Here is a 72089-nt window from a genome sequence, read left to right on the forward strand (position 1 = left end):
ACCGTATGGGCCCGTGGTGGCCTATACACCATGCACACCGTATGGGCCCGTGGTGGCCTATACACCATGCACACCGTATGGGCCCGTGGTGGCCTATACACCATGCACACCCTGTGTATGGGCCTGTGGTGGCCTATACACCATGCACACCGTATGGGCCCGTGGTGGCCTATACACCATGCACACCGTATGGGCCCGTGGTGGCCTATACACCATGCACACCTGATGAGTCCAGATGCAGAAGGCCATGTCAGATATTAAGTCATCTTTATACTGTCTTTAGTTACCTGTTGTTATCAGTACTTCTCTCTGTATTGTTCACTACTCTTACCTGTATCTTTGTGTCATCCATTCTGCGGTGTGGCTATGAGGAGTGGATTTCCCTTGGGATTAGGATAAAGGTCTATACTATTCTCTGTGTCCTGTGTACCGCTATTATCTCCCATCACAGTGATTTAGTATGAGGGAGGGAACAGGAAGTTATCCAAAAGTAAATGATTCCCAAAGGTAAAGATTCAATTTCTCTTCTTTCTTTCTCTGTCTAACTCAAAGTGCAAGTGCGCAGCTACACACACGCACGCACGCACGCACGCACGCACGCACGCACGCGCGCACGCACGCACACACACACGCACACAGGTTTTAAGACCCGTTTAGAGAGCTTGTGTGAAAGTCAAACACATTTTCCCACAATTTGAAGAAAGATCCATCATTCCACATGTTTACCTTAGGCAACAGGCCTTTAGTCTCCACTGCATATGTGTGTCCACTGTATGTGTGTGTGTGTGTGTGTGTGTGTGTGTGTGTGTGTGTGTGTGTGTGTGTGTGTGTGTGTGTGTGTGTGTGTGTGTGTGTGTGTGTGTATGTGTGTGCGTGTGTATGCGTGTGCGTGTGTATGCGTGTGCGTGTGTTTGTGCGTGTGTGTGTGTGTGTGTGCATAAGAGAGAGAGTGTGGTTGGGGAAAGGCAGGGTGAAAAAGGCAGCGGTGACATGGAAAAAAGAAGTGAGTACTGAGGATTATAATGTCAACAGTACAGACTGAAAAAAACACTATTTATTTCAGTGTACAGGAAAATAAATAAACTCCTTCAATCACTTGACTTTTATTTACACATGCATGAAAACAGACTTTCTTATACACCATGATGAAGGCACAAGAAAGACAATGACCGACTTTTCAAGATGGCGGCAAGCTAGACGGACGTGTGTCTCTCAACTCCGCAGCTTGTTACAAATTATTTAACAAAAAAAACAGACTAATGGAAAAGTGAGCAGTTTTATTTAAGCAACCTGATGATGAATAACAAAAGAATGCCCAAACGAGGTGGCAAAAACCAAGCCAAGTTGAGCTTTGGTTCTGCTGGGTCCAAGGAAAGCGGGGAAGCTAATGCTAGCAACATGGCTGGGGCTGAGAGCTCGGGAGCTGAGGGGGAAGACACGGGCCGTCGCTCAGAGAGTGCAAGTTGCTCTATTCTCGAGGCTATCAAGGAGATGAAATCCGAATTCTCACAAAAGTTAGATTCAGTCATGTCGGCGATTGAAGGTATGAAGAAAGAGGTCGGAGATTGCAAAGAACGAGTCAAGGGTGCGGAGACTCGCATCTCTGGCACTGAGGACATTGTTGCTAGCTTACAGGCTAAGGTCCAGGACCTGGAAAAGAAGTACAAGCAAATGGAGCTAAAGGTTCTGAGCGGAGAAACAAGGTCCAGAAGATCCAATGTGAGATTGGTAAATTTGCCAGAGAAGACAGAGGGTTCTGATGCTTGTGACTTTCTCGAGCAGTGGCTGGTAAAAACATTGGACTTAACGTCGAAGCTAACCATTGAAGTGGCCCACAGGATTGGGCCGAGAAGAGAAGACAACGCTCCTCCGAGGACTCTCATCATGAAATTCCTGGACAATAGAGACAAGGTGAAGGTGATGAGGGCTGCTCGAACCAAGGGCCAAATCAAGCACGGGGATACATCTATAAAACTTTATCCCGATTTAACCGATGAGGTGCGCAAGCAGCAAAAAGTTTTTGACTCTGTCCGACAAAAACTTCGAGAGATCCCTGGGCTACGTCAAGGAATAATGTTTCCAGCTAGGTTATTGGTGACATATAAAAACAAAACTCAGTCCTTTGACAAACCAGCGGACGTGGATGACTTTATTCGACGAATAAAAGACGTGTCTGGAGCAGTCAGCAGTGGAGCCGCGGAGAAGTGAGGATGTGAGGTAGGCTGGCTAGCTAGCTAGCCCGAGGCAGCTAAACCAACACGGGGCACAGAACTTTTTATATATCCCTTTAATGTATTTTTTTCTATACAGTAAACCGTGATATAATTTTGATATGTTCAGATCATAGTTGTGCTCGGCACGCGATATTATTTTATACTGAGTTGTACTCTGAATGACGTTAAATGTTTTGGTTTTAGTGTCTCGATTTGTTTTGAATGATATGCTAGCTTGTTGTTATCTTGGAGCTACTGTTAGCTGAAGGCTAATATGTTGGGGGCCGTGGGGGTTCTTTTTTTCTCCCCGTCTTTGTTTATGGTTCAGGCTGATGTTGTTTTTTGGTTGGGGAAGCTTTATATTATTATTATCCTATAACTAGATCGTGTGGTTTGTACTTATTATAGTAATTGGGGATAAATGATGACACTATAGTACCGTGTCTCGGCACGGGACTCAATTTCCCATGATGCATCTGGGTCCCGGTTTTGTATTTCAGTTCCGGATCATTGTACAGACCTAAGGGTCATCTTAATTTTGAGGGAGCACCACTGCTGGTACCCTCCGGTACTACACCCGGATTTATAGTATAGCATTTTGTGTAGTGTCCCCTGCCACAGGGCTTTCATGGCACAACTTTGAAGGGATAGATTGCAGAATAGTGTACTCTTTTGGTACACATTTATATTTCGTTTTACATTAAATACACAATCTAAATTTAAAAGAAGGCAATGGGTGGGGGGGGGGGGGGGATTTAATAAAACCAGGAAAACTATGTTTTTGGATAGTTCACTACTAAGGGTTGTGTGTGCACATGTATGTATATGCATGCATGTGCATGTGTATATACAGTATTATTATACAAAAAATAATTTATTAAAAAATAAAGTATAATTATATTATATATTTAAAAAAAAAAAAAGAGAGAGATGGGGGAAGGGAAAAGATTAAACATCGGTTGTAAAAAAAAATATTTTATTTTTTTTATTTATTTTTTATTTTCTGCTCAAGGTCTAATACTATGGTTTAAATTCTGTTTTCACTTATATTGGGGGAGGGAGAGTTTATCACGAGGCGAATGGTGATGCTGGGTCATTCCTCACATTGTGTGGAGTGGTCTTTAACCTTTTTGAAGTGGGAAGCAGGGGGGGGGGGGCAAGCCTACTCGATGGGCTCAGGGGTTTTGGGGTTTTTGTTTTTCAGGCTCACTGTCGCAGCCTTTGTTTTCATGTTATGTGTTTATTTGTTTGTTGAAGGCACTGCTCTAAATTCAGGTTCAGAAAAGTCATTTGAGATATGTGATTATGGCTAGAGAATTGGAGGTTAAATTCACTTCATGGAATTGTAGGGGTTTACAAAAAATCAAAAAGGTTAAGCAGGTGATGGGAAGGTTAAAAGATATCCACTCGAGTATTGTCTTTCTCCAGGAAACGCATTTGATACTGAATGAGGATATTAGGATTAGGAAAAGATGGCGAGGGGAGGTGTTTTCAGCACCTTTCACTTCCCAGGCTAGGGGGGTCATGACTCTTATACACAAATCTATCCCATTTAATGTTACTAAGGTAATTGCCGATAAAATGGGGCGATATTTGATAATTCAAGGTAATCTTTTTGCAGAGTGTCTTATTTTGGTAAATATCTACGCACCGAACAATGATGACCCAAAGTTTTTCAGTAACTTATTTATATTATTGACATCTCTTGGGGGTCATTATCTGATAGCGGGGGACTGGAATGTGACCCCTAATCCTACTGAAGATAGATCTACTCATTCAGACAAAACTCACTCTAAAAGTAGGGAAGTTATTCACCAGTTTTCCAAAGACTTAAATCTTAGAGACATATGGAGAGATAGAAACCCTGGTGTATCTGCATACTCATGCTATTCTAGTACATACAAAACGTACAGTAGAATTGATTTATTTCTGGTTTCTGCAAGTCTTGTAAATAGAGTTAAGGACTGTGTGTATGATAGTATCCTAATTTCAGATCATGCTCCTAATAGTTTGATTTATGTAGACCCAGGTCGGATGCGGGACCCCCCTAAGTGGAGGTTTGAGCAGAGATGGCTCCAGGACCCTGAGCTGATAACTTTTTTGGAAGAACAAATAGACACCTATTTTGCTACAAATACGGATGAAACATCGGCAACTATAAGGTGGGAAGCATTTAAGGCTTTTATTAGGGGACAGATTATAAATTTTACGAGCTCCAAAACAAAGAAAAACAAACAAAAAGTTATATTACTGGAATCAAAAATTAAAGCTATGGAAGGTTCTTACTTTAAGAAGCCTTGTCCTAAATTACATCAGGAAATATTATTATTACGTGCACAATATAATGAAATATCCGCTTCCAAAGCAGCAGCTAATTTGTTAAAGCTCAAACAAACTATCTTTGACCAGGGTGAGAAGTCTGGCAGGGTTCTAGCCTGGCGCATTAAACAAATGCAAACTGAAAGAGCAATCAACATGTTAAAAAATGATGTTGGGGAGACGATAGAAGACCCTATCCAAATTTGCGAGGCATTTAGAGATTATTATGGTAAATTATATAGCTCCGAGACAAATCAAGAAGATGTAGTTGAGAGCTCCTTTTTGGATGGAATTAATATTCCTAAAATTCGAGAGGAAGACAGTAAAAAGCTGGGGGCAGATGTGAGTATTGGTGAGATTTTGGAGGCAATGAGTAATATGAAGTCTGGAAAAGCTGCAGGGCCTGATGGTCTGCCGATGGACATTTATAAAAGATTTGCGGGCAGATTGGCGAGACCCCTCTTGGACATGTATACTGAATCTTTTGAAGAGGGAGTATTGCCTCCCACTTTGAGAGGAGCCCTCATTATACTTTTGCCAAAACCTGGTAAATCAAATGATAGATGCGAAAATATGCGTCCAATCAGCCTCTTAAATTCTGATCTTAAGATACTTTGCAAAATACTTGCAATGAGACTAGAACTTATTCTACCTGAAATTATAGATGAGGACCAGAATGGGTTCATGGTGGCCCGCCAGGGTTTTCACAATGTAAGGAGAGTATTGGATTTATTGCATGTCCAGGAGGGGGCGCCAGATACAGCCTTTTTATCTCTCGATGGGGAAAAAGCTTTCGACCGCGTAGAGTGGCCGTTTCTATTCGAGCTTCTTGGTCGATTTGGCTTGGGGGAGAACTTTTGTAAATGGGTAAGACTGTTGTATAACGATCCATATGCAGAAATACTAACCAACAATAATATATCTAGACCGATTAGGATCCATAGAGGCTGTAGACAGGGATGCCCTTTATCACCACTCTTATTTTTGATCGCAATTGAACCATTTGCAATTGCTGTAAGGGAACATACACTAATTACAGGTATTAATATAGAAAATCTAGAGCACCGCATATCTTTATATGCTGATGATGTAATATTATTCCTGAAAAATTTGGAGATATCTGTCCCAGCTATTCTGGATCTAATAACTTCGTATGGTCGCATATCTGGCTACAAAGTAAACAACTCTAAGTCATCCATTATGCTTCTGAACTCGGAAGAAAGATCAAACCCTCCCGGTCATGTTCGTCACTTCAGACCAGTAAATGCCTTTACTTATTTGGGAATCCAAATCGTGCCAAGGTTGGAAGAGGTTGTGAATGCCAATTATGACCCAATTTTAGCCACAATCGAAAATTCAATTAATAGATGGTCAAGTCTTTCAATATCTTTGATCGGCAGAATTAATATACTCAAAATGAATGTACTTCCCAAGCTATTGTATTTATTTCAGAACGTACCCTTGTCACCTCCACCAAACTTCTTTTCTAGAACCAGGAAATTGTTTACCAACTTTATTTGGAACAATAGACGCCCTAGACTTAGATTGTCCTTACTTTATCTACCCTATGATAGGGGAGGATTACAGTGTCCTAACTTGCTGTGGTATTTTTGGGCAGCTCAATTGAGAACACTAATGTTCTACTTTACAACGGATGCGGCGCCGGCATGGAAAGATGTGGAATCAAGCTCCTTGAAGTTACCACTCCCCCTTTATATTTACTCAGATACTTATAAAAACCTAAAAAGAATTACAAGCAATCCTATAGTTAAAACAATGATTGAAGTCTGGCATGAGGTTAATATATTTTTGGGAGAACATCCACGTCTCTCTCGCTTCAGCCCAATATGGGGTAATAATCAATTTGTGCCAGGTAGAGCTGATGGGGGGTTTAAATTGTGGGCTGATAGGGGAATAGGTCAATTAAGGGATGTATTTGAGAGGGGTCGGGGGAGTATGCTCTCGTTTGAGGAACTGGTCATTAAATATGATATCCCTCGCAAACACTTCTTTAAATATCTGCAACTGAGGGACTTTATTAGAACTAATCTGGGGCAATCCATGCTGGCCCCATCCATGTCTGTGCTGGAGAAAGCTTTGGTTAATGACCCATTCGGAAGGGGGTTAATATCAGATTTCTACGCCCTATTGGTTGACTTTTCTCCGGAATCCTCGGAAGATAGGCTTAATGCCTGGAGAACAGATATTCAGGAGGATTTAACAGTGGAACAATGGAGTACGGCTTGTGCACAAGCTCAATCCCAGACTGGGAATACTCGTCTAAAACTTCTACAATACAATTGGCTTATGAGAGTGTACATTACACCAGTGAAACTTAATAAGTATAATTGTAATATTCCAGATGTATGCACCAGATGCGGTGAAGATAGAGGCACATTGTTCCACTGTCTATGGTCCTGTCCAAAATTGATTGAGTTTTGGGGGAAGGTCGGGCAGGAAATACAGAAGATTTTGTCAATAAATATTGTACCAGAACCAAAGTTCTTCCTGCTCGGTCTATATCCGGAGGGACACAAGATAAAGCGTAATGAACAAATGTTTATAGATATATGTCTTTTACAAGCTAAGAGAGTGATAGCATTGACCTGGAAGAGGCCGGACAAACCAAGTATTACACAGTGGTTCAGAGAATTGTCTTTATGTCTACCTTTGGAAAAGATTGCATACATTCTTAAGGACAAACAAGAAATGTTTCAGGAGGTGTGGGGCCGTTTTATGAGATACATAAAGAACAATAATTTGTCACATCTAATGGATGGAGCTGAAGAGGAGTAGTGCTGTTGTTGTTGTTGTTTTTTGTTTTGTTTTGTTGTTTTTGGTTATTGTTGTTTTGCTTTCTTTATATCAGTAATTGTCTTGTACTGTTCATTGTTGTTTTTTGTATATGTGTATTGTCATTTGTGTGTAAAAAGGAAAATAAATATATTGTTGAAAAAAAAAGAAAGACAATGACCCTATAAGTATACATTATTGTTGCAAATGATACATACAGTAATCATAATGAGAAGTACAGTGACTCGTAACAAATCAATGTACAGCAATGAAGTCAAGTCATACGTGTTTTTCATTTTCATTGTTATTTCTATTTCCCGAAAATGGTGAAACAGAAGCACGCAGGAACTGAATGGCCCATGGAGAGAAGAATCCTGGGAAGAGCAATAGGAAGCGGACCCCATGCTCCCTGAACAGAACAGGAATAGAGCTGATGTCTTATCATACTTGGACACGTGTGTGCGTGCGTGCTTGCGTGCGTGCGTGCGTGTGTGCGTGCGTGCGTGCGTGCGTGCGCGTGTGTGCGCGTGTGTGTGCGTGTAAAAGAGAGAGAGAGCATGTGAGTCACTGGCGGAGATAAAATCAAAGTGTATGTCTGCTATCTCTTCACAGCTCAGTGGCCCTTGGTGCTTAACATTACCCAGAAACCCCCATTGATAAAGAGATCATACGACTAAGTATGAAGCTCTGATAAAAGCAGGTATACAAAGACTGTACGGCTCAACACTGGGCTCTGATTGGCCTCGATGTCTGTCTGTAGGGGGCCTCAGCTGATGATTGGCCGTGACGGGTTTTGTAGACGGGGCTCTAATCCTCTCCACACTCTCCACGGGTGCTCTCTGGGCTTTTCCCACATAAATCAGTCTGGCCTGGGTGGTAAACTCATCACATCCACAGTGTCCGCAGTCCACACACACACACACACACACACACACACACACACACACACACACACACACACACACACACACACACACACACACACACACACACACACACACACACACACACACACACACACACACACACACACACACACACACACACACACACACTGTCCGTTTGCACCTCATCACAGGCTGGCTCTCAAAGGCCACCGTGAATGAATGGAGAGCACTGGCTGACCACACTGCACTGTGTCATGGTGCATTGTACCTCTATGCTATTGTTGCAGGATGCTCACAGGTCAAATGTGACGATGGACCCGCCGGCAACCTCAGGAGAGCAGCGGGCACCGATACTAGTCTCAACCTCAGGAGAGCAGCGGGCACCGATAGTAGTCTCAACCTCAGGAGAGCAGCGGGCACCGATACTAGTCTCAACCTCAGGAGAGCAGCGGGCACCGATACTAGTCTCAACCTCAGGAGAGCAGCGGGCACCGATACTAGTCTCAACCTCAGGAGAGCAGCGGGCACCGATACTAGTCTCAACCTCAGGAGAGCAGCGGGCACCGATACTAGTCTCCGGCGAATCTTCAACAGACTCGGCTCATTAGACATATCTTCAGCAGAAGCTCTGTTATGTTGACCTGCGTGACCTCTGCGGTGTCTTAACACATCCCTGTAGTGTGTGAGTATGCAGGGGTGGGCGGGTTTAAAAAAGAACAGAGAGATAGTGCGTGTGTGCGAGTGTAGTTTTGCTTCTTCACCATGGGTGGTCCTCGCTAAGTGGATTTAACTACCAGCTTTCACTCTTGACTCTGCAAACATACAGGATCTTCCACATGTAGCGTGGATGGATACAAGCAAACCTGTTTCAGTAGCAATGTTATTTCACAATAGCCTACATGTCAGCGCAGGTTGTACTGAAAAGGAGCAGAATAGTTAGTGCAGCCGAGCATACAACAGCAGGGAGTCGGCAAAATGAATGTGCATTCTAATGCACTCATGCATAACATGACAGCTGTAATTTAGTCATATCTAGCCTACATGAAATAACTATGACGCTCTACCGTTTGAAATGGAAGTTCAAAGGGGAATCTGGCCTGGGGGAGTGTTGCTCTCTTTCCAACAGTGAGGCAGTTTTGTAAATCCTGACTGCTGTCACCTTTTTGTTTGTCTTATTTGAGTTTCCCCCTGAGCCCTGCGCGAGAAGTCTGTCAGGAGGCCTTCCTCTCTCACACCGTCTCCTAAACATAAACAAAACATGGCCTGTGAGAGACAGACGACACACAGAGAGAGACGGACTCAGAGGCAGAGAAAAATAGAGTGACTAGAGAGAATCCATAACATTGAATGAACAGACATATCCCACAGCCAAACCGAACAAACCAGTGACTGTTGCAGACAAGCACACATACAAGACATTGGTGTTCTCTTTCAGGTCTGAAACAATCAGAAGAGGTAATGTTTCCATGGGGAAGTCTTGGCTTTGCATTTCTACTAATGAGAAGAAATCGGAGAGAGAAAAAGGGTGATCTGGAATTTTCTGTTCGTCTCTCAACTCAAATTTCTGGAATTAACCCCTGATTTGTTACACACCAGTGTTGCACACTGAAAATAGCTGATCTACAAGTACAGGTGTTGTACTGTGATGCGTTGTGAGTTTGAGATCAGCTAGTTGCGAGACTTGCGACCCCTTCAAAACCGCTCTCAAAGGGCACCTACGGATCGGCTGCAATTCGAAACTGGCGCCCGTAAAATCGGAATCCCCACCTCCCCCACCCCTTTTCCCCCTCACTGTATATGTTTCTTTTCCCTTTTTACCTCCTTTATGATGAATTCCTGTTCTGTTCTTTGGCTATATAGAAGTGTCTATTTGTACGTCTCTAAATGTTGATGAATTGAAGGTGTTCCCTCTTGTAAACAAGTAATGCTTTATTGGGTTGTCCACTCACAGTTAGTCTTTGTATTGAGTTGTGCTTGAAATGTACTGTAATTCTGCAAACTGTTAATAAATATTTCAATCAATCAATCAATCAATCAATTGTGTGCAACTACATGAAAATCACCCTTCTTTACATCTCAGGCAGAGCATTCTTTTTCTTTTTTTTTGCTTAAATGTAAAGAAAACAGGTCACCATGGTGATCTTTCACAATCACTCTTTCAAATGTTACTGCAGCTAACTCTGGTTACTCAGAGGGATTCAAGATCTCAGAAACCGCAGGGTGTAGCATTGTTGCAATACTTCCTCACAAGGAAAAAAGAAGTGTAGAACTGCAAGAAGTCAAAAATGCTGGATAGGCCTACATTCAGTCAGGCCAAAATTCCTCTCTTCTATACTCCAGTTTTCTTTTTGTAATTTACAGGAATTGTTTTGCAATCACACTTTGGCCAGTGGTTAAAAATAAGTTTAAAATCTATTCAACATAGGCTACCACCACAGTACAATCCTTATAATAAAGACAATCATCATGTCACAATGATAATGATTCATTAATGATACCCCTGCTGGGAAATGATTGCCACAAAAGCAAAAGGTATTATAACAAAGCAGCAGCAATATGAGGACAAGACATACACATATCTCAGAGTCTTGTAACGATAGGAACATTGCTAAGATTTTAACATAATGCTAAGCCATTAGCTGTGATGCCTTCTTTAATATTCTTCAAGACTGGATGAGGTGTCATTTGTATCTTCTATTAGCCAACTAAAGCGTGCTAGTTAGTACATTAATGCCATATGACATATTATGACCTCAGCAATAACACTGCTGTGAGACCTTTGCCAGACATGAGCAACAGCTACTGTAGAATGTTACGAAGCCATGAAGAGATAAAACTCTAGTCTAGTCGCAGAACAATGTGAGATATCCTTCTCTGGGCCTACCGCCAACTGGAAGACTCAGAACACCTCGAATACCTGCCAGAAATCAGAGTAGAGGAATCTACCAGCCACAACCCCTTGAGTTACAAGGCATAAATTACTTTAAGACCAGATGAAAACACAGATTTGTATGCCTACTTGTTGAACACGAAAACATATACCATATGTTTTTTCACATGCTGACGGACAATAAACACTGATATAGGGTTGGATAATGGATGAAGTTCTGAATCACATTCACAAATCCAGCTGAGAATTAAAGGATGATCTTCCATCTGTTGCTGTTCTATCCAAGTGCTGCAGAGACGGAACTATAGAAAATCATATTATGCCATACACAAGTTTGGAAAACAGCCAATGAAATTGTTACAGATTTTTTATTTTCAGCGTGCCAAATTAGGCAGGTGTCTGGTGGGCCTAACAAGCTCTTTTCACCGACCCCTATAGATGACGTCACAAGCTCTAACGAACTTCACTCCCAACCAGCTTGCTACATTAATGGCCTTACCCATGCTTGTAATTTATTCAAGGCCAGGACCACATTTTGTGGGGCGAAGGAGTTTTGGGGGAGGGGGGGGGGGTGGGGGGGGTGCTTGAATATTAGAAAGCTGCCCCCTCGATCTCTATTCCCTGCAGAGAGAAACTGTGTCATAATGCCGGTCTCCTTTTATTATTCAAATCAAGGCTATTGTCTCTTGTAAGCGACTGGCTCTGCTCTGTGCTGCAGAACAACCAGAGCTCTATATGCAGGCTGCAGAAAACCAGTCCACTGCCATAGGCTAAACTAAAAGCAAAGGCAGTGTGTGAGTGAGCAATGAGCAGTGCCAGGGAATAGCAGAATGTTGCTCTCATTTTCATTATGTAAACAACGTTCAGTCTCTTATCGGTGATGCATCAAATGTAAACACACAAACAAACACATCATTTGTTTGCACAGACACACTCCAGTCTAGAAGATATAAGGGTGACTGACTAACATAACACGGACACTTGTTCCACCTCTGTGTAAACATGAATTACTTTTTTCTTTTTAAAAGTAGCTGTTTTTTGTGGATAGTAAGAAAATCACCTATTCTAAACCAATATGGCAGTTTTATATTCTGATGTGTTTTGGATACATTTAGGGATGGGATGATTAAAGGACCACTTCACCACTTTTCAACCTATCTTCATATAATAGGTCCTCACTAATATGTTTCTCATAGGAGGGCTGTGGGCAGTTCAGAAACCCGTCCACCAGTGACATCATCGTTAGGCAGTTTTTTTTAACAAGATTTTTTTTTACAAAAATGTTTAGATTTTCATTATCGTGGCTTCCATTTTTGCATTGCAACTTTTCAGGACTAGAAAGCCTGCAGTTTCTATTAGCTTGGATTCCCCATCGATGATGTCACTGGTGGACGGGTTTCTGAACTGCCCACAGCCCTCCTATGAGACAGACTGAGTTGAATTTATTTTTATCATGATTATTAGTGAGGACCTATTATATGAAGATAGGTTTAAAAGTGGTGAAGTGGTACTTCTAACTATGCCTCCTAAGTCCTAACTCTGGATCCTCAAACTGTCGGTCAAACCACCTAACTCCAACTATGGATGGAGATAGTTGAATGGTCAAAAACCTCCACTTGAGCTGTATTTGGGTAAAAAGATTAACTTTGATGAGGCATTGTGTTGTTCTAAAAACATGTTGTCTTTTTCATTTCCTGAAAAGTTAATATTTTGGACATGGACAGCAGAGATATGCTATATTTAATCTTATGTACCAGGCTGGCTATACAAAGACTGTGTGGTCTATAAGATTGCATATAGCCTACTGTCTGTATGTCCTTAAATATCATACATTCATGTCTGACAATACATCCTCATATATTTTATGTATAGACAATAATACAAAAAAAATATGCTTCATTAGATAATAAGCACAACAGACTGAGGACAACTTATTTGTACCTGCTATATTATTTGTCCAAATACCTCAGTATCAGTTTTGTGCCTGTATACTATACGTTTATACCTTCCTTTTCACTGTTTCCTAAAAACACTGTTTTTTCCTACAACCTGTAGGAAAAAACAGTGTTGTAGGAAAAAACAGTGTTGTAGGAAACAGTGTTGTAGGAAGCAGTGCTTTTATTCTTGTTCTTTATTTAACAATGTAACTAGTCATGGGCACCTTGAACTAAATCATATGATATCACCCAGTCCCTTATACTTGGTGTAAACATGTGATGATGAGTTTGAATGATTATTAACAGTGAGTCAGGTTGTATTGTAGTATCATCAAGTTTCCCCACCCTGTGTATTACTATTATTTAAAATGGCTCCTAATTCACACAACTATATGTGTGAATTGGAAATGAACGAATACAAACTCAACATCCAAAAGTGAAGAATTGTAACTGTAACAGGTAATGTTACTTTGGTGTATCATGTCACTTGACTTAAAGGTAGGGTGAGGGTAAACAAAAAGTTTTTTGTTAAAAGGTTGAATCACTATATTCTGATCAATAACATAGGTCCCTGTCTCTCTCCAGCTCTTTAATATAATCAGAAAATACATTTTAGGTGACAGAATTTCAGCCAATCAGGAGAAAGTAGCCATTTATCAGCTTCATTTCTGATAGTGTTCCAGTTCCAATTTTGTTTCTATCCTGATTGGATACAATTGGTATCCCGACCTGAAAATGCATTTTCTGTTTAATAAAAAGCTGGGAAGACATGGAGACTCCTGTTACGGAACAAACAATCTATAGCAATGAGTACTATCACAATATAGAGCTTTTTAACACTTCACTTATCCCAAAATCACTTTTCACCTTTAATTAGTTCAAATGTCAAATTATCAATTATTTGTAATTATTCTGTAAATTATAGTTTGCCAGACCTACTATACCAGTGGTGTCAAAATTGTGGACTTTTCTTCCCCCTCCTCATAAAGTAGCTTACACTCTCTCTGTATAAAGGACTATTTCGTCTAATGCGGAATAGGCCCGATGTCCCATCGAAGGGGTGGTTAGAATGGGAAAAAGGAGGCGGAGTAATACCACCTCGGACCAGAGAGTGAGTGTGAGTGAAAGAAAGTTTTTCAAAAGTTTGAGGAGGTTTACCAAGACGCACAGCAGCCGTGCCCGTGCTGCGGACTGGATATATTACTACGGGGATTTGGACCTAAACTTTCGGGGGGTGTTTTTGCTTGGTTTTTTCGCTACAAAAAAATAAATAACTTAATGAAGATTCCGTGTCCATCTCGGAACTTTCATATCTCTTTGTGAACCTCCAAAGGATGTATTACTGCTAATATTACCACTAAAGCGCCTGGAAACTTTTCCACCGAAATGGAAGGGAATATTATTCCATGGATAATCTTTTTATTTCTACTGTTTATTCATGATGGCGAAGGTAAGCCTTGTTAACCTTTTTAAAGCTTCCATTGACAGTTGTTTGTGTACAAGTAGTTTTTCCCCCACATTAACCAGACATGTCTGGACAGCAGAGAGCCCCATTGTCCGGTGATAACGCTGTCCTTTAATGATCACCACCGGTGCGCACTGCTCCTCCAGCGTGGCTCGCCACTGCATTTCACCCGCTATACGGTTCAAATTGCGTCCATGTATTAAAACAGGCATAATAATAACGTGGTGATTCTAACGGGCAAAGTTCAAATGGATTGAGGTACCCGGTTTCAAGAGATAACATAACACCAACACACACAAGGCAATTTCGCCCCCCGCCGTCACGTTGCATTGTGGGGGCAGTTTCGCTTCTTCAACTACGGTGGACATCACAGCCAACAAGTGTGATGATGATGGCCATGGGACAAGAAGAAGAAGAACGTTGCATGCATCGCATCACATGTCAACCAACCTCACCATAAACACATTTCAAAGGGGGGTTTGCTAAATAAGAGTGTGTGCTGGTGAGGCTGTGTAGGAATTAGGAAAATAGGTTTTGCCTTACAGGTTTCATCTGACCATCTGCCGGCAGTATTTCTGTGATTTCTTTTTGTTGCTGCCCGCCTGTGCCTCTGGCTTCTCTCAGAGGCTGATCACACACCGTGGGAGCGAAGTGAACAAACACCAGCGCACTTCAGTTCAGCGGCAATCACAGCCCCCCCCCCCAGGCCACTGAACTGAGTAGTATTTTTATTTATTTTTTTCCCTCACGTTTTTCGTTTATTTTATTTTTTATATCGCTTATAGACACTTTCAGGCCCAACAACAACAGTTCGTGTTCAGTGTTCTGAATGATTTGTGGGGGCAGGGTGAGAATTTGTTAATGAAGGAGCGATGGGCCAGAACTTTTACCCCTCCCTCCTTTTTTTTTAACAAAGAGCTTTAAAACCCCTAAAAAAGTATCTTGTAATGACAGCCAGAACAAGATAGCCTATCAATTGCATTAAATACAATAAACACTTGGATTGTTTGTAACACATGTGTTGAATCTACTTTTAAAGTGAAATAACATTCCTATTCTATAGCCAAATAAAATACCATATTATAAATGTTATTACCAGATAGAGAAAAGTGAATCTGTGTGTGTTTGAGAAAGTCACCAAGAAACAATAGTATCTTTGAGTGTCTACAGAATAGGCCACATAATGAGATAAACATTTTTATACCAACAACAGCATAGATAAACTCTAGGGGTGAACTATAGGCACCAGAAGATTCAAAACGACTGTACATGTCTGTCTAGGCCCACACTCTCATCTTTGGACCAGACCAGCTCTGAATGTAATTCATGTTGGATGACCTCAAGTAATTTGGCATCCACCTGTGGAGCGCCAGTCTATGTCCTCCTTAATTAATTTCTTGTGTCTCCACAGGGTTTCACTGCTTGGATACACACAGACCTTGTGAAAATGGAGGGACATGCATAGACTCATCTCCTCGATGCATGTAAGTGTAACACTCTTGATATGGTCTGTAAGCTTGACCTCTGACCCTTTCTTTTAGGAATACCCCCTGCTTTGAAAAAATATGCCTTGATTGAGCATAAACCCAACATGTTAGGGCACTTCAAAGTCCCTAAAGTTATAGAAGTTTGTGCACTGTTTGTCTGACAATAATCAAACTATAGCCTATTCGATTGTTTCAATGGCTGGTATTGGTAATTAAGATTCAGATCTTGTCAAACATGATGTAAGATGGGTCTAAAGGACTAGTTCTACTTGGCTCATGTGAGAAATACAGCAGGTTGCATGAACCAGCCTCAACATGTTTGGCTGACACACTCATTTCTCTTGCACCTGTTGAAGAGCTTTGTTAAACATAAATTACGGTATTAAGCTATACTCACATAGCATGACTAATTTTTTGTTCCTGGTATCATGAGCATTTCCCGGACTTAGACATTCTGTTATTCAGTTCAGTCAGGTTTATTTGTAATGGCCGGCACAGTACAGTACAAGTACAAGTGTATAGTTTCCCTCAAAAATATAATATATATATTTTTACATTTTGAGCTCACATCAGATACATTTCACAGTGATGAGGTTCTTTGTTTTTCATGTGAGACTATTTCAATAGCTGAGCTGAATAGCCTAGAGTTGCTTTCCTGGGGGTCATTAGAGCATTTAGCCAAGAAAACATTCATGAGTGCTTTCGAATGGGAGACTGTAGCTCTGTGCAATTGGTGAAACAATAATCGCTTTGGTGTCAGCTGCTTCCCTACAGTACAGTAAAAAAATAATTATTGGCTTGTCGATTCTCCAACTATGACCCTACTCTACTGCCTACTGGTCAAAACAAGTAGACATTCCTGGAAATAATCGTAATAATAAATAATGTATCACATGAAGGGTCTCTATGCCGTATTATAACATTTCAACAGTGGTGTGTGGATAGCCAATGAGTAACTCAAATACATTTACAACTGGTAGCTACCGCCCACAAGTTTCTATTTTTCAATCATTAGCTAAAGCTAAGTGTGCTGAAGTAAATATATAATCATAGCTCATAAGCTATGATTATACTTTTATAAATACAGATTTTACAAGTCTCTTTTCTTATCTCTTATCCCCTCCAATAGTTATCATTAATTACTCTGGTGAAATACAACAGCAACTTTGACTAGGGGTATACATTATCAAAGAGTTGTAAGAAATCAAGGCTTGATTTGACCAAGGAATCAAAATACTGAGTTTGTGGCATTGTATTGCTTTTTATTTTATTTTTTGCTTGTGTGTGTTGTGTACATGCGTGTATGTGAGGGGTGTGGTAGCCTTTCATGTGTAATTACTCTGCTGGCTCAGTGCCAACAACAAGAAGCACTAAAGTGCGAGGAAAGGGATTTCCAATGGAAAGGGGACACCAAATGTCATACCACACAGCGTGGTGGTAAGAGTACCACTACCACTACCATGGCAGGGCAGGGCAGTGGAGCGGAGCGGAGCAGAGCCGAGCATGGCCACATGAGAGTGGCCAGGCCAGTCCTAGAGAGAGGTGAGTGGTGGAGCCACCCCACCCCTTCCCATGGGAGCCTAGCGTAACAGGAGATCCAAAGCAGCAGAAAAGATCCTTTCTTCCACCAGATACCTGGATGTAACCTGGCACCATCGAGAGACGGGGAGAGAAGAATGACCAAGGCAAAGTGAGGCAGATATCGAGCAGAAACAAAGCGAGAAAATGCAGATATAGATACCGGTACTGGCATAGGATTTGGAATTTGGAGAGCTCGTGGAATACTTGAGATGTGCTTTAAATTTACAGGTGATTTAGTTCGGTATAGAGATTTAGAGGTGCTCTCTGAAGTTGCGCAACCAGGGTGTTGTTTTCTTTTTCTTGCGGCAAGTAAATTCTCATGTGACGCTAATATTTTGTGTGTATGGCAAATGTCATTGTCCCTGCCCCAGATACCAATGTATCTTCTGTCATGTTGGCAAACAAGAAATTAATACTACACTTTGCCCGTAGCGTAGGAAACCTCACAAAGCTGTCTTTGTCTGAATCCTATTTTTCCCAACCAAGTCACTTTGTTTTCCTGACCGTAGCTGTAGCACTGCTAACTGAGTAAAGGTCTCTGGCCAGAGTTGCTCATAGGAGATTACAGAGTAATTCTCTGTAAAGTAAGGGTTGTGATGTTGGTGAACATCAGTGTGATGATGATGTCGCCTCCATCCATACAAGGTGAACAAGCAGGTGCATTTCATTGCATAGATGTGGTGTCTGTACTTGTTATTCTCAGATGTAAGTGTCAAAGTTATCGTCAAGTACACTGTAAAATCCTGAGCTTTCATTTAATTCGGGGTACAACTGTTACAAAATAGTAAAAATTTTCAGCTTGACCTTTTGATCTTCGAAAACGAGATACTGTATCTCAAGGGGTTATTCCTATATAAAGAATTTCAATATATAATATATTGGTGTGCATGGGAGTTTGGGAGTCATGAGATATTATGGCTGTCCTGTGATTCCAACACTAGGTTTACAAAGTTCTATACAGTGGTGTATGTACGCTGGACAACAGCACTGGCACACAAGAAGACCCTTTAATGGAATTATTAAAGGAATACATTGAGCAATAATATTAAAATAAATATTTAAAAAATCACCTGGGGTTAGGGCGTGAGATAGGTTTGAAAGAATGATAAAAGAAGAAGAATAATGTATTCCATTAATAATGCCATGAATAAAGGTGTATTACATGATATTAGGCATGTAACTAATCAATATATCGTAAATTGATTAAAATCAATTCAAACTGGTGACGATTTTACAGCAGAGGCAGATAAAACCAGCTTTCAGTCATTTGCTACTGTATTGAAATTTGAAAAGACCATAAGAGAAGAAAATTAAAATTAAATTAAAATACTGGATTTGAGAGAATTTTTTTGTAATTTGTTTGGAAAATAATCGTGAAATATCGTTAGTCGAGTGAATCGTTACATGCCTATATGATATCAGTTTTAGGTTATACTACTTTTTATTTAACCAGTAGGACGCCCTGAGGGCGTGCACGCATCCGCCTGGGTGATGGCAGACTGCTGGGTGAGCGCTGGCGCTTTGGCATGGTGGGTGGTCAGATCAACATAGGCAATGAATTCTGTACTGGCCATATATGAAGCGTGTCTTGAGTGTACAGGGTTTGATGAGGTCAGATCAGCATATGGAATGTCAGAACAGGAAGGACGGGTGGGGAAGGATCAACATATGGAATTTCAGAACAGGTCAGCTCCATATATGGAGATCTAAGGGTTTGAGGTATGTGGTCAGATGTAGAGTTGCTGACCGGCTCCATATATGCAGATCTAGGTGATGAATGAACCAACGAACTAACAGGAAATGATATGGCCATATATTGACATTCCCATATATGGCGCAGGACCCCTGTCAATGTCTACGCCGCGACTACATATATGCCCATATATGGAGATCCCTGATGATGTCACGTGGTGTCACATCATTTCACTTGATGTCACGAGATGTCACAAGGCATGACCATATATGGAGGCGTGGGGTGACTAACGGACGGATGGACTGACGGGAAATGCATGTTTTCATAGTAAATGCGACGTGCTGTCGCAATAATATTTCAGTAGGTTTTCTTTCCGATTAACAGTTGGGTTTTAATATAGGGAAAGTGTTCCCCGTGTCCCGTGCTTTTATCATGTCACAGACTCCTGGTGTCCACAGGGAAAGTTTTTGCACTTGACAGGGAAGCACTGAGCGTGTTACTGACAGCACAGCTCGCTAGGTGAGCAGTCAGGAAGTCCAGTTGAAGAGCCAAGGGCTTAAGCTCCGCCCTGTGTGTGGAATGTGCTGCCCTGGTGAGGGCCTTGGTGGCAAGCCTGGAGGGGACATAATTAGGCAGATTGAGAGGGTGTCATTCAGAGAGGATCCAGCTGGAAGAATTGGGCGGAGGGTGGTGATGGGGTATAAGGGAGCTGAGTGGTGTGGGGGTTGCGTAGAGGACAGCTGGTGGATGTTGTGATGGTAATCCAGTGAAGTCAGATCTTGACAAAAGGGAAGCGTAAGGCCAGGTGCTGCCATTGAGTAGTCTGCTGCTCCCATGCTGCGAGAGACAAGCTCGTGGAGCTATGGAGCCTGTAGCCCACGGGTCTCCCCGGCACATGGTCCCTCTCTCACAGTGCAACAGCAACACGGATCACTCTTTGTCTCCGCATGTTGTCTGACTCCAATGGCTCATCTCTCTGCCTCTGTCGCTCAAATCTCACACAGCAGCAAATCGCAGATTATGAGCAACTCGTTCCCATCATTTCGTCTGCACTGAATGGAAATGACGGAGAATATTTTTCACTGTGTGAGGCCCAGCGGATTGGATACAGTGGCCCTCTGTATGTTATTAATGTCCTGGCCTTGACCTCAGTAACTGAGTGAGCCTATAAATTGTGAGTGTTGTGTTTTAATGACCCTATGGCAGCTCCCAGCCTCTTCGGACATGATGGAGGAAGACAGCTTTGAGTTTGATAGGGAGCAGACACTTAAGCCAGTGCAGTGCTGTTGTCTCTCTGTGAGAATATTTTGTTTGTGTGTAATTTGCATCACTTCTGGGCTAGGAAAAGGCAATAAGCAATATGGACAATATAAAATATATATAGAGTACAGAAGTCTGGCGTGGAAAAACACGCCCCATGGGTCATGACGATTTATTCTCTTTCAAAATAGACTTTTGAACTGTCTCACAAAAAAATAAAATGTGGATATGGTTACGAAGCATCAACCGACAGTGAAAAAGTACTACTTTATCCAAAGTGTAAGAAAATAAAAGGTCCCCTACAAATCGACTACAATTCTCAGGCTTAGAAATGACTACATCTCCGCTGCCAATGGCGCACATAATCAGTGTTACATTGTGCTGCATTGGATTTGTTATTTCTATAGGAGAGTAGCGTTGTCATATTAGTTGTTTCAACAAGCAAAATAATGAACTCTGCTAACAAATGTCATAACATCTAAGGGATCCCAGGAATTATTTTGATCGAGTGTGACATGCTTCAGTGAGGACAGTGATCCATGTGATTTCCTATTGTAGCCTATTGTTTGCCAACACTACTTCCACAATTAAACATTTTAAATAAAATTACTAGTGAAAATAGCAGTACAATACAAGCTCACAACACGTCACTCATTGTGAGTTTATATACAAAATATATAAAACCAAAACCGATTATTCAGTTATTGGTTCTACATGTCGGTTTTGATATGTTTCTGATTAATTGTCCAACCCTAATTGATTCTACATTCACTTTATATCTGAGACTAAATCTCTCTGATGCATCACTCCTGAGCTAGCATAGGTTTCTCCTTGAAGGGCTGATTTTGCACACATTCCGAGGGACATATTTACTGAGAGATGGCATCAAAGAGAGACACTGATTATATTGTTGTCTTGGTCCAGAGCACCTCGGGGCTAGTGTTGTCTTTGGTGTCTTTATGGTGGCTTAGCGAGGAATGCTTAGTAAGATTCCTCCTGCCCCCCTGTTGCTTTCAGGTTATTGTACCGTGCAGCCTCCCATCAATTCACCCTGGCAGCATGCTCAGGAATGCCCCAGACAATGCCATCAACCTAGTCTCTTTGAGAATGGGATGTTTGGAATGACTTGTTTGACTTGCAATTAGTTTCCTCTGCCATTTTGTGAGCCAACATATAGCGCATATCAGTCATGTTATCCTGACAGGCAGATGGAGCCATCCATCATGTCAGTGTCCGGTAGGACAACTAACGCAGCGTGTAAATGGATTTAGATCAGAAGGGCTTAGTGCTGGGCAACATATTGATATTATATCAATATTGTGATATGAGATAAGAAATCGTCTGGGATTTTGGGATGTTGAATATCCTGATATGGCATTAGTGGTGTCTTTTCCTGGTTCTAAAGTTGTTTACCCAAAAAAGGATTTATTTTCTATTAATTACACACCCCATGAAGCCTTGAATTCATGGAGTTTTTTTTTACTCGCATTCCTGAGCCAATAATTTGATGACCGGGTCATCCGTCAGTAGGAGATTCTTTGAGTCGAGACTCCAAATTATTGGCTTAGGAATGCGACAAAAACAGAAATATCTCCATGAATTCAAGGCTTCATGGGGTGTGTAATTGATAGAAAATAAGTCCTTTTTATGGGTGAACTACTCCTTTAAGCCATGTGATACTTAAACAAGTTTTTTGTTTTATATTGAATTATGAAAGATTGCTGTCTTCATTATCATCTGGTTAGCTCCCGGTTGCTATAGCTATCGACAAACAGTCAATGAACCACAAACAAGATGGTCAATACGTTAAGAAGAAAAATAGGGTTGGCAAACTTGGCAAAAAGACCTTTCTGTGTGGAGTTTGCATGTTCTCCCTGCGTCCCCTAGGGTAGGTACTAGTACCCCCACAAAAAGCGCGCAGTAATCCTGGTCTCTAAATTGCCTCCCCCTGGCCAGCCCGGAGTGCCTGATGGAGGGGAAAAGAACTGGTTGGAATAACGTGTTCCTACCACGTGCTACGTCAAACCGGGAAAACTCCCGTCAGGTGAAAAGAAGCGGCTTGGATGCTCATGTATTGAAGGAAGCATGAAGTCAGGCCGTTGCTGTGTGGAGACCAGGATGTGGAGACCAGGATTACATTAGATAATTGACACTGGGTGAAAAAATGGGTTACAAAATCGTGGGATAAAAATTATAAATTAAAAAAAAAGTTAAGAAAATGTATGTTATCATCACATTATCGATATTGACATATTTTGTAAAAAATATCATCTATTTCCATATCGCCCAGCCCTAGTAGTAGGTTTTTTGGGACCGATCACTGATTGTTTTTCTCATGATCAGCTGATACCGATCTTGTGCGTAAGGGGAAAATTTGAATATTTCCAAAATGATTATATGTATGTGTGTGGGGCCTGTCACAAAGTTGCAAAATTATATTATACTATATATCGGATTGACTTTTATACCACTTAAATGGTACAAGACGATTTCTCCAGATAAAAGGGTAAATTGCCGATCACCGATCGAGTAATTTGGAGTCATGGGAGAATCTCTACGGTCGTCATCAGACAAGAGATGAGCAGTATGTGACTTGAGGTCAAACTATGATAGGGGCAGGCGGATATTGTCATCCCCACTTATCCTGGGTCATGACTGGGGACCAGGATTTGCGTTTCCCAGGCCCCATCACAGGAAGTGGTGCCTTCTGACCTCTCTTGCTACGTACATCCCATCTATTTCGGCAGCTTAAGCAGCTTATTCAAATAATTCAATGCACCAGTCTCCATACTCCATCAACATTCATCAACATTCTCATGCTTTTTCACATTTGATTCCGTGCGTGTTTCTAACCACACATGCTTGCATTTCTACTGTTCTACTGTTCCCCAAGATTTATTACTTGAACTTGGAAAGGCCTAAGTGCAAATGTGTTAACACACAAACACACACGTGCACATGCCTGTGCGCGCGCGCGCACACACACACACATGCACGCACGCGCGCGCGTGCACACACAGCTTTGCTAGATAATAATTGTCAGACTTTCCATTACCATGTAGCCGGCAGAGGAAGGAAACGCCATGATTTGTGTATTATTAGTTATTTTGGTAGCCAGCGTATGTCTGAACCTCATGCTTAGATAGGGATAAGCCTCCGTCTGAAGTCTTATCCCTTGACTGTTTGTACTCATCTGGGAGACAATGACTTCTAAAGACACATGTAGGCAGCATGGCTGATTGGAATAACTGAGGTCCGTCCTCACAACCCAGCCAAATTCCCCCTGTTTCTCCCACCCTTCATGGCAGAAGAGGAAGGGATGGGCTCTTTTCTGTGAATGCTGCAGGAAGAGAATCACAGTTTTCCAGAAACGTGTTGATTTAGCCAGGCGATATTTACTACCTCCCTAATGCAAGACCCAGATCAGGCATGGATACTCGACTTGGGAAATGAAGCTGAATGACCACATGGAAGTTATCTGCTTTGGGGTTAAATAAGATGTTTGAGTGAGATAAGAGACGACCACCACCTTCATCGTAAACTCTTCCAGTGGTTTATGGGTGACAGTGGTCGAGATAATGGACATTCCTTGGCAGTTTTCCAAGCATTCTTCCCTACTAGCTTATCGCTGTAGAAGTTTGCCAGTGCCCTATAAACAAACCCGGGTCTTTCAGGACCACGGATATGTGTGAGACTTTGTGCAAACAGCTCTCAGTCAATTTGTATGACGGCCTCTGTCAACATTGGCAAACTGTCCGTGTGGGTTCTTTCAAGATACAGTTCCACGTCACGGTAACATACTCCATATTAATATTGCGGCAGATATTATTCACTGAATTGATCAACCATATGGACACCGGCTGGAAGGCCTTAGTCATATCCTTTGTGATGGTAATGTCATTTTAGAAAGTATGTAATTGGACATGCGCCAACATATTGGAGAAATGCCAAGGCACTATATCTTTTATGTTTGGGTGAAAAACCTTCTTTAAAATTTCAAAGTTTTCCAGAAGTCTGGTTCAGTTTAGGTGGTGGGGTGGGGTTTTTGTGGTCGAGTTCATTGAAGAATGCTCTGAAAGACCTCAACCCTGGGATTCATGCAATGTGGTTATAGGCAAAAGCTCTGCTATTTCAGAAATGTCAGGGAGTATTTTTCCATAAATCTGTTGACATTTTAGGCACATTTGTGCAGATAGTGTATCAACAGAAATGTGGAGTACAAGTGTGCTCTTAATTTATTGTCAGATCAGTTGCAGCACAGTAAGTAATTGTTTGTTTAGCAAGCAGACCTCTTTCTCGCATCAAGGTGCAAGATTTCACAGTGGCAACTTTTGAGCATTCCCCAAAGTCAGGGAAATACCTTTACTTTGCTTGTAGTGGGTACAAGTAATACTTGTGTGCATGTAGAGTAGTGCATGTAGACTTGTGTGCACACAAGTACACATGCACTTGTGTGCATGTGTAGTACAAGTATAAAGTGTCTATATCTATACAGTATATATCTAGAGTGATTATGCTGCGTGTGTGAGTACACATCTCTCAGAGGTGAAGGGTGGCAAAGTAAGGCAGGTTGCCTTACTTTTCTGTATAGATTCATATTTAGTTTCCTCTTAGCGAAGGTTAATTGTCTTGATGTTCACATGGTTAATATTCATGCAGTGAAGGGGAAGGGGGGCACGAAAAAGCCTCCCTCAGGACATTTCAATACCGCCATTGTCTGTCTAAGCACCATTCTTCTATTAAATGTTGGACTTTAAACTGTGAAATGCTTATACACACTGCTTTTTAGGACTGATCGTACTCCATTATGGGTTTGAATTGGTCCCACACTGCGCTGAGTGCTACCTGCATATGCAAGGGATCTGTCCTCTCAAGTGCCCCAACTGTCCTCATGGAACCCTGTCTGACAACAACCCCCTCTTTCCCTCTGTCCTACCGTGGGTTACTGTTGCCAGGTTACAGCCCAGGCCTGTTGGTCCGTGTAAGCCCAGGCCTGAAAGACTGGCTGTTTGGGTCACTGCCCCCCCAACACCACCCCACCCCCACCTTCACATACAAAGGGGTTCTGACTACTTTAGCTCTTTTATTTGGGACACAACCCCCCCTCCACCACCACCACCACTACCAGACCCCAAACCTGGCTCTTAGCTGAGAAAGGAGAGAGTTGAGGAGAGGAGTAGAGGAGAGGCTGTTCAGGGTGGATGGGCTGTTTTTGGCAATGCGGTGACAGTATGGATTGAGTCTGGCAGAAGTAGGCTTTGTTCATGCAGGAATTTGGGCAGGGGGGGGGGGTTATGAAAATGTGTTATTAAAAGTTCCATTAGGTATTATTAACCCAGAAAGGTTGAGAGGTTGCATTTCCATTCTGAATGAGAAGATTACCGATGTAGGTCGGTGTCTCGTCCTGTTTTTTGTTTTACCGTTCATTTGTGGTAGGAATGTGGCTCAGTACCTGGGAGGGGACTCCTGTAGTTATTACTTTGTGGACCATGACTGTGTGTATGAACCGTGTCAGAGATTACAGCCTCTCTTTCCACAGGTGAGCTGCCCTCTGACCCCTGGCTGAGTAGCAGCTATTGTTTGAGAGGGGATGAGCTCGGGTTACCTGCTGCCACCAATGACCCAGAGCACAGGAAAAGTGGCATTGTGTTACACTCGGTGTGAGTGGCAAGTTTCACACACATAAATCAAAAGGTTTTTATCGGAGGGAGGGGGGGGGGGGGGGGGGACACACCGCACGGTTGCAACGACAACACAATAGAAATGACAGTAGACCGGGCGAATGTCTGAAGTCAAGTGTTAACAACTACAAGCACTTCCTACACATGGCTTTCACGAGGATCGTTTTATGAAGGTGTCAAAGTGATGTCATTGTTGTGCTCTCATTCTCCCTTGTTTTGTAATTTCCCAGTGGATCCCCACCCATTCTTGCGGGTTCACAATGCTACCCTTCCACAGAAGCTAAAGCTGGTTGTAAGTTTTTGCTTGTGTTTGGGCGTGTTGTGATTGCTGCATGTGTGAACAGTGTTGTGTTTGCTTTGCAGTGGTGCCTTTTGCTTAATGCCCCAGGTGTGTAGAGTAACGCACATTGCATGCAAATGTCCTCCATATCCTCCCTATATCTTGAGTGCGTGTGCGTGACTGCGTGTGCTGTGGCCTCCAAGTGTGTTGTTGGTTGGTCTCTGCTCTTCTCTGAGCACAATGGCGGTGCTGTTCTAGCGTAAAAGCATGGCAGAGAGAGCAGCCAAATGCCAGACGCCCAGAGTCTCACTGACAGATGTGGACAGATGCATGGTGCCGCGCCTGCAGCTGGTGGAGGCCTTCATGTGTGTTGTGACGTGAGGAGATTACCCACCCTGGCCATCCCCTTGCAGGCTCCCTCCCTGCCTCCCCAGTCCACCCCCACCCCTCCCAGTCTGGTGCACTTCTCTTCCTCTAAGGTCAGAAGTCGACACTCACAAACTGTGACTCAGGGGCCTAGTATTGCACAACAGCGGCTCACACCTGCCGTCCACGTTCACCACAAACAGGGCTGGCCCCGCGTTGAAAGTACAGTTCCTGCTGCCCCGCTGTTCCCAGAGCCAGTGGAATCCACAAGGTTGTAAAGAGGCTGATAAGGCTATTCTCAGGTGCAGCAGGACAAAGTAGCGTCTCTCCCACAGCCTCTGCACTGATAGAGCTCTGACTTATGTGTTATTATGGGAGTAGCATATTGGCAATGGTACAGGTCTAGACAAAAGAATGTGTTTTGGCTGCTCGGGCCAATGTGTGTTTGTAGGGAGGACAAATAACTTCTCCAATGTTCCCTCTTACGGCCATTCTCACAGCTTGTATGCACGTACGCAGTATAAATCTGTCCACCGAAAAACCCATGCTGGTCAATTTGGCAATTTCAGAGTTGAGGCTGCAATCCATACCTTTTTTAATAAAATGTTATTTTAACCAATCTGCATGGTAGATTATGCCAGTGGCAGTGTCATACAATTAGCACAACTGTGCTTGTTGGAGGTGCTCTCCCTGCTCTTCTATTGAGACATTTAGATAGGACTACTGGTTGACAAGAAGCTTTGCATGAACATGAAGGCCAAAGTGTAATATCTCCGCTGGCCAAATTCTATGCCGCATTGCCGTAGCGCACCAGTAGAAATGTTAGCGGGCTTGCGCCCAACAGGTTTGAATCCCGGGTATGACATGCATCTACATATTGTTTACACACTCAAGAATGTTTGATCACACACCTTTTTCCTAATACCGAAATTCTTTGAAATGCTCGACCTCGTAAAGTGCAAAGACGAGGCGATAAAGTAGGGAACTTTATCGCCTCGTCTTTGCACTTGGCGCGTTGACATGTCCTATACCGCTCCTGTTCAAGATCCAAGTGCGACTAACTCACTAACCAAACGGTTGCGAGGAGTTGCATGGCGACCCTTTGGTGTGGTTTGGGCCATTGAATTGCACCAGTTGAATCACTTAGCTCGACGTGCAACAGGACATATCACACCGCTGGGACGAACGCTAAAACCGTCCCGTCTCAACCCTTTGGTGTGGTTTGTGCTTTACACAGAAGTACATGCATGCGTGCGCGCACAGCACTTCCTAGAAGGAGCCATAAGTTATTCTACGCCCACGGAGAGTTGTACTGACAAGTCTTTGGAGGAGAACAACGGGCCAGAAGGGGGGAAAAATGGCTGCTCTCTGGCTTTCTTCAGCATTCAAATGGCCACAGTCAGTGTTGCCAGTTTGTGTGAGACAAATAAGCAACCAGGTCAATGAAAGCAAGCCCAAAAGAAACTAGAAAATTTGAAAATATGGAATATTCTTTGAAACATTTGAACAACAACACAAATCTTGTATGTTGGTTCCTGGCACAAAATATGTTTCCTTAGTTGGACAAATACATTCATCTGGAGGTCCTTGACATGTGTGAGAATCACTGGTTTAAACAACATTAGGAAACAAGCCTAAATAAACAACTACACTTTAGAAACGAGCCCCAAAAAAACACAACCTGCATCTACCAAAAGTCGCTTATAATAAGCAGACATGGCAACACTAGCCACAGTGTAAAATGCACGTCGGGAGGGTTTGACTGTCAGTCTGTGTTGTACTTTCCTAAGTAGTTTACATCCCCAGTTCCTTCTAAAGACCTCTTTGTGCCACAACAGTTTTTTGGTGACACCCTAGATTCCAGACATAGTTAATTTGCCTCTAAATAAACCCAGCCAAGCCATGACAAATAGCCAAGGGGACCAAGGCTGGGGGGAGGGGGGGGGGGTTGATTGGTAGGGTGTCAGGCTTGCTCGTTCATCTGTGAGGTTGCTACGGCAACAGGGATCTGGGATTCGGAGCGAGTGTTTTCAGAGCAGGAGACGAGGGATTACAGGAAATATGACATGACATTCTCTATGAACCAGACCCCTCCTCCTGCGCTCCGACAACCCCACCCTCCAAAGACATTCTCCCCTCTAGCAGACACCCCCATCCCTAGCCCCACCCCCACACCGCTCCCTGCTACAGCCCTGACTGACATTATCATCACAATCAGACTGGAGACCTTTGACATCTGACCTCTCAGCGTGTGTGTGTGTGTGTGTGTGTGTGTGTGTGTGTGTGTGTGTGTGTGTGTGTGTGTGTGTGTGTGTGTGTGTGTGTGTGTGTGTGTGTGTGTGTGTGTGTGTGTGTGTGTGTGTGTGTGTGTGTGTGTGTGTGTGTGTGTGTGTGTGTGTGTGTGTGTGTGTGTGTGTGTGTGTGTGTGTGTGTGGAAAGCTTTGGCAGATGGAAGAGTAGCTGTAGTAGCTGAGGCATAATAAACCTGATTACTGGGAATAATCAGGTTATTGCAATAATTAGATTGATAATTAATGCCATTACAGCGCTAACCCGGGTTTACCTGTTTCATTGGAAAGTGGCGTTTCAACTTATTAACACAACTTTTTGTATAATGATGTGTTAAGGTCATGTGGTAATTAATAATGTTAGGACAATTATACCTTTTTCAGAGCATACATGAATATGAGTTCAGTTGGAATGAACTCTTTTATTCTACACAGTGTGGGTCGCCTTGCGGGTGAAGGCTGCCATGAGTACAGACTAGCTCACTGTAGAAAAGGCTCAGCTACACCCACACCAACTATACTGACACTAGTATAGTAATACTAGTAATACTAGTAATACTAGTAATACTAGTCAGTATAGAGCAGTGTGGTTCCCATTTCCCAAACCTTTCAGGTCGAGATGCAAAGGAGAGATTAGATGGACCCAAACTAGTGAAAATAGAAGATTTACAAGAGCACAACGTGTTGCTTCGTGCTGCGTTGCAGGCTTGTAGATTGACTATAATTTTTTATTTATTTATGGAATTCCTAAGATTTGTTTGTTTGTTTTTAAAATGTATAAAATGTTTTCTTTTTCTTTATATAAAAAAAATCTTTTAAATGTAGGAAAAGAAAATGGGATTTTTACTCGGATCGTGGCCCATACAAAATGGACCCCTGTTTGGGAAACAGTGTCCCAGAACGGCTGTTTTAGAACACATGGATGAACTGTCACTGAGAATCTCGCTGTGCTACTTTAACAACCCTCTATTCTTAGTAAAACAGACCTTCAGAGTTTCAACTGTACTTGGACTGCTTTTTCCGTCTACACAAAATCTAGCAAACAAGTTGTGAGCTTGTAGAGTAGAGTGTATCTGCTATTTTTGCAGACTTTTCCCCCCAGTATAGGGTGCAGGAAGGATGCAGGGGTTCAAGTGGTTAGGATTGATTGCAGAACTGACTTTGACACCATTCCCGTGTAGTGATGTTTTACTGAATCCAGCACATGTACGGTAACTGAACAATTGTTAGATAAATACTTTTATTATTTTTTTTATTTTCATTTTGTTATTTGCCATTTTCCTGACTTTCTGCATGGGGTAACATAACATTCTTGTGGGTATGCCTTTGTTGCCTGTCCGTTCAATGCTCGGCACTGTGGCTTCCCTGTCTAAAAAAAAAAAAAAGGAACCCCAAAGAAAACTGAGCACCCTTTTGTTTTTCTGAACCAGAGCAGAAAAGTCTGTAGGAACCAGTTACCTCAGCACTTAGCCACACAGTAAAATCCCCATTGTTAATTTATCCTTTTGTTACTCTGAAAGTGTACAAATGTAACCAATACGGGTCCATTTGGTTACATTTGTACACTCACAGAGTTGCATTTGTACACCCGGCCCCTGAGCTAAATTGACAACTAAGGATTTCACTGCGCAGGGCTGGACCACTGAATCATGTTCAGATGCTACCTGGAGCAGCCTCGGGGCCCCAGCCACGAGTGAGAGCCATAAAAAACAGGTTGAGGGAAGGGGAGGAGAGAGAGAGTGGCCACAAAGGAGCCAGGCACAATAAAAGATGAGCCACCACAGTGTGATGTTGGTGTTCCTATAACAGTGAAGAGGAAAAGCCATTGTTGGTTCTACCCAGGGGTTCCACTCCGGTGAAAGAGGAGAGAGGGCCCGAGGGAGGGCCAGAGTCCAGTCATCACTGCCCTGTCATCAGCATCAAACGGCCTGTTTGAAGTGGGAGCCCGTCCCCAGGCAGGGGTTCCCAGTGTGGGTGTAATGTTACCTGCCTGCATTGGCCTCCTTAACAGACCCCGATCCAAACCATGTCCGAGCTCCCCCCAGAGAGAGCCATAGGAAACCCTGTTTATGTGTTCCTCCCATTGCCGCTGTACTTTTAGGTCAGGCTCAGTATTTCATCAAGATAATGTAGTGTTTTATTGGAATACAATAACTGGGGAGGGAACCCCCCTTTTTATGTCTATTCCCAGTTCCCAGTCTTTACACTAATTCCAAAGCCACCGCTGATGTTGCGCTTACGTGTGATGTTTGTCTCCCATACGCCCTCATGGTCTTAATAGTCTTGCTAATGTCAGATGTTCTTGGCAGTGTCAAGGTTATTAGGGCGGCTCTTTTCTGGGTGTGTTCTTTTTAATATACGAGGACAGAAATGAGAGCTAGAGTGCGGAAAAACGGTAACGGTGCAGGAATGTGAGCCGCCATGGAGAAAGTGAGGCTTTCCAGCTGGACACAAGAAGAGGGAAAATTTCTCTGAATCGTGCGTGCGTGCGTGCGTGCGTGCGTGCGTGCGTGCGTGTGCATGTGTCTATTGACAGACCTGTTGCATTGTTAATATTTATGAGGGAACTCTTTTTATTTTATTTTATTTTACTTTTTGCAATCCCACCCAATACAACCCCTGGGCCCAGAGGTCCCACTTGTGCCAGGCTATGAGTCAGCTGCAGCAGGCTCTGCCAAGGTGTCATGGGGCCCCTGCTTGCCAAAGCCCAGAATATTAAGGAACATGGTGGGAAAGCAGCAGCTACAGCACATGGGCTTTGGCTGCAGCATAGCCTGATGTAGTTTCACAGATCTGTCCCAAATGCCTCAGTCTGTCAGCCCTGTGTTCTGCCAAAGCCATTCTAACTTGCGCGTGTGTGTGTGTGTGCTCGTGCTCTCTGCAGGTGCCGGCCTGGTTACATCGGTACTCTCTGTCAGCACTCAGACCCCTGTCACCGGTCACCTTGTCTAAACGGAGCAGCATGCAAGAGCCAGGTGGCCAAGGGGATCCCACAGTACTCCTGTGTTTGTCAGAGAGGATACAGAGGTATGACGGACTGTGTAAACACATAACATTTTGCACAATTGTCTCATTGACCATTTGTATTCACACAGCGAGGAGGAGACCTTTTGCTCTTATGTCACGTCGGGTACATACAATCTAAATGACCACCAGCCGTGTGAATTTGGTCAATGAACAGACGACCGTGTTTCCCTTTTTTAACCGAACACAATTCACCCATGAATCTCTAGGCCAAGACTGCTCCCTCATAGATGCCTGTGCCACGAGTCCCTGTGCCAACGGAGCCCGCTGTGCCAACTGGAATAACCAATACAACTGCTCCTGCCCACCTGGCTTCCAGGGAAAGAACTGCCGCAACGACATTGATGAGTGCCACAAGCCTGCCGTGTGCCTGAACGGGGGCCTCTGCTTGAATACCCACGGGTCCTTCCGCTGCCAGTGCCCGCCTGGCTACAGCGGGCGGACTTGTGAGGTGTCCACCCTGCCCTGTGCCCCCTCCCAGTGCCTCAATGGGGGCACCTGTCGACAGACCAGTGACCACTCCTATGAGTGTGCATGCCTGCCAGGTACACAAGCACACACACACACACACATAGATCTGCTATTTCAGATTTGTTTAACGTATGAACATTTTTCAACATGGAACCGATAATTACGATTGTGTCAAAAATAATTGCGATTAGACGATTATGTAATAATTGCGACAGGCCTACACACGTGTGTGCACACACACACACACACACACACACGCACACACACACACACACACACACACACACACACACACACACACACACACACACACACACACACACACACACACACACACACACACACACACACACACACACACACACACACACACACACACACACACACACACACACACACACACACAGAGAGAGAGAGAAAGATAGAGAACAGTCATTGCATTGGCCAGAGACCAGTATTTCCCCCAGCATAAGCAGTATAGGCACTACTAGGGTTCTCCCAAGCGGATGACGTACGTAGGTGTCAGCGTTGTGTTGCTGCTGGGATTTACTCCCCTGTCCCAGGTCAGCTTCCTGGCTTGCTATTAATAGCTGCGCGCGCGGTGGGAGGGTGGGAGAGTCGAGGAGTCTTGCTCCCCCGTGCTCTCCTTCGCTCCGCACTCTTCGCTACACGAGGAATTTACTTTATGGGCCTTCTGGTTTCGCTCCGGGGAGTTGACAGGAAATGTCTCTTGCCAGAGAGGAAGTCATTGAAACTGTGAGAGATTATAAAACAAGCAAACACTGCGGGGAGTGCGGACCTCTGGAGTGGAGTGGTGTCATGCCTGGTTCTGGCATGGTGTGGGAACCACCGCCATGAGAAGATGTAAACAGTCAGACACCCACTGAATCTTTGTACCGACCCCTCTGGCCTATACCTCCGCCACTGTGGGAACTTTAAGTAAGGGTTATGAGTGGTCATGTTTAGTGGAGGGAAATGGGGCCCACGGATGTATAGTAAACACCGCTTCTCTCTCTCTGTGTGTGTGTGTGTGTGTGTGTGTGTGTGTGTGTGTGTGTGTGTGTGTGTGTGTGTGTGTGTGTGTGTGTGTGTGTGTGTGTGTGACGTGTGTGTGTGTGACGTGTGTGTGTGTGTGTGTGGACATCACACTAGTTGATTGGGAACAGCATGTCTATTTGGTGGGGAAAGAAATTATCCACAAATCCCCATTTAGCTTTAAGTGTAGTTTGCAAAACCATGCGTCACTACTTTCTTTCAACTCGTCGTCACGGTGCAGAACAACAAATATATTGTAAAGAACAAGTTCAACGTTTTGTCACTACTGTCTGCCATAACGGCTTTCTCCGTCTTTCAGGATTTGAGGGACACAACTGTGAGAATAACGTGGACGACTGTCCAGGCCACAAGTGCATGAATGGAGGTATCTGTGTGGATGGAGTCAACACATACAACTGTCAGTGTCCTCCAGAATGGACAGGTACAGTGGCGCTCAATTATGCACCTGTTTTAATATAAACGTAAAATGTGGAAAGTGGGTCTCAATGAATTGGGTTCACTTCCTCCAGGCCAGTACTGTGCCGAGGACGTCAACGAGTGCCTCATGCAACCCAACGCTTGCCACAATGGCGGCACCTGCTTCAACACGATCGGCGGCCACACCTGCGTCTGCGTCAACGGCTGGACGGGCGACGACTGCAGCGAGAACATCGACGACTGCGCCATCGCGGTCTGTTTCAATGGTGCCACTTGCCACGACCGTGTGGCATCCTTTTTCTGCGAGTGCCCTGTGGGAAAGACTGGTGAGTCAGCCGATGTCATCCGTCTGCGGTGGCACCTCGTCGACCCAAGTCGATTGATTTTCATTTGATTTGATTTGTTAGATTTGTGAGCTGCATATTGACATCTCTCCACCTCTCCACAACCCAATCAGGTCTGCTGTGCCACCTCGATGATGCGTGCGTCAGTAACCCCTGCAATGAGGGTGCGGTATGTGATACCAACCCCCTGAACGGCCGTGCCATCTGCACCTGCCCTGCCGGCTTTGTCGGAGGGGCCTGCAATCAGGACATGGATGAGTGTTCAATTGGTGAGTCCTGATGCATGGTAACGTCCTTGGCGGAAATTGTACCGTGCCTGATCTTTTGCGTCTCTCTCACTTTGGTGTGTTACTAGTGCGTTTCTCATATTTCAGTTTTCATTCTTTCTCTCCACCAACAAGGCGCCAACCCATGTGAACACTTTGGAAAGTGTGTGAACACGGAGGGCTCCTTCCAGTGTCAGTGTGGCAGAGGCTACGCCGGGCCACGCTGCGAGATCGACATCAACGAGTGTTTGTCCATGCCGTGTCAGAATGATGCCACCTGTCTGGATCGCATTGGCGAGTTCACCTGCATCTGCATGCCAGGTACGTACCCCATCCTGCTGGCTGCTGACACCCAGTGGTTCTGCTGTTCAATTTGTACTTTTATTTGGAACATTTTCTTGTTTGTGTTTTTTGTTTCCATACAAACCTGAGGAATTTCACTGCCTGCCATGTTGCCGCCAGCTGTGTAGTTGCGTGCATGTGGCAGCGAAACACCTTGAACACTATCTTCCTTCAAACTGTTGACAGTTGAATAGCTGCTCACTCAGACTTGAAGGAAGCCTGTACTGACTGCCAGTGTAGTGTTTATGTAATACAATTAGGTGTCATATGGGCTACGGCCCTCCTTTCCTCTCGGATCCACTGTACACAGCCAGACAGGGTATTATTGACTGAGTTATGGGCTGAGCACTGAGACAAAAAAAGCAAACCCAGTGAAACTCTCACGCACAGCTCTACGTGCGTCCTGGGGTTTCGGGGACTATACAAATTAGAGCTGCGAGTCGTCTCTATAGGGCTGAGATGGGAGAGAGAAGGGTGAGCGGCCAGGGGGAGGAGTGTGCTGTGAATACTAATGAGCTGCAGAGTGGTGGGAATGGACAGGAACAATAGGGCCCCTCTGTGCTCCACTTTGCACCCCTCGCGCGCACACACACACACACACACACACACACACACACACACACACACACACACACACACACACACACACACACACACACACACACAGAGAGGGAGAGAGGTCTTTTCCCAGAGCCTCTCCCCCTGTCACCCCTCAACCCCCCCCCCCCCCCCCCCCCCCCGTGTTCACAGACAGGCCCTTCCTCACCACCCTCCTCCTCATCGTCTGGCTCACATAGAGCCGCTGATTATTTCTGATTCCACACCAGCCTCTCTCCGCGGGAGCGGCGGTCTGCTCCACACTCTGTTTCACCTCAATAGAGGAGCCCTCTCTATAGCGCACGGTACTACAGTTCAGTGTACCGGTGTACAGTGAGGGTGTGTGGTAGTTCTGGTCAGAGCAGAAGGAGCCCTGGTATTTTTGGAGATCATTTCCCATCCGGGGGTGGGGTGTGGGTGGGGTGGAGGGGGTTTAAAGCACCATTTTCTTCCCCCTGTGGTTCAGTAGAGACCATTGATTGAGAACCCTCCGAGGCCTCCTGTGACAGAGAGGAAAGTTTCCCACAGCCCGCCTGCATCCTCCACCCCCCACCCACCCACCACCCACCTACCCACTCACACTCTTACGTGTGCACACGCACACACTAATTATAATACACACGCGAGGAGGACGAGCGAGTCGAGTATTGATCCTAATAACGTTTGCTTGCTCCACTGTCATCCACTTGTGTGAAAGCGTTGATGTGTCATGATGATGCTTGTCTTCCAGGCTACATGGGGACTTACTGTGAGGTCGACGTGGATGATTGTGAGAGCAACCCGTGTGTGAATGATGGCATCTGCAGAGATATGGTGAACGGCTTCACGTGCACCTGCCAGCCAGGTAAGCCCCCCCCACACACACACACACAAACACACGTTTACCTACTCTTCTTCCTTTGTTGCCAGCCCGACATGGACATCTAAAGGGTGATGCATGCATATTTAGTTGCGCATCATGTTGTGCACAAAGCAATAGCACAACACTAGACAATAGATCTACAAAAAATCGATGGCAGATCAATCAATAGACAATAGACTAGATCTGTAGCTATTTTTGGATGCATGACACCAGGCACGCAAACAAGTATAAATCTCCCATAACTGGGTGATGTGTGCAGTGAGAACAGGTGCGAGAGGAACCAGAATGTCACCCTGAGCCGTCAGAGGGAGGGAGGAGGACCGGCCGGGATAGTTTTGCCTGCTGGCGTTTAGAGCCACCACTCATAATAAAAAAGCCAGGCCCCAAAGGCTGCCTATCCTCTTGCCTGAACAAAGACACTATTGTGACCCCCAGCTCCCCTCCTCTCTGGTGGAATGTGGAAAGGACAGCAGCCAGACCCCCCCTCCCCCTCCCACCGTCACTCCCCGCAATGGTGGGGGGAACAGCAGTCCTGCTAATGAGATTCTTTTCCAGGTCCGCAATTTACATCTGGGGTAGACATCCCCCTTCACCCCCCATCTAGCTATTGAGCCTGTAGGAGCTGATGCAGGAAAGGGAGGGGAGGGGGTTCCCCAAAAAAGAAAACAATCCCACCGTCCTGTCCTGTCCCCCCCATTCTTTCGCCCCTTTCGTCCAAGCACCATCTCACAGGCTATCCTCACACTGTTAATCAACAGAGCAGATTCTACCAGCACACAATTCACCCCTCTCTGGGCACCGTGCCCACTCTCAGTTTCTCAAACCTTTTCCAAAGAAAAAGTCTCATATACGTTTACACAGGGAAATTACAAAATAATATTATTATTTTGTTAAATTCATACATACTTGTACCAAGACTGTATCCAGTAACCATAGAGAACCATAGAATGAAATTTGCCACATTCCGCTACACTTCACAGTATATCACATTATCCTGGCATTCCAGGATTCATCCTGGTCCAGACACTCCATAACCTGAAATGAGTCATGGCCCTGACATTGCATTTCAGCATCCAGACAGTATAGATGAGCAGATAGCCTGCGCATTTGCCTTGCTCACATGCCCTTCAGTCACACCACTTCAGAACCTCCCTGCAGCACTCGGATTGAAGCACAGGGTTCATGGCCTCCGTTAGGGTCTTCTGCACCGAACCATCATCTCTCGCCATTGGTCCCAAGTGCACAGATAACACATGCATGCACCCATAACCAGTCGAGACGTTCTTGGACCCGACTTTGGCCAGACGTCCCTAAACGTAGCCAGAGACCTTTGCCCTCTTAAGAAGAGACAGTTCTGCCCTCTGACCTGCATGTGGACCCTTCCACTGGAGCTTTTCTCTGACCCCTCACCTCTGTGTTTGCCTGTCCCAGGGTTTACTGGCACCATGTGTCAGATCGACGTAGACGAGTGCGCCAGCACGCCCTGCCAGAATGGAGCCAAGTGCTACGACCGGCCCAACGGATACGAGTGCCGCTGTGCTGAAGGTAAGCCTTCCTTTGCTTTAACCACCGAAGCCCTATCTGCCTCGTCATATGAAGAATAATAGCAAAAATAGCAAAAATAGCGAATCTCTCGAAGCTAACGTGTCATGCAATGTGACTTTTGAGTTTGAAGATCATGTTGAAATTGGTTAATACCTGACTGATGTGTAACCGAACAGATAAGGAGTGGTCGATAGAACGTAGTGTTTCACATGAGCCAGAGCCACCTGTAGGAGTGTGTCTCGTCTCAGTGAATCCTCAAGTTGATCTGGGGTCAGCCGGTTCTCTGGGCGTCTGCTTGGCCCTGGCAGATTGACTTGAGGCCATAATCCCCCTCTTTTCCCTTTGGGCCCTCTGGATCATGGGGTCACTCAGGGCCAGCAGCTGCCGATGACGGGAGGCATGGTCATCACCCCGACATCTGTTCATGTGTACCCCACAATGCATAGCCCCACACACCACCACTTTATGGCAATATGGCATATACACAGTCAAATCCTCAATGTTATGGGAACCAAATGGACCGTAACATTTGTACGCTTTGAGTTATTAATGGTTAAATTAACAGTATTCATTCATTCATTCATTCATTCATTCATTCATTCATTCATTCATTCACTTCCACAAGGATGGAGATACCTGGAGATACCTAGATGCCAGTAAGCTACGACGAAGCTTTTATTGCAGTGATTGCATCGAGTTACCTGCATGCGCGTGTATTTGTGTGTGTGTTTGTGTGTGTGTGTTTGTGTGTGTGTGTGTGTGTGTGTGTGTGTGTGTGTAGTGTGCTGTTAGTTTGTGAGTTTGTTTGGGCCTGTGCCTGCAGGGGAGCCTGGCTCATTGTTTCAGTGGCCAGCTGCTTGGTATTCCCTGTGTTTGTGGGACCCCTCCGTTGAGTGAAGTGGCCCTGTTTGACGTGGCGCGGCCTATTGTCCCCCACCCACCACCCCCGCGCTCCCCCTGCCGCCGAGAACAAAGGCGGGACCGGGAGGCCCGTGTGTAGAGGGCCCTTCTTCCACTGCTTTGCCCAGCTCAGCACTGCTACTCCAACACACACACACACACACACACACACACACACACACACACACACACACACACACACACACACACACACACACACACACACACACACACTAACCAACAGTGGCTTGTCTCGCACACGCACGGCGTCGGCATGGAAACCAAAGGGACCAGACTCCACACTGTAGAAGCTTTCATAAAGAAAGAGTGGGGAAATAGAAAGAGGAAGTTGAAAGAGATACAAAAAAAAGGGAAATGGGGAAGGGAGTATTGTAAAATGAAAGGAAATTGATAGATTGAAGGAAAGAATGGGAATAAAGAGGATTACAGAAACAAAAAGGTTTTTTGGGGGTTAAAGGGAATTTGATTTGTGACGGACTGTAATGGAGCAGGGGAAAGACAAACACGATGGGTTCTCAAGGTACACACACAGTAAAATCCTGAGTTATTTAACTCTGAGTAGGTAAAAACAGACCTGTAAGGGCAAGTCAGCTCTCGGGATTGTGCCGTGTTTAAAAAGCTTGCAGCTTGCAGTGTATTAACTGAACGGATGAGTGTTTCAACCTTCTTAGAGCCCGTTCTTATCTCTCTTCCTCCCTCCCCCAGGTTATGAGGGTACTCTATGTGAGAGCAATATCAACAACTGCCACCCGGACCCGTGCCACCATGGCACGTGCGTCGATGGTATCGCCAGCTACACCTGCAACTGTGATGCCGGTTACACAGGCTACCGCTGTGAGAACCAGCTCAACGAATGCCACAGCAACCCCTGCCAGAACGGAGGCAAGTGTGTGGATCTGGTCAACAAATACATCTGCCAGTGTCTACATGGAACTTCCGGTAAGATCTCCCGCAACGCACACGCAAATACACACCAGCACAAACATCCTGGGTGTTAATGTAACTCTTCTGTTTCCAAATTGATAAATGAACAGGATTTTAGCGTAGAGTGTAGAGTTGAGTTGAAATTCCAGACCAAAGGAATTATATTATAAAGGATGAAACATGTATGCGTACACAAATGGTTTTCATGGTTTAACTTTCACTTTAAATGGTTTTCAAATCATCTGTGTAAAGGTCATCTTTTCTGACAGTGTGCTAATTGTTGTTAAAAGATATATGCCCTAATTTGGCTCCTCGTCCACACAGGCACAAACTGTGAGATAAATTTTGATGATTGCGCCAGTAACCCATGTGACTATGGTATCTGCAAGGACGGAATCAACCGCTACGAGTGCGTCTGCAAACCCGGCTTCACTGGTAATGTTCTCTGAAAAGAATGCAAACATTTTTTGACAAGAACAAATCCATTCTGTGTAAAAGACATGGCTGATAAAACCATGGCTGATCATGACTGACCATGGCTGATTTCTTGTCTCTCTAGGTTCCAAATGTAACGTGGAGATAGACGAGTGTTCCTCCGGCCCCTGCAGGAATGGAGGCACATGCGTTGACGAGGAGAATGGATTTCACTGCCAGTGTCCCGAGGGCTTCAAGCCCCCATACTGTTACTCCCAGGTGGATGAGTGTGGCAGCAGCCCCTGTGTTCATGGAGCCTGCAGGGATGATATCAACGGGTAAGAGCAATGGCATTCTCCTTTCGTTAGTGGTGGAAAGTAACCACGTACAATTTGGAGGTGCATTGCAGTATTGATACTTTTACTTGAGTAAAGAAAAATCTGTACTTTTCCCACAACTACCTTTTGTTTACTGTTTACAATTTTAGTATGTTTCCAAAGGATAAACATGACGAACTTGTACGTCCAGTGTTGACTAGATTACCCTCCTTTATTTACTGGGTCCTTCCTTACCTGTCCTTCTCAGGTACCGCTGTGACTGCGAGCCTGGCTGGGTGGGCAAGAACTGTGACCTGGACAGGAACGACTGTTTGCCCAGTCCTTGCCAGAATGCTGGCACTTGCATTGACCAGCTCAATGGCTTCAACTGCAAGTGTCGCCAGGGCTTCAGAGGTGAGAAGCACTGCAAAAAATACATTTACCTTGGATCAGTCAGCATTTACTAGCCCATGTGATGCATGCATACACAGGATTGTTATATTTATTTATTTTTCTCTCAAATAGACTGGAAGAAAAGAAAAATCTCTAGGCTTTAGGTGGAAACATTGCCACCACCCTAGGTGATGTACAGGCTTGGTGTTGAACTGCACACACACAATAAATACATTTATGGCAAATTCAACCCAATTTCAACTCTTAAAGGAGTCAAGACACGTATATATACTAGCATAGTCTTAAAACTGTTTTGATTCAATTTTTATAAAACTTTCAATTACAATATTTTTATTGAACATTCAATATTTTTGTTAAAAAAAAAACACCATAGAAGAAGGGAAGAGATTTGACAGTAGATGTGCCTCGATTAAAATCATTCAAATAGAATTGAATGATTTGCACTTTTAAATGGACCCCACCAAGTCTATGCTGTTGTGCTGAATGACATTCTCATACCTCCCTCTAGTGGATGTCTGGAGAACTACAGAACACATTCATATTATGATTGTGGAATCCAACAGGTTTGACACGCCATGTACTAGCTGGGTTCCAGTACCACCGTCCATTTCACATCTAAAATGTAATGGTCCTCCTGTTTTCTAGGTAATCTGTGCCAGGTGAACATCAACGAGTGTGCGTCCAGCCCCTGTCTGAACAAAGGCACCTGTGTGGACGGCGTGGCCAGTTTCACCTGTATGTGTGAGCTTCCCTACAGCGGACCCACCTGTGCTGAGGTCCTCACTCCTTGCTCCCCCAACCCCTGCGCCAACCATGCCCTCTGCACACACACACCGGACTACCTGGGCTACCAGTGCAATTGCCAATCAGGATGGCAAGGTGAGAAAGTTTTCCTCCCATTTAGTCAGGAAGACACACCTTTCGAGAGAGATAAGAAACAACAACAAAAGAGAGATAAGGTCACCTGAAATATTAGAGCGAACCATAGGTTTAGTTCCAGAATTGTACTTGAATGTGTGTTGTTTTGTGCTCTCCAGGTCAATTGTGCAACATTGATGTGAATGAGTGCATCTCCAACCCCTGTAAGAACCGTGGAACTTGCACCAACACACCAGGAGAGTTTGTGTGCGCCTGCAGAGTTGGATATACAGGGCCCACCTGTGAGGTCAACATCAATGACTGTTCTCCTAGTGAGTGGCCCCCAAGCTCAACACACTGGTTTAACATCACTACTGTACATTTAAGATGTCATACACAATACTTCATGTATACCTTTGTAACTCCCATGAGTGCACAAATGTAACCAAGTGGAGGATTTGTATGCAATCAATGCATGTCCTGTATCCATTCCATATTTAACCCATTTTGGGCGGGAACCCCTTTTGGTGTTAGCATTATGTTATGCTTTAGCTATTGAAAAATAGCAGATCTACAAGCTCATAGCGCGCCACCGAGTGGCGCGCTACGAGCTTGTAGGTCTGCTATTTTTTTTAAATCGAAGAACGACTGACATAGAAACATAGCTTTTTCAGAAAACTGTCAGGATGTAGAAGACATTTTTAGAATCTGATCTCAGGTCAAAATGGGTTAACAAGACGGCTCTTTTCTCTCTGTCTTGTTTCAGATCCGTGTCTGAATGGAGGCTCCTGTACTGATGAGGTGAATTCGTTCCACTGTAGCTGCCTGCCAGGTTTCACAGGGCCCCGCTGTGCCACTGAGATCAATGAGTGCCAGAGCTCGCCCTGTAAAAACGGTGCCACGTGCACAGACTACGTCAACTCCTACACGTGCACCTGCAGGCCTGGATTCACTGGCATCTACTGTGAGACCAACGTCCCTGACTGCACTGAAAGGTGACTAGATATAACTTTTGAGTGTGCATAATGGTTGTGAATAGTGTTCTGTGAATCGTTTGTGTGGACGATGTTGGGATCAAACAATCATTTTCGGTATGCCCACAGCTCCTGTTTTAACGGCGGGACCTGCACGGATAAGATCAACGGCTACGACTGCAAGTGTCGATCTGGCTTCACCGGTTCCCACTGCCAGTACGAGGTCAATGAATGTGACTCCCAGCCCTGTCTGAATGGAGGGATCTGCCAAGATGCACTGGAGTCCTTCCGCTGTTCTTGCCCCAAGGGCTACACTGGAAACCGCTGCCAGGTACACACACACACACACGCACACGCACACACACACACACACACACACACACACACACACACACACACACACACACACACACACACACACACACACACACACACACACACACACATAAACTCAATTAACACAGAGTATTTTCCAGAGATAGAAAAGATTCCTTGTGCTGAGAATAAGAATGTCTCTCATCTCGTTCCTTCCATCCCAGTCATCAGTGGATTGGTGCAGACGCTCCTCTCCCTGCCAAAATGGAGGCCGATGTCGCCAGAAGGACGCCTCTTTCACTTGTGAATGTACTGGCGGCTGGTCCGGACGCTACTGCGACATCTCCAGGGTTTCCTGTGAGACAGCAGCTCGCCACAGAGGTAAGGGTCTGCCCCATGTCTTTCTTCTGTCTTTGTGGCAACATTATTCTGGTACTCATGAAGAAAGGTGTCATGTCTTAATTCATTCTTCCATCCAATTCTTCCCCACCAGGTCTTCAAACAGATGAGCTGTGTCACCGTGGCGGCCACTGTGTTAACACCGGGAACACTCACTACTGCAAATGTCCTGCTGACTACACTGGGAGCTACTGCGAAAGCCAGGTGGACCACTGTGAAGACAAACCCTGCCACAATGGTGCCACCTGCAGGGGCTATGTTGGAGGATACCAGTGTGACGTGAGTCCAGCACATCATCTTCTTCAGTGTCAAGTAGCCGTTAGTGTTTCAAATGATTCCTCACCATCGCAGCATTTGTCTAAATGTCCCTGATCTGGTCATTCCAGTGCATGCCAGGCTTCACTGGAGAGAACTGTGAGATGGAGATCAACGAGTGTCAGTCTCATCCCTGCCAGAACGGAGGCACCTGCATCGACCTGGTGGGCCATTACATCTGCTCCTGCCCTCCTGGCACATTAGGTAATGACAGACTCGCTCCAAAATAGAAACAACTTAAGTAGGATAAGTAAAGTGGCTTGGAGGGATTGCAGTTTGTTCAGTTATTCATTCAGTTATTTCTCTTTCTCCCCAAGGTGTACTGTGCGAGATCAATGAGGACGACTGTGCTTCACCGCTGAGGCTGCGTGGAGTTCCTCCTAAGTGCCTTAACAATGGCACCTGTGTGGACAGAGTGGGCGGCTACCGCTGCAACTGTCCCCCTGGGTTCACCGGAGAGAGATGCGAGGGAGACATCAACGAGTGTCTGTCCAGCCCCTGCAGTCCCACTAACAGCCTCGACTGTATCCAGTTGCCCAATGACTACCAGTGTGTCTGTAAGCCTGGCTTTACAGGTCAGAACCTTTTGGGTTTCTTAACCTCTGCACATATGTGTGCATGTGTTTGTGCAGTGCACGTGCATCTGAGTTGTATTTGTTTTGGTGGCTGCGCTGTAACACCAGTTCCATGTTCTCCTCAGGTCGGAGGTGCCAGAGCCGGTACAGCGTGTGTGAGTCTCAGCCCTGTCAGAATGGAGGGGCCTGTTCTGTGTCCGGCAGCTCAGTGTTAGGATACATCTGCACCTGTCAGCTTGTAAGTGAACATCATTCAGGGTCATGACAATTGGTTTAAAACAGTCGTTTGGTTTTCTGTGCTTGCATCATTCTCAGTACCGAGTATGAATTATGTTCTGTGCGTCCTCAGGGCTATGCTGGGCCTAACTGTGATCGGAGCATGTCCTGCCGAGAGCTGTCCTGCTACAACGGAGGCAACTGTGCGCTCACCACGCGGGGAGCGCGCTGCACCTGCCACCCGGGCTACGCCGGGCCCCAATGTCAGCACCGCAGCAACGAGGGATGCTCCTCCCAACCCTGCCGTAACGGAGGCCAGTGCACAGAGGAGACCAACTTCCCCTTCTTCCACTGCCAGTGTTCTGGCGGCTGGACGGGCAAACGCTGCGAGCAGAGCAGCAGACTCGCTGAGCTGCCGCCGCCCTCCTGCCCCCTGGTCGACTGCCACGGCAAAGCCAACGATGGCGTGTGTGACAAGGAGTGCAACACGCCGTCATGCCGCTGGGACGGCGGCGACTGCTCGCTGGCGGTGAACCCGTGGGCTCGCTGCACGGACCCTCGCTGCTGGCGCGTCTTCAACAACAGCCAGTGCGATGAATCCTGCAACAACGCAGAATGTCTCTATGACAACTTTGACTGCAAGAACAAGGAGAGAGTTTGCAAGTAAGCCATTCAGCCACGTCTTGTAAACCAAACATCCTCAAATTCCTTCCTTTCCTCTAGGTCTCCAAGGTATGCCGGTGAAGACAATCTTAGAATTAACGTTGCATCAACCTCTCTGTGTGTCTCTCCCAGTCCCATCTATGAAATCTACTGTATCGACCATTATGCCGATGGGCGCTGTGACCAGGGCTGCAACACAGAGGAGTGTGGCTGGGACGGCTTGGACTGTGCAGGGAAGGTTCCGGAGCACTTGGCCGACGGGGTCCTGGTTCTAGTGGTCTTACTGCCTCCAGAGGAGCTCCTCCGCACCAGCACAGCCTTCTTGCAGAAGCTGAGTGCCATCCTGCGCACAACGCTGCGCTTCCGTCTGGACGACAACGGCAAGGCCATGATCCTGCCCTACACCCGCAACGAGGCACGTCTCAAGCGAGAGCTCAAGCGAGAGCCAAATGAGGAGGTCATTGGGTGAGTCGGACATGCTTGTCTAAAAAAAAAAGTCTTTCCCTGTGGGTTGTATGATGATTAACGGTAAATGTATCGCTGTGTTACTCCTGCAGATCCATAGTCTACTTGGAGATAGACAACCGTCTGTGCTCTCAGGGCTCAGAGGACTGTTTCCCCACGGCTGACAGTGCTGCGGACTACCTAGGTGCCCTTTCAGCAGTGGAAATGCTCCGCTTCCCATACCCCCTCAAAGAAGTCAGAGGTGAGTGTAGAACACATCGGTTTGCAATAACCCTCTCCCTCATATGAAAGAGTAACTCACAGCTCTTTTAAATGGAGCTAGAGACTGGTTGGATTTAACACCAGTGACCACAGATTCATGGGAACACCCTAGACTTGAAAACTATTCTATCTAAAGTTCACAAGGAGTTAAAAGATAACCCCCCAGTGAAGCCTGTTCATGGCTGCAATTGGGACTCCTACAGAACCGGCTTCATAGTTTATAGACTTATTTTTTTTTAAACCCTATATGTTCACAAGCTACCTTTTTGGAACATTACAGATGTTTTAAATGGTCCAAGCTGATGATACTGCCTGGGACTTTTTGGTTACAACACATATAAAAGCACTAGACTCTCTAATATTTTATAGCCTTAGAGCAATCAGTAATTTTCTTCTTTGAAAAGTTAGCTGCAATGGGAAGCACTTACATACAAACAATATAGTGAAACCAAATGTAAATTCAGGCTGAGTGTCAGGCTAGGGATTAGGCCTGATGTTTCTTCTCTCTCCTTCCTTAAGGTGAGAAGATCGTTGTCCCAACTGATAATTTTGAGTGGAGCAAGCTGATGCTGGTGGGCATCGGCTCTCTGTTCCTGCTGGTGATCCTGATGATAGGCATGTTGATCGCTCGTCGGAAGAGAGAGCACAGTACCCTGTGGTTCCCAGAGGGCTTCTTCCTCAAGAAAGAACCCAGCAGTAACAAGAACCGCAGGGAACCTGTTGGCCAGGATGCTCTGGGCATGAAGTGAGTGATTTGTGTGCAAATACACACCACGTATAATGATTGCCTGTTCTCTCTTTTTGTCTGTGGTGAATTGCTGTGGAAATATTGTATTAAGACTTATGACTAGTCAGTTTGCCTGTCACTGTCAGCCAATGTGTCCACCAGAGGGTGCTGAAAACACCAAAACAAACTGGAGAGCTCAACTACGTAAACATCTAGGTTGCATTGTTGTGTTTGTAATATTGATTTCATGTCTGCTGCTATCATACAGACACATGCCCAAAACAGCAGAGGAGTCTCTACTTGGAGACCATAGTGACCAATGGATAGACACCGACTGCCCAGAAGCAAAACGACTTAAGGTACAGTTTTTATATTTACTCATTGTCCCAAAACATGAAGCTGCAGGTGCGGCCTGCGTCATTCCTAATTGCAGCAGTTCATCATGTTTTAATCATGTTTTGTCGCATGTTTACGTGCTCAGGTTGAGGAACCGAGTATGCTGTCCGACTGCGAAGATGCAGTGGACAGCAGACAGTGGACGCAGCATCACTTGGCAGCCGCAGATATCCGCGTTCCGCCCTCCATGGCCCTCACCCCACCCCAGGGAGAATATGACAGTGATTGCATGGACGTCAATGTCCGAGGCCCAGGTCAGCATGATCCATACATTACATGTGTTTTATTTAAATGCAAGTAATCTCCTCTTATCATTTCCTGTCGTTAGATCGGTACATTAACTTCTGTTTTGCTTCTTTTGGAAGCAGATGGCTTTACTCCTTTGATGCTGGCGTCATTCTGTGGAGGCGGGCTAGAGCCGGAGGTGGCCGAAGAGGATGAGTCGGAGGAATGCTCGGCCAACATAATCTCTGACCTCATCTACCAGGGCGCGTCCCTGGCCGCTCAGACGGACCGCACGGGCGAGACGGCATTACACCTCGCCGCCCGCTACGCTCGCGCCGATGCCGCCAAGAGGCTGCTGGATGCCGGGGCAGATGCCAACGCCCAGGACAACACAGGACGCAGTCCGCTACATGCGGCTGTGGCCGCAGATGCCCAGGGTGTCTTCCAGGTAGACAAACACATATACAGTATATATACTTATGATTTTTAACGCTTTTCAAATAAATCAATAATCAAGACATAACATGCACTGTGTATTATACGACAGTGAGACATTTTGGAACATCCTTCAACACATGTACCGTGAGTGTTATCTTGTTAACGCTGCCTCTAAATCTTTTCTACCACCAAAGATTCTGATACGAACCCGGGCCACAGATCTGGACTCTCGTATGTACGATGGCTCCACCGCGCTAATCCTGGCTGCACGACTGGCTGTAGAGGGCATGGTGGAGGAGCTTATCACTTGCCATGCTGACGTCAATGCCGTCGATGAACTAGGTAAGTCATGCGTGCCATGTTGCGGAACCCGCTGCTGTTTAGTGGTTGTATTCACTTCTGAGCAGAACATTAGTTAGACGTTTTTTTCATTGGCGTTTTCTTGTCTCCTTCAGGTAAATCTGCCTTGCACTGGGCAGCTGCTGTCAACAACGTGGATGCCACCATTGCCCTGTTAAAGAATGGAGCGAATAAAGATATGCAAGACCTCAAGGTATTGCAGCTTTGTATCAATTATCTTCTATCTTACCACACCAATGACAGTATATTTGGAACGATAATGATTATTACATCTAACACACTTATTTATCTCTCTTCCTTCTATTGTTTTTGTTTTCAGGAGGAGACCCCTCTCTTCCTTGCAGCCCGTGAGGGCAGCTGTGAGGCCGTGAAGGTGTTGTTGGCCCACTTTGCAAACCGAGAGATCACAGACCACATGGACAGGTTGCCGAGGGACATCGCTCAGGATCGCATGCACCACGACATTGTCCAGCTGCTGGACGAGTACAACACAGTGAGGAGCCCCCAGGGCCACGGAGGGGCTGGACACCACCTCGCCGGGGGACACACCCTTTCTCCCCTCATGTGCCCGCCCAGTGCCTTCCTGCCCAGCCTAAAGACCACCCCGCAGGGTAAAAAGAACCGCCGGCCCGGAGTCAAGGGCTCCGGCCTCGGAAGCCAACATGCCGCTAGCCTCAAGGATTCGGTCAAGGCCCGCAATAAGAAGCTCACCCTGGACATGCAGAGTGCCTTGCTGGAGAGCTCGGTCACCCTGTCCCCTGTCGATTCACTGGACTCTCCCCGCGGTGGAGCTAGCAACGCCGGCTACATCACTAACCCCACCTCCCCCGTGGCCATGCCTTCGCCTGGGCTCTTTCACTCCATGTCTGTCCCCAGTACGCCCATGGTCCACAGCATGATGGAGGGAGGCCAGTTCGCAGTGTCTTTGGCCCAACTCAACGACCTCAATGACGGAGGGATGTCCATGCAGGGCCGTGTCTCCATGGCGTCGGCCCTCAACCACGGCGGCTACATGCTCAATTCGGGCCAGATGGGGATCAACATGGGAATGGTCAGTCCTGTCAGCGTGCCCTTCGACTGGCACAGCCGGATGACGCCCACCACCCAGTGTGGCCAGCAGGTGGTGAACCTGGTGCAGAGCAGCCAGGCGGGCATGCACGTCCCCCAGAGCCCCGCCATGCAGCAGCAGAGCATGATGCAGCTGCACCAGCACATGTACCGCGCCGCCATGCTGCAGCCCACGCCCATCACCTCCACGCCCACCGTCAGCCCCGTCAAGCTGCCCTCCATCGCCGAGCAGCAGCAGCAGCTTCACAGTCACGCCATGGCCGCCCAGCAAAGTATGGCCCGCATGGGCACCTCCACCCCGCCTACCCCCCAGACCTCACAGCCTCCCCAAGGGTTCTTCCAGCAGCAGCAGCCTCCCCAGCCCCAGAGTGCAGCCCAGCCCCAACAGTCGGCCACCCCAGTAGCCCAGCCGCCTCAAGCTCCACCCCCCCAGGCAAGCGGCAGCACAGCGGGCCTGGAGGATTACCCCACCCCTCCCTCTCAACATAGCTACTCCTCTGCCTTAGACGCCACCCCCAAGCATTACCACCACCTGACCAATGAGCACCCGTACCTGACGCCCTCCCCGGAGTCTCCCGAGCCCTGGTCTAGCCCCTCCCCTCACTGCGTGTCTGATTGGTCAGACTCCACCCCCAGCCCGGCAGTAGCCGGCCCAGCCCAGACCCAAATTCCCCACGCCCCGGAGACCAACGGCAAGATGCAGGTGTTTGCGTGAAGGTCCCATGGCTCCTGCGTGGAAAAAAAGGAACTGGGGTGAAAAGAATGAGTGGACAGACCTATGAGCCTGTCTGTGTTTTTTTTTATGTGTCAGCCTGTTTCCAAGATTTTCATTGGATGTGGATTGACTGTGTTTTATCAAGAGGACCGTCTGCTAGTGATGTTTGCAGAGAAAAGAGTAAAGGGAAATGTGTGTTGTCTGGGATAAAAAGAGCAGACAATTTAATGAAGTAAGACTTATTCTGTCACAGATGGACTTGTTTTTTATTATTAAAAAAAAAGTATATGAAGAAACCAAGTCTTTTATTTCAAAGACTTAGGGACGCTCTCCTGAAAACTAACAAACTTTTTAAAAAGTAGATAAGTGGAAAAAAAAGAAGCAAATGTTGAAGGGAATTCCTTTTATTTTTTATTTATTGTTTGTTTTATGTTTCTCCAAACTGCCTTTTCAGGTGTCTTTTCCCCCTCTCTTTCTGTCCTGTCCTCTCACAATGATGCTGCCCCACCCCCACCTGTTACATAGAACACCTTCAGTAAGTACATTTCTATTAGGCCAGTGTAACGGTATAAGGAAATGAGCATTAGTCTCTGCTCACTTCCTTACCTACTGTAGCGGTTTACACAACTCCTTTTACACTCTGCGTTAACCGACAGAAAGTGCAGTGGAGAATGCATCTTGACTGATATTTATTTAGGCCAACAACTGGTTAAACAAAATATGAAAATATAAAAAATACATTCCATAGAAGTATTATGAATAAGAATGTGAGGGTCTCTTGAAGCACTTCCCCAGGTGGCGTAGTGGGTCTGGATCAGACATAGGTTCAAGGTTCATGGTTCTTTATAGGTTCATGGTTCTTTATTTTACAGTCTTTATTAGCAATAGAGTACCTGTGAGACGTTTAAATTGTTTCAAATAATTGTCTCTCATTACACCCAATGTCAGGTATGACTGTTCATTCCCTCCACTCGCACACTGGTGGGACTCCACTGGAGTTTGCCTCCAATTCTAGACCCACCTCAGATCACTCCACGTCTGGAGTATGTTTAATTCACTTTAATGAATGCTATAGAATGCTATTATGCCCTGTTGTTTTGCCTATAAAATCAGCCTGTCACTGCCCTTTTAATATTCATTTAATTTTAATTGTTTGATCCTTTTTTATTTTTATATGTATATTTCTTGAGTTCACGTATAACTGTTTTTCACCTTGATGTGCTAAGCTACATTTATCGGCTGCTATTCTATCTCATGCCCAAACCTTCCAGCATGTTTGCTTGTTGTGGCGAGTCTGGCGCTGAAACCCTTTCATCCTCTCTCTGCCAATCACGTTTTTTTAGTAAAGCATTTGGAAGAAGTGCGCGAGCCACCATATGCCTGATTTATACTTAGTTGTACGCAGTTTCAAACTTTCATGCATGGAACATACCGAATCTGTAAGCTCACAAGCCTCTGAGCTTGAGCTTGTAGATCTGCTATTTTCAGTGCACGTGCAACTACCCCAAGTATAAATCAGGCTTTAGAGCTTGGCCGGAAAACACTTGATTCATTCAGCCCTGGTAATGATGTCCATGCATGAGCTAAAGAGGAAGTTGCGTTATGGTCAGTGTGAGGGAGTGGCTGCTGGGCTGCGACTGCTGATGGCGTGTTACTCCTCAGGGAGGTGTTTATATAACATGCAGGGAACGGTTCCTCTGCATCTACAGCAGCTTCGAGCCTAACGGCCACGGGGTAGCATCCTCAGACGACTTGTTAGATTGACACAGAAGGAGAGAACACTACTATGTAGTGCTGTACTCTCCCAGCCTTTTTGCAATACTCTGGGGATGACACTCCCGGCGATCCAGCAAACCTCTGCGTGTTGTCTGACTAGCCGTTTCTTTCTTCATGTCTTATTAACATACCATGGGCATATACAGTATATATATATATATAAAACCATTTGACAAACATTGTGAAAACTTCAGCACATGTTTCTTGTGTTGTGTTTGTGTCTTGCTGTATACATGTGACAACATGAACAGATACTTATTGGACACCATTATACCAGTCGTGGTGGTGATGGCCTAACATTCCTCTGCCCTTAGTTGTGTCATATTATATTCAACCAATGGAATCAGTTACTGTTTTCTCAGACCTGGGAGGATAAATTGCCAGTGTATTCATATTTCAGTCCAGAGGTTATTTACAAGGCAATGTGGTTCTGTTCATGTGATTATTCTAGTTGGGTCCATTCATTTCCTTCCAAGGTCGCACTATTACATTTCCTTTTTTTTTTGTACATTTCAAACTCCCAACGTATGCCTGTAAATATGTTCGTCCTGGGTTAGATTTATTTGTTTGAGAAGTCTTATGTTTCTAAAATGATTATTTACTAAAAAGGACAAAAATAAATGTACTTCCTTTTAGCATTATTGTGAAGCTGAGGATGTGACTGATATTTTATTGGTCTTGTATTATTAGAACAGTCATAGATATTTTCTATCATTAATTTCTATACTTGTTTAAAAGTAGTTTTAAAAATCATTGTACATAAAGCCCTTTTCACAATTTTCTTTCTACAGACAAAAGTTGTAAAATAAGTTACTTCTAATAAAAACTGTAGGGAACTACATTTTGTGTCTTGTTTTTAATTGTGTTTTTCCATTTATAATATTGGAGTTTGTCTGTATATTCTGTTAGCAAAGATATTATCTATATTTTGGCTAGGTGGAGCTTACTGTGTAGGCTCCTAGTCTCCTACAGAGCACTCTTGCCAGCTAGTAATGGAATTGGAGTCAAGGAGGATTTCACTGTCATAGTTTTCGTGGGTCCTTGTGTATCTATAGGGCCTATCTATATGTTTGTCTTTCTGTGTCTTCTGTCTTGAGAATGGACCGCCAGATGGAAGATAGTCAATCTAAGCTAAAAAGGGGTGTGCCCCAATAGTAATCGTTCAAGGTTTTGTATGATCCTTATGGTCATCCAAATAACATATTAAAAATGTGTAAATGAAATAAATGTAGGGGTTGAAAGTTAACAATCTATATAAGGCAACATTTTCATTATGCTTTAAGTAGCATGTGAAACTAGTGTGTTTTCATGATTCTGAATCCAAACGAAAAACACTCATTGGGCCTAAACGGCCATAGCCGTCAATGGCCCATCATCACAAATGTGATGAGGTCATCACATTTGGGCAAGTGACTATGGCCTAATTTTGCCCAAGGAGTGTTTTTCGTGCAAAACTAATGCTTGGAATGGGTTCAGAATCATGAAAAACCCCTAGTTTGACAGTTCACATGTTAGGCTACTTTAATAAAGCGCATAATGAACATTTGAAAAGGTTGCCTTATATAGGTTGTTAATGGTACCCCAACTTTCAATCCCTAAATTTACCATGATCTAATTATTTCATTGACAATTGTTTATGTTATTTGGATGACCCTAGGATCATAACAAACCTTTAACGATTACTATTGCAATTTATTTTGGTTCAAACCTTAAATTGACTGGCCTGACGGCTTGTTTCACATTTTGTTAATTTGTGAATCAATACCGCCCCCATCTGGTGGAGTCAGGTTAGGACGTAGGCATGCCTTCCGCGATTCAGTCTATTGTCCCTTATCGTCGCCCGTAGCAGCGGGGTCTTTAATTTTGAAAACCAAAACCATGAAACCCCCCAAAATCGCCTAAAGCTGACCATAACTCCATGAATGAACCTGACCAAAGTAACTCAGGAGCACAGCATGCTGGACTGACCGCGTGGCAGAGATTTGGGGCGGAGACGGTGTTCCAGAATCTCCACTTTCAGGTACAAAATGGATATTTATGCTCTTGAATGGTTGAATACATTGTTGATGTATTGTGTTTAGATTAACATTCTGACCGAATTATATGTAGTTTGGAAATGCTATGCTAGCGCTAGCTAACAAATAAGGGTCTACTAGAGTATAGGGGAGAACGGGGTAAGATGAGCCAGTGGGTAATTTGAACCACCCCCTTTATCTAGAAAACATTCTTTTACACAAAAAACAGTTTTTTGTCGGTCAAAGTAAAATTTCGACACATCATGACTGTTATACAAAGCAAAATGTACCCAGGTCTAAAATGTAATATCGTACGTTGGTGATTTACCAATGGATAGAACCATGTGAATCATTTAGCAAATAAATTGTCTGAAGTAGCTTATTCTAGTCATTGTTTTCTAAAATTGTGGCTATGGGGAAAATTAACCAATGTCCGGGGGTAAATTGAGTCAATGGGAATCACTATTCATATTTTTTTAATTAAGTCTTTGCTACTCAAATTATACTGAATGACCTTGAATTTGCATACACTTACTCATTTTAAGAGAAGTTTGCAATATTGTATCTTAATATTGTTTAAATAATAAATAAACAAGACTATTTGCAAAAGAGAAAACTGTTATTATATTATTATCGATAAGTGAATACATTATCTGTTCAAGTTTAAGCTATTAACATTAAAATAACATGTGGTTCAACTTACCCCTCGACTTGGATCTTAAGTGCCCCTTACCATGGGGCAAATTGAGCCACATGACCACTTTTTTTAAAAAGGTCATATTTTCATGGCCCTTTGTCATAGATGCTTGTTAAATGGTGTGAAAGATCATTTTCTCCAGACTGGGTAAATTGCTGATCATAGATAGGGTAAATGCCGATTACCGATCAGAGTGAATATCGGCCGGATATGGCCGATTATCGGAGCATCTCTAGTTTCTCCGTATATTATATATTATATAACACGGATCAGCGAACACAAAAGCTCTATTCACAAGAATCATAGGGAGTACCCTGTAGCCGTACATGCATGACATTGCGCTTTGTTATGGAGGCGGTCTCTTTGCCACCTAGAGGTGGTGACCACAACCTCCTTAAAGGGCCACTTCACCCCTTTTGCAACCAGATCTTATTTTAATGATGTTTGGGAGACAAGAAACACTTTCCTGCGGCTTTTATGTGGGTAATTTGTGTTTTTAGATATTTCAGTATTTCAAAGTGTCCATGGGCTCCATGATGTCATGGACACTGGGCTCACTTATTTCCTGGACTACATGTTGTCTCAGTAAGACAGCCCTCCCCCTATCCACAAGGAGGAGCAGTGGACCAAAGCATTATGGGAATTGTAGTCCAGGAAGGAAGTGAGCCCATTGTCCATGACATCATGGAGCCCATGACCACTTTGAAATATTAAAATATCTAAAAACACATGTTACCCACGTAAGAACCCCAGGAAAGTGGTTATTGTCTCCCAAACATCATTAAAATAAGATCTGGTTGTAAAAGGGGTGAAGTGGCCCTTTAAGAGAGAGACTTTTAGGATTTTTACCACTAAACCTGTTCAATGGATGTTTTTTGTAACCTTTTCTGTAGTGTATATCTAGTTTGCGTCCGAGCATAGACATGGTAACGCCCCACCTGCCTCTGATTAGCCTACCGACACTGCCGCTCGTTGCACCACTCAGTTCACACGGGTGTGATTTATTTTTAAGTGGTGCAACCACTTCCTTAAGTGACACTGTGGGTGGCTGGGTGCGTCTGAGCACGAAAACAGCATGGTTGTTTTTCACCACCTGTACGCAACCTAACACACACACAAACACACGCACATATTAACTGTATATATGGTGATTTCGGGTGTGCCAGTACAGTACAGTAGAGGGACCCCCACACGGTAACTGTCATTTCTCAACAGTTTCGGAGGCAGGGCGGCTCGCCGGAATCGGGACCTTTTTACAGTAGCCTACAATAATGTCTCAATTTACACATACAAATAAATGACACAATAATCAACACAACCACTTTATTTAGAACACACCCAAATCAAATCATATTACGGCGTACATGTTGTTCAATCAATTATTCCATCAAAGCAAAAGGCATAAACAATATTAGTTAGCCTCTTCTACAAAAATAAAACGTTTAAAAAGTTTCAGTTCCCTTGTATCATACCGTACTTATATTAATTCCCACCACAGAGTAACCTCGCATCTGACAATCCAGCATAGCTATATCGAATCAACAACCTCTGTGGTGGTGGGCAGATACTTTAACTGCAACACCCTAGCTGTTTTCAGAGCATCACTCACCCCCAATTTTGTTTTTTTAAACCACAAATGTTAAGAATTTTATTTAGATAGTATGTTATTTAGACAGATGCTAGGTTCATTGTTGGTATCCTAATTTCTTTGAGGCACTTCTGCCCTCAAAATAATTGAAAGAATCCTGTTATCTTACTAATTACTTTTAGTACGATTCCTAATCATATCATGGTAGGTAGGTGACTATATCCACATACAAAACAGAGCCTCTTTAATTTCAGAGCTGATCCCTATAAATACACTAATATCACGTAGAGTTTAATCTACCAGTCAATCAGTGACAATTTCTTGTCCTCTTTCTAAGACTAAACTTATTAGTTGTACAGTCTGCTTAACTTGTCATTTAAATATTTAAGTCTTTCTCCTCTGTAGCATTTGTAGTACCCATAGAGTGGCATTTAACACAGAGTCATGTTTGAAGACCATCTTATAGAAGGTGTCCAGTGGTAAGCGACCGGTGGGGTCTGCATGTTTCAAGGCAGTCATAGGTGTGTACAGTCGATTGGTCTGGTGGCGTAATGGAGGCTCCTTGGAATTAATCACTTTTAGTGTTTGCTGCAAAGTAACAAGAGGACAAATGCGGCACATTATTTCCATACTACTCATTATTCATGTTTGATATTTCCAAGGATGAAACTTGTTCAAACACAAAATGATGAGATGAGAACATGAATGTTTGTTCGTGCCTCTGCCACTTCCTCTGGCGCCCCATTGAGGTGAAGACCTTCCTAGAGTACGGCAGGTAAATCTCACGGAAGACTCTAGCCGTCTCTTCATCGGTTCCCAACAGGTCCATCTTCTGAGCATCCTCGTATACCTTCCTTTCAAACTCTGTCACCACAGGGCCAGGCTCAACTAGAGTCATCCTCAAGAGGGAGGTGTCAAACAAAGACATATAGGAGCTCTGTTCAAATATAATGTTGCATTGCAATTATTTACAATTGATGTGTCAGGCCTGAGTTGACTGGCCTCCATTTTGTGTGGTGGCTGCATTTGGGTGAAATGATTCATGTTAAAACTTGAAGATTTAGAGTAGTCTATTCACTTGATGTTAAACTTCATTGCCTGTACTGCCAGACTTTCACAGAATCCCTCCACAGCAAATTTGGAAGCTGAGTAGACGTCGTTGAACAGAAGTCCTGTATGGATATTTGAGACACCTTGTTAGCACCTGCAAAAGTCTCAATTAATTCATCATTAGTAATTACACTGTAAAGAGTGTTAATTTAACTCCGAGTGTACAATTGGTGCCAAATTGGGCCCACTCTCAGAGTTAAATTAACACTGAGGATTTTACTGTGTAGCTTAATTTTAAAGAAATTCTACCGTGCCAACCTTGTATTCCCATGACACTGCTCATCACCACAATATGGCCACTCTGCTGTCGCTTCATGTCTGGGAGCACCTCTCGCACCAGTCGTGCCAGGCCAAAAAAGTTGGTGTCAAAGACCTCCTGCATAGCTGCTATATTTTGGCACTCCAGAGGTCCAATCATGCCAACACCAGCATTGTTCACTAGGAGAAAATGGAAGATACTCTAAATGAGCTTTACATTTTGTATTATCTTATGTGTTTAAGTACAAATATAACATGTGACAAATCGCAGCCTGACCAAGTACATCCACCCGTCTGCCCGGCAGGCTGTTGACACAATCCCTGATGGAGTCTTCACTGCAAACATCCAACTGCTTTATCTCCAGGGTTCTGTTCAGAGCATCTCCAGCTGCTCTCTCCAAGGCCTCCCGTTTCCCCAGGTCCCGCATGGTGGCCACCACTGTCCCAAGCATACAACACCCAATATATTGTTATACCTTTTTAAATATGAACTGTTCATAGCTGGAAAATACAGCGGTAAAGCAGACCTTGGAACCTTCGCAGCTCATCCCTGGCCAGTTGTACTGCCACAGCCAGACCGATGCCAGATGAGCACCCTGTCACCAGCACCCTCCGAGTCCCCATGCTTATAGCTATAGCTGCTGCACAGGCAGAACAGGGGAAATGATGAAAGGTTCTTGTTCCGACAATACTACCATCTAGTGGATGAAATTAATACTGACCGTTCACCACTGAAACCAAGGAATGACATAAAAGATTGTAGCTCTGCCAGGCTGGATTAATAGGGGCTCTAATCCTATTTGTGGCCTAGGAATGCTTGGCTGGAGGGTTGAATCCTTAAGAACACTCTTATTAAGATCTGTATTGCGCCTATTGTTTATTTGATTTCATTATAGGCAATTATTGCCTAGATGTGAAAGAAAATCTAAAATATCTAAACATTATTATCGTATGTGGATGAGATAGCCTATGTAAAAAGTGCACATCGAGTGAACCTTTAATGAAATTATTGCACAATTTAGAAATTACAGCCTAATTTGAGAAAAAGCATGTCTACCACTGTCTTTTTTTTGTGGTAGAATGACTGAATTTCAGATGACAGCTTCATAATAGATCTTGTTTAGCAATTACTATACTATATAGGCTACCCCTGATTTGTAAATCTTGCAAGTCCCTGAATGAAGTGAAGAGAAAATCGGCTTATAAAATGCGCTACGGTCCGGTGTGGTGTTGAATCTTCTACCAACCTGTAGTAGCCAGCAAACGGTGCAACTGATCGATGTGTGTCTCGTAGGCAAGTCACCGTCACACCACAACATGGTGCTACTGTCACTGTGCTACATAAGCAGTTTAAAAGGTCACATGTTGTCACTTCAGTGCAGGATATGGGAGTTGTAGTTCTTCACCTGGTCGTACGACGGTGTCGCGCTGCGAATAGCACCGTCCTACATATTAGTTACAGGCCTATCTTTATGGAAGGCCCCATGGTGTCAGGCTGTCATGATGTGACTCATGTTGATCTGACATTGCAGTATTTCAGCATATAGTAACTTTCTTCAAAACAACAAAAGGACACATGAAGTGGGAGCCCTGTTACATATAGGCCTGCCTCTACATATAGTGTACATAAGTGTTTTAATTATTCTTTTCAAAATATTTTTATTTTGGTTTTATAACGGTATGGGTGTCAAGTCACAGGTTCACAGAAAAAATAATAAAACATCAGGTTTTAGTATCAGTGACTGAGGTAAACAAACGTACCAAATGTGTGTTAAATGCTCTTTCTTTCTTTCTTTCTTTCTTTCTTTCTTTCTTTCTTTCTTTCTTTCTAAGACAATGCAGTGGTGCGGTCAGATAATTAACAATTAAAGTCACACAGAACCACATTTTTCCACTGAGGAAAAAGTGTTTCAAAGTGTCCAAAAATAAGAATACAATACACACTCTACAATTATAATCTGTGGAAACCCTTGATTCACAGCCTGGGGGCCCACAATCTCCATCAGAAAGTATAGGAGCCCTTGCGTGCAAGTTGTGACACTAGTTGTGAAACTGCATTTCTTTGAATCATGTCATGCCCTTTACATCTCAACCATGCAAGGTCTAATCTAGGCCTATCTTTATGGAAGGCCCCATGGTGTCAGGCTGTCATGATGTGACTCATGTTGATCTGACATTGCAGTATTTCAGCATATAGTAACTTTCTTCAAAACAACAAAATGTCCCACTTCATGTGTCCCACACATGAAGTGGGACCCCTGTTACATATAGGCCTGCCTCTACATATATTAAAGTGTTTTAATTGCATAATTATTCTTTTCAAAATCTTTTTATTTTGGTTCTATAACAGTATGGGTGTCAAGTCACAGGTTCACAGAAAAAATAATAAAACATCAGGTTTTAGTATCAGTGACTGAGGTAAACAAACGTACTGTATAAATCACAGAGATCGTGGGCAGACATAATGAAAAGACTGTTATTGTGCAAAACATGCCCCTTTAAGACAAAAGAAAAACATTTTCTCCCCTTCAAGTCCCAATTTAGTAAAGCCAATTCCCAATTCCCCAGCCTCTCTACAAGTACTCCATCTCTGCTAACCTCCACAATCAGTCATTGGGAGGGTAAAGAAAGCCTCGGGTCTCCTCCGATACCCGGGCCGTCAAGCCAACATCTTCTTTCCACCCGACAGTGAAAGGTCTCACTAGGGGGGCGTAAGGCATGTGGAGGTACACACTATCCCCCCCCACCTCCTCCCTCCCCTGAACAGGCTAATTGCATAATTATTAATACTTCAATTAAAACACTTTAATTATTATAATAATTTTCAAATAGATCAGATGTCCCTTCCTTTGCCATGTATTCTTAATGCACATATTGTTGCATAATGTAATTTCAATCAAATTTCTTAGGATAAAGTAGAATCTCAATGTAATTTCACCTCAACTTTTAATAGTTTTTGAGTGGTGCAACCACTCCAAGGAACAGCAATGTCCCTGTTTAAAGTACCAACAGGGGGCGCTGTTTCACCACTCACTTCAGACTGGTCTGATTTTTGTTTTACAAATCCCATCTCTGCAAATTATATGCATATTATTTATTGATTTTGTAGAATTGTGATTCAAAACACACCTGTATATTTTCCACCCTGACAGGACAACAGCTAGAAGTAGCTAGAAGACAATGCAGTGGTGCGGTCAGATAATTAACAATTAAAGTCACACAGAACCAACATTTTCCACAGTTTGTTTTTCTCCAAAAAGTGTTTCAAAGTGTCCAAAAATAAGAATACAATACACACTCCACAATTATAATCTGTGGAAACCCTTGATTCACAGCCTGGGGGCCCACAATCTCCATCAGACCTCCAGCCTAGAAGTTTTCTCACCAAACTTGATCAAAGTATAGGAGCCCTTGCATGCAAGTTGTGACACTAGTTGTGAAACTGCATTTCTTTAAATCCTGTCATGCCCTCTCTCTCGCTCACTCGCATGTACGCATGGACACACACACACACACATGCAAGTTTGATTATCAGCACGCACGCACGCACACGAAAACTGTCGTTCTTTTTGTTTATCTTCCGTGCGGCTCTGAGGCTGAGCTGCAGTCAGTGCCCCCACAGAGCAGTGGAGTTAAGTGTTTCTATCGACAGTTTGAGGATCAAATGGAGTTCAGAGGTTCTTTCAGAAGCGCTTTTTGATACTTTCCATTGGTTCAATATGTTCATAACAACACACAGACGTAAAGGGTGTTCAGTAGCATCGATTTATGAAAAATGGAGTTATGAGGTTTCCTCCCGACAGCAACGATATATTGAGTTATTATGGTGATATAGCATTGTGTTAAAAGTTTAAAATATTGTAATTGTAATCTTTTCTAGAGTTTGCTCAGTTAATAGGTCTCTCCCCGTCTCTCCAGCTCTTTAGTAAAGCAGAATATAAATCCAGGTGGGTTAGACATTTCATCCATTTGGTCTGCTGATTTATTTGTTTAAACATCTATAAATGAGATCCTCCATATTTGTATGTAAATTACATTCTGCACAGCACATTCTATACATTCATTAAAACTATGACTCTGACTACATGCAGTGCATGGGGATAATGATCATAACAATGTGCAAGAAAATATTTAAAAAGAAGGACTTCGATCAGTATCGTGTCAGTATCATGGTCAGTATCTGGTCAGTATCATGTCAGTATCATGTCAGAATCTGGTCAGTATCATGTCAGCATCATGGTCAGTATCATGGTCAGTATCATGTCAGAATCTGGTCAGTATCATGTCAGTATCATGGTCAGTATCATGTCAGTATATGGTCAGTATCATGGTCAGTATCTGGTTGGTATCATGGTCGGTATCATGGTCAGTATCATGGTCAGTATCATGTCAGCATCATGGTCGCGATCATGCTCAGTATCATGTCAGTACCATGGTCAGTATCGGGTCAGTATTATTGTCAGTATCATGGTATCAACAGTATTACGTAAAGACCTTTACATAATACATTGTGAGTGGGGCCAGGGCTTTGAGGGAGTGGTTTATTTATGTTTTTCTCAGAGTAAATCCTTTACGCACAGCAGCTCCTATCAGGTTCCATTATATCTACATGCACATGCTAAGCACGTGAGGAAAGTGTGTTTTCAGTCATCAATCTCAACTATCAAACCTTGGTATATAACATACCTTGTATGGTTGTTAATGACACATTCATTCAACCAATACAAAATGGTGATTTTAGTAGCCTATAGAACAGCCTTTTTCATTGCTAGGACCCCAATTTACGCAGTCAACTCTCAGAATTTATTTTACAGACCCATTAGGGTCCATTTGGACTCCTGGTGTTGAGAACCACTGGTATTAGATGATGGGGAAGCACCATAGGAAGCACCATAGGTGACAGTGAAGCGCCATAGTAAAGTCTCTGTCCTTTGCTTAGTTCTCTGTTAACTTAATGTCCCATTTAAAAAGTTGCCGAACCGCATAAGCTTTCTCAATAAAATGACTCGAAATTGCATCTAAGCGAGTCTTTCTGTCATCTTTTATGGAGATTGAAGTTGTATTTATATCTGAGCACCCACTGCCTAAACCTAGGGCTGCGCACCCAGAGGAAGCGCACCTGGCCACCTGCTTTTCTTACTTATAGAACATAATTTCAAGTTGAGCAAAATCAAAACAACTGCAAAGTGATCTCAGAGTTACATGCAGCGAGTAAAATGAACATGATTAATATATTTACAAGCAGCATTTGGAAAGTTACTCTGGAAGTGTAATAAGTTACTTACTCATTACTCTTTCAAATAATGATAATATTATTTTACTTATTACTTGGTATCAAAAGTAGTGAGGGTACTTATTACTTTCGCAACCCTTGCCTTCTGAAAAAGTGATATGCAATAGCCTACAATCTGTTTTCATTCCTTTTAGAGTCCACTTTATTGGACAAATAATTAACCTCACCGCAAACCGGATGGGTTACAGTATATGCATGTACAAAAAAAGACCGGAGGTTGCAGTTTACTATGAAACCTTGCGTTTTTGACACCTAACCCACAATCCCTGTCACTCTGTCACGTCACCTAACTCAAATCCCCGTCGCTCACCCCAGGCAAGCCCCCAGGTCATTGTGACATCAGCCCCCTGGTCACCCCAGGCAAGCCCCCAGGTGCCCAGGTCATCGTGACATCACGTGACATCAGCCCCCATATACTGTATGGTGCCCAGGTCATTGTGATTTATTGGTCAAATCGACCCCACTCACGACCCCACTCGCCCAGCAGTCTGCCCCCGCTGACTCTCGCCCTCGGGCGTCTTACTGGTTCCTGGAGGCTAATCTTTCCGGTGATAAAATGGCCACCAACGTAACGCAATCAAAGAACAAGATTCCTTTACAGGATCTCCTCACTGGTCAACAAAAACACCTTGAAGACCTTAACAGGAGCCCTCGTACAAGGTTTCTTCGACTATGCATGCACCTCTTGGTACCACAGCACCTCAAAGGCCCTTAAAACAAGGCTCCAGACCTCCCAAAACAAACTGGTCAGGCTCCTACTTGGCCTCACCCCCCGAACCCACCTCACCCCTGCCCACTTTGACAGGCTGGAATGGCTTAGGGTCGACGACAGAGTACAGCATCTTGCAATGGGTCTGGTCCACAAGATTCAATACACCACCAAGATACCCATGTACCTGTCTAAATACTTCCTTAATGTTAACAAAGTCCACACCCACAACACCAGAGGGAGTGCAACAAACCATGTACAACCCAGATTCGGCACAAACAAGGGACTAAATTATTTTCGCTCCTATGCCACCAAAATGTGGAACGCCCTACCAACAGTCATTAAGACATGCAAATCCCTTGACTCCTTCAAAACCACTCTCAAAGGGCACCTACGGACAGCTGCAATTCGAAACTGGCCCCCGTAAAATCTGAATCCCTCCCCCCACCCCTTTTCCCCTCACTGTATACTGTATGTTTCTTTTCCCTTTTTACCTCCTTTATGATGAATTCCTGTTCTGTTCTTTGGCTATATAGAAGTGTCTATTTGTACGTCTCTAAATGTTTTGATGAATTGAACAAGGTGGACCCTCTTGTAAACAAGTGTAATGCTTTATTGGGTCGTCCACTCACAGTTAACAGTCTTTGTATTGAGTTGTGCTTGAAATGTACTGTAATTCTGCAAACTGTTAATAAATATTTCAATCAATCAATCAATCAGACATGTCGGTTGCTGCTCGAAAAAAAAGTTTTTGCGCCTTCTCTCGTTGTATTGGGCTGTATTGACGGTAATAGAATAGTGCCTATATAGTGGATATAGCCGGCTCCCTGCGGTCATTTCAAATGAACAGCAGGGACCGCTGAAAGTGTTAAGGATTAAGAAGAAACGGGTGCCGTAAAAAAACACCCTATGCGCGTGGACCCACCCATTTCATCTAGACTACTAGTCATGCGCGTGGACCCACCCATTTCATCTAGACTACTAGTCATGCGCGTGGACCCACCCATTTCATCTAGACTACTAGTCATGCGCGTGGACCCACCCATTTCATCTAGACTACTAGTCATGCGCGTGGACCCACCCATTTCATCTAGACTACTAGTCATGCGCGTGGACCCACCCATTTCATCTAGACTACTAGTCATGCGCGTGGACCCACCCATTTCATCTAGACTACTAGTCATGCGCGTGGACCCACCCATTTCATCTAGACTACTAGTCATGCGCGTGGACCCACCCATTTCATCTAGACTACTAGTCAAACAGTTCAAATTGTGCTACTGTTATATAGGCCTACTACAAATACTAGGCCTATTAACATTGCGTAGAAGTACCAGAATCAATTGAAAAACCCTTTGTATCAATGTTTTGGAAGGTTACGTGATGTTTTTCATATACATGTAGGCCTATTGACCTGTATATTTCTTGTAAAAGTGCTTGTTTACTGGAAATCACCACCTAATAATGAAATAATATGGGCAAATTATTTTCCGAATCCTTAGGGTCATGTCAGTATTTCAGTTATTGTGGTTTGTGTCTATGATGTTTTTATGCCACAGGACTAAAATGTAAAAAGAACCACCGCTCATCCGCTGAAAAAACTTGAGAGGTGCTGGAGCCACAAAGGGAACATGAGAAAAATAAAGGGAAGCTCCGCTTATGCCACAGGACTAAAAGACAAAATATGGTTTAGGCGAAAAAGGTGTAAAAATGTTTGTTAATAAATGTTTGAAGAGCACCAGTGACCACTGTACTTGTTATACATATAGACAGAATGGCTTAAATGAAAGATTGAAGTGTCCCCTTTAAAATGATACCAAACACTATAATACAAATATTTAAATATGTCCTAAATATTTAAAATGGCATTTTTCAATGGGGCAGGGTAACTTTAGCAGCTGATAACACTAATTTAGCTACCACTTAGGAAGGGGTACCTGTATCATACCAAAATATTATCTACAGACAGAGCTTCTCAAAAATCATAAGTAACCTTTGCCACCTTTCGGTATTGTGACATCTCATATGGCCTGGCCCATGGACTAACAGGGAGGGTATCCAGAGAACTTGCCAGTTTTCCGACTGGAGTACCCATACTAGCCATGGTTCACAATGACGGTCGTACAAGCACATGTTTCACAGTTTCAGGGCTAGTTTAGGAGCTGCTTCTGTAAACGTATTTACAGAAAGTGATCAAGACAAGAGTTCACACCGCTACTTGCTCATGTTGGGTTAGCGCCTCATTTAATTGCTGGAGGATGACGGCAGCAACCAGAAATGTTTTTAGTTCTTATATCCAGCACCTTGAAAGAGTAGATAGGAATCCAGTATGGTGTAGTACTAGTTAGGAATCCAGTATGCGGCAGGCATATATTGCCAACATTGGCACAGGGGTGGGTGTTCAACCCTCAACCTTGAAACCACCTCTGAATGTGGCTCAATTCGAATTGGAAAATATCTGATTCCATGTGACTTGTAGGCTATATGACCGGTCTGCATTTAGACTTATTTAGAAATTTAGATTTGGCTGCCAGTGTAAATGGGGCCTTATTGAGCAGCTCAATATGATGGGTAGATATATGTAGTTATCAGCAGTAGTCAGGGGTTAAATTAATAATAATATATTGCAGATTTATCAAACAATCATCTCTGGTTGAAGCTACAACTAGGTGTGATGTCTCCTGTGGGTTTACTTTTTGGGTTAAGGACCGATTTGATTATTAAAACAACTTTTAATGTTACAGTTTCGCTACCATGTTGCTAGCTCTCCACTGTATGCTGGTAAATGAGAATGTGCACTAGGCAGGGTCCTGTAGTCTGCGTGGTGTCTGACGTAGAACTCAACCACGCCCATCGACTCCCAGGCTCTGCAAAGAAAGGGAGTCCATTCCAGCTATAGACGAATCACCGGAGGGGCACCCCGGGCGCAGCCATCACCAAAGTGCAACCAGCACCAGCTATAGCACTGGCCACACCCGGCCAACAGGGAAGGAAGTGTCCTGCCGGCCAGGTGCAGCAAACCAGTGCTGACCACACCCCAGCGACCAGTGACAGTGGGTGGATCCACCCACTGTCCTTTCTCTCATGCCAGAACCAACAGGAGGCTCTATCTGCCTTGTAAGTTATTGGGGGACTGCAGGTACTGAGAGGTCTCTAGGACTATGGTTTGCCTCCTGCCTCCTACGTCTCACCAGACTGTGTGTCTGTGCGGTGTGCATGCGTCCATCCTTGTCCACACTTGGCCTTACTCTGGAGTATTTGAATCAAGAGTTTGTGTCACTGTCATTTTTGTTGTCTTGAATCGTCCTATCAAGTCTCTCTTTAAACACTTATGTCATCAATATGATGTTAGTCTTCGCCCAAGTATGGAGTTGTGTTTGTGTCACTGTACCAATATAAATGTTAGCGTGTGGAACAGCACTGCATTTTGTGGGTAGCTTACAATAATATCTATCTATCTAGCACTACATTGTTTTCACGACACTTGACTTAATTTCATCTACTTTCTTTCAAACATGTGGCACTGGACCTTGAATGTGAACAGAGGAACAAAGAGATCCTTCTGTGTTGCTGTAGCAGTGGGACACAATCTGTACTCCTTTGGAGGGTACTGTAAATTGATTGACAGTGACCAGATTGCAGTGCATGTCCTCAACACAGTGTCTCTGCGTTGGATTAAGTTGCCTCCTGTGACAGCTGGAAGAGGAGAACTTCTCCCTGAGGTTCCCACCAACTGTGTGCACCACACAGCTGTGCTCACAGAAGACATTGTCTACATCTGGGGGGGAATTGTGGATTTTCATCAGGTAAAACAGGGTTCATTTATTAAATTCCAAGGAAAAATCTCCAACATTCTTTTTGCATTTGATGTCGACAATCACAGATGGTTAAGGCCCAGTGTTTCTGGGACAGTTCCAGAGGGGAGGAGGAATCACTCTGCCTGTGTCTTGGGGAAGGTCATGTACATCTATGGAGGATACAAACTGACTGAATACACTAATGACATCTACAAGTTAGATGTCACCACAATGGTCTGGGCTCTAATTAACACCACGGGCACTCCGCCACCTGTGTCATCAGTACACTCGGCCACCATCATCGGGACAAAGATGTTTGTGTTTGGGGGATACCCAAACCAGGACAACAACATCAGAGTGTTTCACACCGAGACAGACATCTGGCTGAACACGCCTTCTGCACAGATTCTTCCAGAAAAACGCTGGCATCATTTTGCCTTTGCCTGCAATGGAGAGCTGTACATATTTGGTGGACATAACTATCATCATAAGCTCAATGATCTGTGGAAATTCAACCCAGAGACCTTCTCCTGGAAGATGGTTGTGACCATGGGGAAACACCCATTTCATAAGTCTGATCTGTCCTGTTGCATGGTGGGAGATTGTATCATCCTCTTTAGTGGATACAGTTACAGACCCAGTGTCCTGTACATGCTGGACTTGAATCCTGGCTTGAAAATGTTATGCAAGCTAGCAGTTATACAATACGGTCTGGAGCGCTCTGAACTTCCACATGACATCAGGTGGGAACTTGCAGCCATGACGGCAACAGAATAAACGATGGAGATAGTGTATACCGATTTGTGTGATGTATGGATAAAATGTGTATGAGTAATGTACAGAAATGTGTTTTGCCAAATTCGGCCTCATGGTGGCTGTTATGTCACCAGTTCAGTTTAAGAGATTTCTGACCCCTAGTGGACATTTTGAAGTAGTGCCTTTTTATGTCGGCTTTATTTCCATGTGCTCATTAGTGCAGAGAGCAGCAAACAGTGTGCATGTCAAGCAGTTTCTCTCTTGTCAGCTAAGCCTTTGGAGTTGATATGTCTGTAAGTAGAGACCAGTGTTTTGAGAGTTTTCACATGAAAGTTGTTCAGTGGAAGAAATGAGTGACTTTGAGTTGTTTTATGAATGTAGAGTGCACTACACATGTAAATTTGTTTAACCTGTAATACAAGGGCTAAAGCCTGTGCTAACCAAGCTAATGTGCTAGCAGTGCCATTTCTAATGCTACATTGTTGCTCTGTTGCCAGTGATGCAAAGTTACAATTCATATAGACATTTGAAGACATATTCTGCAATTTCATAATTGTTTACTAGTTTATTTCATGTTGTTAAAATGTGTTAAAAAAGAATGTTGTACATGGAACTATTTACAATTTACAATGTTGTGATTTAATTTGCATACATATGAGCAGCATTTTGATACATGCTTTGTACTGTATTTTCAGTTTTACAGAAACGACCATCAGTAAAGCCATACTCTTTTGAAGAAAACGTTTTGCTGGAGTTTTTGTTAGCTATCTGTCAAGCTGTTGTTCGGATACACGACCGTGAGGACGGAATAGTAAAAAGACATCTACTCAGCGGGCAGTTTGTCACAAGAAGAGGAATCTTCACAGCGAGTGCTTAACATCATCATCATCACCCTTGCTCACGCCAAGCATACACCAATACTGCATGATGGCATCAAAAGAGGAGGAGATTATTGAATCTATAGAGGAGCCAAGCAAAGAACCACTGTATGTGGGCCAAATGGAGATAAGGTCTGTAGCCTCTTACAAAACTAGAAAGTCTAATGTTTCTGCCAGTTCGGCAGCCGTCAAGGCACGTGTTAAAGTGGAAGTTGCACGTGCACGTGCTGAGTATGCCAAGAAGGAAGCACAGATTATGATTGAGAGAGCCCAGTTAGAGGCCAAACTAAATACCTTGCAGCATGATAAAGAAGTGGCAGCAGCCATTGCTGAGGCAAATGTCATTGAGGCAGCTGAAGAGGATGAAGGCAGTCGTGCTGCAGAAGGCAGTCATGCTGCAGAAGCTATCACTCATGCAATCACCCAACGCACACAGCAGTACGTAGAACAACAGTCACGCCTACGGCTACCTGCTGAAGATGAGAAGCAGTCTGCTGGGGATGAGAAGCGGTCTGCTGAAGACAATATGCAAGCTATGGCCAATCTAGAGCCAACAGTCCACGTACTGAGATCACCCACACCCCTAAGACAGCGTTTAACTCTTCCTTATGAAGGACAGCGCTTCCCCAGCAACAAGCATGAACACATTTCTCCATTACACCAAACCAGTAGGCAAAGGCCAGCACTGCCCACTCCCAGCAGGTTTCAGGGCATACCAAACAAAACAACTCCTAGTCAGTTTCAGAGCTCACCATTCAAACCCACTGCAACTGGAGACACAAGTGACATCAGTGACATGGCTAGGTACCTAGCACGCAGAGACCTTGTCACTTCTGGCCTCACCAAGTTCGATGATTTACCAGAAAACTTCTTGGCTTGGAGGACATCCTTTACAAATGTCATTGACGGTCTACTACTCAGTCCAAATGAAGAGCTCGACCTTCTGGTTAAGTGGTTAGGGAGTGAGTCAGCAAAGCATGTGAGAAGAATGCGTGCAGTGCATATAGGTGATCCATCTCTCGGCCTGCACAAAGCCTGGCAACGCTTGGAAGAATGCTTCGGCTCTGCAGAAGTCATTGAAAAGTCCCTATTCGACAGGCTGGATAACTTCCCCAAGATCAGCAATAAAGATCCTATGCAACTGAGAGAGCTCAGTGACCTGCTCCAAGAATTTGAATCAGCCAAGTATGAGGGTTACCTGCCCGGTTTGGGGTATCTAGACACTCCACGTGGTATTGCACCCGTTGTGGAGAAGTTGCCTTACAACATCCAAGAGAAGTGGATCTCACGGGGTTCCAGATACAAAGCTGAGCACCTAGTATCTTTTCCCCCATTCGAATTCTTCTGTGATTTCGTTAGCCAAGAAGCTCGAGCTCGCAATGACCCAAGTTTTAGGATCTTGACGACCAACGCATCCCAGATTAAGCCAGAGAAACCTGTCAAGTACAGTTATCAGACACCAGTCTCAGTAAGGAAAACTGAGGTGTCAGCCACGGCTTCAGAGGACCAGGACAGCACCCCTGCTAGAAGAGAACTTGAACCAAACAGTGAGTGTCCTATCCATAACAAGCCACACCCTCTAGCCAAGTGCCGTGAATTCAGAAACAGGCATCTAGATGACAGGAAAGCTTTTCTGAAGGAAATGTCCATCTGCTTTCGGTGTTGTGCATCTACAAAGCACTTCGCTAAGGACTGTAAGGCTTATGTGAGGTGCAGGGAATGTGTTAGCGATAGGCATATATCTGCATTGCACCCAGGTCCAGCTCCTTGGGCAGTGGGAGACTTGGAGACAGAGCAAGAGCACGGCAGGGAGGGAGAGAGCGGTTCATCACCTGAAGTCACCTCCATGTGCACAGAAATCTGCGGCGAGACTAACGGACCCAGATCATGTTCCAAAATGTGTCTAGTTCAAGTATACCCTGCTAATCGTCCTGACAAGGCTGAGAGGATGTACGCAGTGTTAGATGACCAGAGTAACAGGTCACTAGTGAAGTCAGAGTTCTTCAACCTGTTTGGCATCAGTGGAGATGCAGCCTCCTACACTATGAAGACGTGCTCAGGCACAAAGCAGACAGCAGGCAGGAAAGCCAGCAATTTTGTTGTTGCATCACTCAATGGGAAAACCAAGGTAGCACTTCCCTCACTCCTGGAGTGTAATACTATCCCAGATGACAGATCTGAAATTCCCTCACCCGACATCATACAATACTTCCCTCACCTTGAACCACTCATAGGCAAAATAGCACCACCTGACCCCAATGTTCCCATTCTTCTATTGCTAGGGCGGGACATTCTGAGCGTACACAAGGTGCGCGAGCAGCACAATGGTCCGCACCATACTCCATTTGCACAGCGACTGGATTTAGGCTGGGTAATTGTGGGTGAGATCTGCCTTGAGGGAGCCAAAAAGCCATCCAACGTGAATGTTTTCAGGACAAACGTGCTACAAGATGTACGCTCCTCATCTCTCATGCCATGTACTGGAGCAGTCTCCGAAAAGGCGAGATTCAGCGCTCCTACACAGCAACCACAATTGACAAAGCAATCCCAATTGAACACTCCTTTATGCCCAGAGGAGTTAACTCTGCCGACAAACACAGATGACCTTGGAGGCAAGGTTTTGAAGCCAAACGCTGAGGCAGACAGACCCTCAGAGATACATTCAGCCAACAAGGGCCAGGTACGAGAACCGCAATACATCCAAGCCCTCAAGTATGTGACTGTAGAACAGTCACAGCCTATCCAAGCCATGCATACAACAGCAGCGCTGACCTCCACCGTGAAGCCTGTACACGTCGAGGTGGAGGTTCCTCCTTCAGTGGCCAGTGCAGCCAAAGAGCCAGCTTCTGAGGAATCACATTCTGAACCCCTCACTCCTCCACAAGCTGTATACACAGGGTCAGAGGTTACAGAGCCTAGCATCACTTTTGCGAAGGACATGCAGTGTGGAGAAAGAGAGGAAACACTACGTCCAAGCTACAGACATTCCCAGTCCTCTCACACAACCGACCCTTGGCCAAAAAATGATTACACATACCCAATTGAGCCCTTCTTATCGTTATCAACAGGGAAGCCACCCCCTTCCTCAGCCTTTCCCCCTGTGCAGCAGGTGCAAATGCAGTCAGTACAGCTGCAGTCTGTTGGCACCTTCTAGTCCATTCAGGACACATTCAGCAGCCTTCCCAACG

The 72089-nt window shown here is 44.4% G+C and overlaps 2 protein-coding genes across 2 annotated transcripts; one reads left to right on the forward strand and one right to left on the reverse strand.

Moving 5' to 3' along the window:
• The first annotated feature begins 14197 nt into the window (after positions 1–14197).
• On the forward strand, positions 14198–52641 carry notch3 (notch receptor 3). The gene is made up of 33 exons (XM_079519531.1): positions 14198–14489; positions 15916–15988; positions 32025–32167; positions 32374–32709; positions 33990–34112; positions 34201–34434; positions 34566–34721; positions 34854–35039; positions 36388–36501; positions 37951–38064; positions 39691–39924; positions 40234–40344; positions 40469–40661; positions 40909–41054; positions 41700–41933; positions 42092–42244; positions 42679–42907; positions 43016–43217; positions 43426–43582; positions 43695–43879; positions 43987–44119; positions 44233–44490; positions 44616–44728; positions 44840–45369; positions 45502–45834; positions 45927–46075; positions 46615–46840; positions 47091–47181; positions 47304–47472; positions 47587–47891; positions 48076–48223; positions 48337–48434; positions 48561–52641. The coding sequence occupies exons 1-33, from the start codon at positions 14426–14428 to the stop codon at positions 50022–50024; spliced, it is 7404 nt and encodes a 2467-aa protein (XP_079375657.1). The 5' UTR covers positions 14198–14425; the 3' UTR covers positions 50025–52641.
• Positions 52642–54858: 2217 nt separating this feature from the next.
• Positions 54859–58092, reverse strand: LOC306937118 (retinol dehydrogenase 8; the record flags this gene model as incomplete). The annotated part of the gene is given in 8 exon segments (XM_079520785.1): positions 54859–54882; positions 56518–56688; positions 56820–56840; positions 56843–56999; positions 57179–57272; positions 57469–57648; positions 57746–57907; positions 57981–58092. Coding segments are annotated over 8 exon segments (921 nt in total).
• Between the last annotated feature and the right edge of the window lie 13997 nt (positions 58093–72089).

Source organism: Electrona antarctica (assembly GCF_951216825.1).
Source record: "Electrona antarctica genome assembly, chromosome: 14".
NCBI classification, from domain to species: Eukaryota; Metazoa; Chordata; class Actinopteri; order Myctophiformes; family Myctophidae; genus Electrona; species Electrona antarctica.

What these genes read in the sequence shown, in the direction of transcription:
- notch3 (XM_079519531.1), top strand. Translation starts at nt 14,426, where the DNA reads ATGGAAGGGAATATTATTCCATGGATAATCTTTTTATTTCTACTGTTT. An exon ending in GTGTCGCCAGGGCTTCAGAG is followed by an intron (nt 41,055 to 41,699) that starts GTGAGAAGCACT and finishes CCTGTTTTCTAG; the next exon opens with GTAATCTGTGCCAGGTGAAC. An exon ending in CGTCAATGTCCGAGGCCCAG is followed by an intron (nt 47,473 to 47,586) that starts GTCAGCATGATC and finishes TTTTGGAAGCAG; the next exon opens with ATGGCTTTACTCCTTTGATG.